This window comes from Myotis daubentonii, chromosome 1 (genome assembly GCF_963259705.1).
Source record: "Myotis daubentonii chromosome 1, mMyoDau2.1, whole genome shotgun sequence".
NCBI lineage: Eukaryota > Metazoa > Chordata > Mammalia > Chiroptera > Vespertilionidae > Myotis > Myotis daubentonii.
The window spans coordinates 98399810-98471898 of NC_081840.1; the positions used below are offsets into that span (position 1 = coordinate 98399810).

The 72089-nt window shown below is 40.9% G+C and overlaps 1 protein-coding gene across 2 annotated transcripts; it reads left to right on the forward strand.

Annotated features, from left to right (window-relative positions):
* Positions 1-15041: 15041 nt before the first annotated feature.
* MTPAP (mitochondrial poly(A) polymerase) lies at positions 15042-36982 on the forward strand. Of its 2 annotated transcripts, XM_059711871.1 has the most exons (9): positions 15042-15239; positions 19224-19396; positions 19922-20155; positions 23471-23695; positions 25345-25556; positions 27172-27398; positions 32919-33011; positions 33099-33172; positions 36243-36982. In XM_059711871.1, the coding sequence occupies exons 1-9, from the start codon at positions 15086-15088 to the stop codon at positions 36600-36602; spliced, it is 1752 nt and encodes a 583-aa protein (XP_059567854.1). In that variant the 5' UTR covers positions 15042-15085; the 3' UTR covers positions 36603-36982. The 2 variants fall into 2 exon arrangements, with proteins under 2 accessions (XP_059567854.1, XP_059567865.1); XM_059711882.1 differs by lacking the exon at positions 23471-23695.
* The last annotated feature ends 35107 nt before the right edge of the window (positions 36983-72089 follow it).

The following is a 72089-nucleotide window of genomic DNA, read 5'->3' on the forward strand; positions in this document are numbered from 1 at the left end:
AATCTGAAGTTTAGAGATAAGTAACTGTGCTAGGTACTCTGATAATAAACAGAGCCAAAGTTTTAACCCAAATGTGTTGCTTTCAAAATGATGTAGCCATTGGGATTATTATATTCTTGAACGTATCAGGTGCTAAGTCACGCATTTAAAAGATGCTGATGAGCCTGAGCCAAACTGGCTTGGTGGACAGAGTGTCGCCTGTGAACTGAAGGGTCCCAGGCTTGATTCAGGTCAAGGGCATGTACCTCAGTTTCAGGCTCCTCCCCAGCCCGGGCCCTGATCAGGGCACATGCAGGAGGCAACCAATCAATGTGTTTCTCTCACATCAATATTTCTGTCTGTCTTTCCCTCTCTTTCCACTCTCTCTAAAAGTCAGTGGAAAAATATCCTCAGGTGAGGATTTAAAAAATAATAACAAAAGATGCTTATGGGGATCAATAGGCTCCAGGGATACAACCAACATTGTCCATCTGCTGCTCTTTACTGTCTGTGAACCCACTGGCCAGCGCTCCTCACTTCTGCCTGTAGCCCTGCTCTCACTTTCTTGCTTACTCAAAACCTACCCTGCGAGTGATTCTATCTAAGTAAACTACGGCCTGGCCAGCTGCCCTGCTGTACTCATGAGATCCAAGATTCATGGAGGCACAGGCCTCCAGAGGGGTCTGAAATAGAGATGCATCTTCTTACCTCCAGTTCATTAAAAATGGGGACGCTCCCGATGACCACATGGGTTCCATAAGCCCCCATCTCGAATGCACAGGTTATAGCTTTAACTGCCCCGGAGAAACACCAGAGTTTGGACTTTTTAAAAAATTTAAATCTGATTGCAAAACAATTCATGTTCAATAAAGACATTCTGGAAAAATAGAGATAATGAAATTTATCCCCAGTCTTAACACTCAGATCAGAGATAACATACTGTCAACAGTTTAGTGAACATCATCATTCTTTTCTTTCTAATGTATGGAAATTAAGATTTTTACTGCCTTTATCTCTGGTAACTGCTTCTAAAATTAACTTTGCAAGTGAGAGGCGAAGAATAACCACCACATCATTTTAAAGGCAATTTCCTCACTCATTCACTCAAAAAATATTTGAGTGTTTTCTTACATGTCAGTCATGATTCCAGTTGCTAGAAAACAGCAGGCAACAAGCTCAATGGCCTTCAGGGAGCCTATAGCTTGGGGAGAAACAGGCACAGGACAAGTAAATACACAGAAGACTACAACTTATATCTGTAATACTATCAACAATAAAAAAAAAAAAGACTACAACACGTGACAACTTCCTTCTATGAAGGACATGAACAGGTAGAGAAAATAAAGGGATGTGAGAGATGCTATGGGCTGGACTTTCCTCAGGCCAGAGAGGACCTCCCTGAGAATGTGCCCCTCACATAAAGATAATGATGTAGATCACAGCAACCTGCTATAGGTAAAAAGTCATTGATTATCACTTAAATCTATGCTTCAATTTTGTTGTGAATTGATGTGGATAGATTCTCAAAGTCAGCAAAGACCTTAGAAGTGTTTAAATCCAACACTTCACTTTGTAAGTGAAGAAAGTGGTCAAGAGGGTGACTTAGCTAGAGTCACTAGAAAATAATAGAACCATGTTCAGAGGCAGCTTTTCCATCCAAAAATCTAACCTATCATTCCTGTAACATTCAGCTCCTTTTAGAGATGAATAATATAAAGAAACTAGAGGCCCAGTGCATGAAATTCATGCACGGGGGCGGCAGGGGGGGGACGGACCTTAGCCCAGCTTGCACCCTCTCCAATCCAGGACCCCTCGGGGGCAGTCGGACATCCCTCTCACAATCCTGGACTGCTGGCTCCTAACTGCTCACCTGCCTGCCTGCCTGGTCGCCCCTAACTGGCCCCCTGCCAGCCTGATCACCCCACATAGCCTGCTGCTCAGTCATTTGGTCGCCCCTCACTAACCCCCCTGCCGGCCTGGTCGCCCCACGCAGCCTGTTCGGTCGTCCATTCAGTTGTGATGGTCACTTAGGCTTTTATATAGATAGATGTTGCTCTGGCACATGCCAGGTTGTGGGCTCGATCCCCAAAAGGGGGCATGAAGGATCCAGCCAAGCAATGATTCTCTCATCATTGATGTTTCTACATCTCTCTCTCTCCCTTCCTCTCTAAAATCACTCACTTAATCAATCAATAAAAAGAAATGTTGCTCTGTATAGTTCCTATAAATACACTGCAATAAAATATAATCAATTACATAGTATTTGTATCTTTTTCTCTGATGCAAAGTGTGGGGTGAAAGAATGTACATGGGTTTCATGTTACGTACCATCCGGATGCAATTTCCTTTCCTTTCCTTTCCTTTCCTTTCCTTTCCTTTCCTTTCCTTTCCTTTCCTTTCCTTTCCTTTCCTTTCCTTTCCTTTCCTTTCCTTTCCTTTCCTTTCCTTATGGGGATCAATAGGCTCCAGGAATACAACCTTTTCTTTCTTCCTTCCTTTCTTTCTTTCTTTCTTTCTTTCTTTCTTTCTTTCTTTCTTTCTTTCTTTCTTCTTTCTTTCTTTCTTTCTTTCCTTCCTTCTTTCCTTCTTTCTTTCTCTTCTTTCTTTCTTTCTTTCTTTCTTTCTTTCTTTCTTTCTTTCTTTCTTTCTTTCTTTCTCTCTTTCTTGCCTTTTACTAGCTGTGTGATTTGGAAAAGATACTTAATCACTGTTAACTTTAATTTCCTTATTTATGAAACCAGGATGCTTAGTATAGATGGTTCTTATTCCAGTGTTTAAATGGAGAAAGTATTAAGTGAGACTATGAAAACAAATGGCATACATAGAGTGATAAAATGTAATGTCTTCAAGCAGTGGGACTTCCGGGCAGGCCTTGGTGGTAGCTGGGTTTTTCTTTCAACTGGCTAGGGTTCTAGTAAGTAACAGAAACCCCTCATCTGTGCGTGGAGAAACCTGGGCAACCAGTTCAGCAGGTTGAAGCCATATCACTGTGGTTTTTCTTTTTAAGATACCAAACTTTCGGGTTTTCTCAGTGGCTCTTTACACTTTATTGCATCATAAGCTGTGTGGTAGTGGTTTCATTTTTACCATGTGAATTAGATTATTCCACTACAAATCTCCCTGGGGTTCTTGGGAAAATATCTGAAATTAATAAGAAACAGGACATTTTTCAGGAAATACCCAACTAAGGAATTGTTGAATATTTTGCATAGTTTGCAGAGGTCTTAACTGTCTCTCTAGAAAGGTCAATTTAAGTGCCTATTTTTATGTCTCAGGGACTTTGATGGAGTGCTTATTTTTAGAACACTAAAACTGACAGGAGTAAGCCTACTTTGTAATGTCTTTGGGCCTTACCTCACGGGCTTCTTGGGCAGGCTTCTCTTTTCCTAACCCAGCTGGGTTGCCACAGACCAAGCAGAAGTGGCCTGATCTCTGGAGGAAACATGGGCTCCATTCCAAAGAGCGAGAGCACACTGTTCCCAGAGCCACCGGTCCCCATCCAAACTGGTTTCCTCTGCTTGCAACTCCTGGCAGTCACTTCTGCCCACAGGAGGATAGTCGCCCTGAAGCTTGGCTGCAGCAGCCTTGCCAGAGAGGTGGACAAGGAAGCTAGTGATAGAGTGATAGATGGCTGTGAGAGTGGACAAGATCCTGCCCAGAAAGAAACACGGGAAAGCAATTTCACTTCCCTCTTGCCTCATCAAAGGAGCTATTCTTCCTTTTTTTCTTCCTTACCTTTTTTAAAGAAAAGAAGATATGATTTATTATTAAATGTGGCAAGAGTAGAAACAAGTATTTCTGTACTGGTGACCATGTGTCTGAGTTCATGAGCTTGTTGGGTCTCAGTGCCTAAAACTCATGAAAAGATGGGGTCACAATTAAAAGTGACACATAAGTGAATCAGTAAACTCCTTTGTAATCTGGGTAAAAACTAGTATCAACAAATTTAGCAAACATAGCAAATATTTTTATTTTAACAAATATAACAAGGGAGCATTAACACATTAGCATGTGCACATGCACACACGTGCACACACACACACACATGCACACACAGTGATGGTCTCCAACTGTGGTTCTCAGGGTGAGCATACCTAACAGCTTGTAAAAAAAATGCACACTCCTCATAATCTGATTAATAAATAAGTCTGGCAGTACAACCCAGCGCATGCTCTCTCTCTAACTTTTTCTTATTTTTTATATTATTTTAAAAAGATTTTAATGTTCAATGTTATTTTATACTAGAGGCCCGGTTCATGAAATTCGTGCATGGGTAGCATCCCTAGGCTTGGCCAGCGATCAGGGCCAATCTGCAGGGTGACTGGCAGGGAGAATAGGGGCCCCTGATGACACCGCCTTGGCTGTCCTGGTGCCACCCGCTAGCCAGCCTCCATGGCTGCGGCCAGTCTGGTCCTGCAGCTGGGGGCAGCTCCTGTGTTGAGCATATGCCCCCTGCTGGTCAGTGTGTGTCATAGCAACCGGTATTTCCGCCATTTGGTCAATTTGCATATTAGGCTTTTATTATATAGGACTGGGGGGGTGGGGAGGCCCCTCAGCCTGGCCTATGCCCTCTCGCAGTCTGGGACCCCTCCGGGGATGACCACCTGCTGGCTTAGGCCTGCTCCCAGGTGGCAGAGGGCAGGCCCAATCCCTAGGTGCAGCCCCTGGTCGGGCTCAGAGCAGGGCTGATTGGGGAGTTGGGGCACCGCCCCCTGTCATGCACAGAGCAGGGTGGATCGGGAGGTTGTGATGCCACCCTCAGTCATGCTCAGGGTAGGGCTGATTGGGGGGTTGGGGCACCGCCCCGTCACACTCAAGGCAGGGTCGATGGGCAGGTTGCGGCGCCACCTCCTGTCACGCACAGAGCAGGGCTAATCAGAGGGTTGGGGCACTGCCCCCTGTCACGCACAGAGCAGGGTCCATCAGGGGGTTGTGGAGCTCCCCCCTGTCACTCACAGAGTAGGGCCGATAGGGGAGTTGGAGCACCGCCCCCTGTCACACACAGAGCAGGGCGGATCAGGGTGTTGGGGCGCCGCACCCTGTCACACTCAGGGCAGGGCCGATGGGGAGGTTATGGCTCTACCCAGTCACACACAGTGCAGGGCCTGTGGGGGGCGGTTGGGGCGCCGCCCTCTATCACCCACAGAGCAGGGCTGATCAGGGGGTTGGGACACCGCCACTGTCACACTCAGGGCAGGGCCGATCAGAGGGTTGGGGCACTGCAGCCTGTCACACACAGAGCCGCAGGGCAATCAGGGGGTTGGGGCGCCTTCCCCTGTCACGAACAGAGCAGGGCGGATAGGGAGGTTGTGGCCCCGCCCCCTGTCACACGCAGAGCCACAGGGCGATCAGGGGGTTTGGGCGCTGCCCCCTGTCATGCTGATCCTGGTGCCAGGAGGCATATTACCCTTTTACTATATAGGATAGAGGCCTGGTGCATGGGTGGGGGCCGGCAGGTTTGCCCTGAAGGGTGTTCTGGATCAGGGTGGGGGTCCCCACTGGGGTAACTGGCCAGCCTGGATGAGGGGATGATGGGTGTTTGCAGCTGGTCACACCCCCTTCTGGGTGGGGGTCCTCACTGGGGTGCCTGGCCAGTCTGGGTGAGGGGCTGAGGGCTGTTTTCAGGCTGGCAGGTGACGGAAGCTCCCAACCGCTCCTTTTTTTCTTTTTTTTTATTCTGGGCCAGCTTTAGCTCTGAGGTTTGGCTCCACCTCTTAGGCCTCCGCTGCTGAAAGCAGGTTTCTGGACTTTGTTTACCTTCTGTATTTGAAACAATGTTGCGATCCTGCTGGCTGAAGCCCGGCCAACTAAAGAAGGTTTCTGGGGTTTTGTTTAGCTTCTATATTTGTAACATAGTTGCTTAGAGTTGCAGCTCAGAGGCCTGCAGCGGCAGGCGGGGAACGTTGTAGTCCTCTGTCACTGAAGCAAGCAAGCCTCATGTTCGCTTTAAGCTGCCTGGCTTCCGGCCACCATCTTGGCTGGCAGTTAATTTGCATATCACCCTGATTAGCCAATGGGAAGGGTAGCAGATGTACAGCTAATTACCATGTTTCTCTTTTATTAGATAGGATTAGTTTCAGGTATACAGTATGGTGGTTAGGTAATCATATACTTTACAAAGTGTTTCCCCCATAAGTCTAGTATCCACCTAGCACTATATATGGTTATTACATTATTGACTATATTCCCTATGCTGTACTTTACATCCCCATGACTATTTTGTAAATGCCAATTTGCAGTTTGTACTTCTTTTTATTTTTTAATTGATTTTAAAGAAAGGAAAGGAGAGAGAGAGAGAGAGAGAGAGAGAGAGAGAGAGAGAGAAATATTGACTCACCATTCCACCTGTCAATGCACTCCCTGGTTGACTCTTGCACCTGCCCAGACTGGGGATGGAATCTGCAACCCTGGGACACCAGGATGATACTCCAACCAACTGAACTAACCAGCCAGGGCCCAACTTGTACTTCTTAATCCCTTCACCTTTTTCATCCAGTCCCCTAACCCCCTCTCCTATCTTTGGCAATCATCAATCTCAGAACTCTCTATATTTTAGTAAGTTCATAAAATGCTTCTGATGCCAGAATCAGGGCCCTGGATTAACTTTGGAAACCCTAGCTTCCCCCTAAAAAGAGAAGTAGAACTTAACGTGAAATATACAAAGTCAAAGCTGATGTTCACACTTCAAAATATTTGCTTACAAACAGATGTACAAGACTTTAGTGTACATGACTTTAATCTGCCACTTCCTGTTCCCAAAATAGCAACATTTGTTTAGAAAAAAAAAAAATCACAGGGGAAAGAAAAAAGTTGTCAATGCTAGTTGTTTACATAGAGCATGTGAGTGAAGTAGATACAAAATGTCAAATAAGGCAACTTTGTAGCTCTGAGTTTGGAGTTTGGTTTAATTCATTGAATCAAAGAGGTCCCTGTGGTCCTAATAGAAATATTTTCCATGATTTAAGGCCTGTCCAAAAGCCTTCTGTGTTTTGAGGTACCTGATTTATTCTTTTTCAGGGTTTTTTGTACGTTTTTTTAAAAAAATATTGTAAAATATTATATTCTTCCTTGAGAGAGAGACACACACACACATGCACAAGCTAGGACTGTTGGTCATCCTAATTACTATTCTACCTCTACTTTCAGCTTTTTTTTAACTCTTGGCAAATTATTTGATTTCTCTGTGCCTCAGTTTCTTTTTTTTTAATTTAAAAATTGATTTTAGAGAGAGAGGAAAGGAGAGGGAGAGAAACATGAATGTGAGAAATAGAAACATTGATCAGTTGGTTGTCTCCAGTATACTCTCAACCAGGAATGGAAACTGAGACCCTTCAGTGCACGGGCTACATTCTAACCAACCAAGCTACATGGGCCAGGGCAGTGCCTCATTACCAATAAAATACTTGATGATAAAAAAGCATTGCATCTTAGATAAATTGGCAGCATTTTTCTTAGTGGTGCAGATAATGATGATGTCTTAGAATAAATGAAATATGACAATAATACCTATGTCCTAGAATTTTGTGGGCGTTAACTGAATCAAGAAACAAGATGCTTAGCATCATGACTGGCTAATATTGATCACTGAATAAACACCATCTATTAGTATTCTAATATGTAGATGGATTATAAATGCACTAATCCCTCCTTCTTCAGTCTTTACATTGTCTCCAGCATTCCTAGTATTATATATTGCACTGAATATCCTTATGTGTGAACACGTTATGTATGCATCTCTAAATATGATGGATTCCTTAAACTGGAATTTTTAGGTAAAAAAGCATGAACATATTGAAGGGATGGACTTATAATCACAGTGACTAGAAAGTCAATCAAACCTGGGTTAGAATCACTACTTACCCCGTGATCCTGGTCATTTTACTTAACCTTTCTACGTTTCAGTTTTTGCATCTATAAAATGAGAATAATAATAACATTCACAGGAATATTGTGATGTTTAAATAAGATGGTGCAATCAGGCATAATACCATACTGCTGGCTTACAGTAAGTTCAAAATGAATGTAAGCTATTTTTTACTAGTACAGAGAGACACCAGGGCACTGCATGGCTTCCTGCTAGATTTGGAAGCATATGCATTAAAATTCATAAAACCACGTTTTCAACAGTGACCCCATGTGGCTGCAATGGAAACAGCAGCAGCAGAAAATAGGCAATTGTTGCCAGAAATGATCAGGTTGATTCATTAGTTCTTCCTCCTGGTGTTTGTTGACAAAACTGTCCATTTGCACAACAGAAGCCTGTGCCTGAGACTCTTGAACCATCTGAGGTAGACAGACTCAGGAACGGGATAATGAACGCTGCCAATATGAATATGAGAGCGAGTCTGAACACTTGTTTTAAATACTGAAAGATGATACCATTTAGATATCATAGATATATATGAACTAGTGAAAGAATTTACCATCATTTCTACAGGAACAGCATAGGAACCTTTAACACTTGGAACAATATAACCATGAGAAATCACTTTGGAAACTTTACTTGTACCTTATAAATCCCAACAAACTCTAAGACTGAATTTTAGTGAATGGTTGGGATTGGCATGCTGTTATCCAAGCTCTGATTCATGAAAGACCACCTGGCTTGAACTTCTGGAGAAGTTAGAAGGCTTAGTGTTTATGAATACAACCAGAAGTGATTATATAATGCACACATTGAATATATTAAACAACTGGCTTGCCAGATTATGGATTTATGGATTTCATAAATTTTATTTTAGGAAACATCATGCCAATCTTAATTCCATGGTTTCTATAATCTACTCAAAAGGTTAAATAAAAAAATATGACTTTAAAATAAGCTTTTACTTTATTAAGTCTATGAATATCTAGAACTATAGAGATGCAAGTAACAGCTGAAAGTTAATATTGGTAGCAAAACCATAAAACTCCAAAGATATAGCTATGAATTGTCAGTTGGGATTATAATAAATTTAGAATATGTGATTATAAAGGTTTATATGATATTTAAAGGTGTTTAACCACATAAAAATTATATAATAACTTCATTAACAAAGTTATATGAAAGATCTAAAGTGTTTAAAGGTATTTCCTTTTCTATCCCTGCATATACATGGTAAAAATTAGAAGGTAGACAGTGAAAAGTGACTTTCCCTCCCTTCTCTGATTATTAAATACTCACTTCATCTCCTCTGAAGCAATATGAAAAAGCATTTTATTTTATTTTTTTGTTAATCCTTACTCAAGGATATTTTTCCATTGCTTTTTAGAGAGAGTGGAAGGGAGAGGGAGAGACAGAGAGACATCAGTTGGTTGCCTCCTGCATGCACTCTGATCAAGGCCAGGGAACCTACAACCGAGGTACGTGCCCTTGACCGGAATCAAACCTGGGACCCTTCAGTCCACAGGCTGACGCTCTATCTACTGAGCCAAACCAGCTAGGGCTACATTTTTATTTAATAGCTGGATACCATACAAGGAAAAATGGTGACTGAATTTTTAGCAGCAGTTTGTATTTCTTTTCACTTAACCTGTGGTATAAGAAAAAAAATAGAGTAATTCTTTGTCAATAGAACACCATATTTTTCTGCATATAAGACATTATTTTTTTCTAAAATTATTAGACTGAAAATCGAGGGGCCTCTTATACACAGATGTCAGCCTAGGAGGGAGCTGCGCTGGTGTGTAGCTGCCTATACCTTGTCAAACAGGCTTCCTCCAATCACCAGCCTTATTGTTACTGACGTCAGCTGATGCCATAATTGGAGGTGGAGGTGGAGAGTGCACAGATGCAACAGGGACCAGAGCATTCTGAGCCCATAAAGATGTCAAAAAATAAGAAGATAAATACCAGTAAGCGATTGTCTTACTCTGCAAAATTTAAACTGAATGTAATCAGCTATGCCAGAGAGCATGGAAATAGAACTGCAGAGAGACAATTTGGACCCCCTCCTTCCACTGAGTGTATGATCATACAGTAGAGAAAACAGGAAGAACAACTCCTTAAGATGCCAAAAAAGAAGAAGGCCTTAAGCCAGTGGTTCTCAACCTTCCTAATGCCGCGACCCTTTAATACAGTTCCTCATGTTGTGGTGACCCCCAATTTCATTGTTACAAATTGAACATAATTAAAGCATAGTAATTAATCACAAAAACAATATGTAATTATATATGTGTTTTCCAATGGTCTTAGGCGACCCCTGTGAAAGGGTCATTCGACCCCCAAAGGGGTCACGACCCACAGGTTGAGAACCGCTGCCTTAAGAGGAAAGCCAGCAAAATGTTTAAAATATTGATTTCTTAAGTTTGGGTTGGAAAAGTGGGGGGCATCTCATACATATACACAGAAAAATAACGTTACATTTTCCAAAAGTGTTAAATAATCTCCTTGAAATTTTCCCAATATGAAAATAACACATATTCAATATAGAGAATTTAGAGAATAGAGACAAAAATAATTAAAATAAATACATGTCATTTTAATTAAGAAGTATTTTAAATAAAATTCAAGTCCCGCTGGTATGGCTCAGTAGTTGAGTGCCAACCCATGAACCAAGAGGTTGCTGGATTGATTCTGGGTCAGGGCACATGCCTGGGTTGCAGGCTCAATGCAGCAGATTGATATATCTCTCTATCCCTCTCCCTTCCTCTCTCTCTCAAATCAATAAAAACATGTATTTTAAAAAAATCAATAAAATTTAGAATTATATGCTTAAAATATTTAAAAATTCAAAGGTATAAATATTCTCTTTCCACAGTTGTCTTCCAGCCTTTGTTTCATTTCCAAAGTCAAACAAGGCTACCGGTTTTTAGTACAGTGGGCCTTGACTTACGAGTGTACCGACTAACGAGTTTTTCGAGATACGAGCCGTCTCTCGGCCGATTTTTTGCTTTGAGTTGCGAGCTAAAATTCAGGTTACAAGCCAGCTTCAGATACCCCACCGCTAGTTGGCGCAGTGAAGGTCACAGTGAATGCCACATCAGCCCAGCATCACGTGTCTCACTCATTCACTTTTTGATTTGACATACGAATAATTTGAGTTACGAGCTCTGTCACGGAACGAATTAAACTCGTAAGTCAAGGCCCCACTGTATATCCTTCCAGAGATAGTCTGTATGCATACAAGCAAATGTGCTTTGTGTGTGTGTGTGTGTGTGTGTGTGTGTGTGTTGCTTATTTTACGTAGCAAATTTTTAAAAATATATTTTTATTGATTTCTGAGAGGAAGGGAGAGAGAGAGAGAGATAGAAACATCAATGATGAGAGAGAATCATTGATCGGCTGCCTTCTGCATGCCCCACACTGGGAATTAAGACCACAAACCGGCATGTGCCCTGATTGGGAATCAAACCGTGACCTCCTGGTTTATAGGTCGATGCTCAACCACTGAGCCATGCTGTCTGGGCCGCAATTTTAATAATAAATTTTGAAGATGGCTCCAGATAATAAAGAGCCTCCTTATTTAGTTAGGTTATTAACTCTTGTTATAAGGAATCAGCTACAAGATTGAGCCAGTATATATACACAATAAATTTCTAGAAGTAGAATTGCTGGGTCAAAGCTTATGTGCATTTTAATTCTGACAAATACTGCCAAACTACTTGAAGGACATTTTTATAGGTTGTTCTTCAAGTGGTTCAAAGAAACTCAGACATGGCTTACATTTTAATTTTTATTACAAATTGTGTTTTCATAAATAATAGAACAGAAAAAAAGCAACCCTGGAGGGTTTTGGAAAAAAAAGAAAAGAAGAATGGCATGATCACAACATTCTAGCCAGTGGGCTGAGGACAGACTATGCTGAGCATGGCAAAAAGAGCCAAGCTGAGTGCAGCAACATGTAAAAAGGATTATACACCATGAACCAGTGGGGTTATTGCAGGAATCCAAGGTTGTCAGCAGGATTATCTACACTAATAAAAGAGAAAGATACAAATTGACCGTACCTTCACGATGCCCACCAGCCAATCAGGAGTGAGTATGCAAATTAACCCAACAAAGATGGTGTGTTAATTTGCATGCACAGGCACCAAGTGGCCAGAAGCTGGGCAGGAGACAGGCATTCAGCACTGCCGCAGCCACTCCAGGCCTCTGGGCAGCATGGGAAGGCAGAAAGGCGGCACCGTGCCCAAGCGAAGGTGGTGCCGGCAGCCAGGGGAAGGAAGGCCCATTCTTGTATGAATCTTCATGCATCGGACCTCTAGTAGGATATAATGTCAATATACAAAAATCAATTGTATTTCTATAACTTTGGGTAAACAATCCAAAAACAAAATTGAGAAAACAAATCTGTTTATAATAGTGTCACATAGAAAAAATACTTAGAAATAAATGTAATAAGATTGTAAGGTTTATACACTGAAAACTGAAAAACATTGTTAAAGAATAAAATAAATGGAAGAACCTCCCATGTTCATGTTTTAGAAGATTTAATATTGTGAAGATGACAATACTACTGAAATTGATCTACAGATTTAACACAATCCCTATCAAAATCCTACCTGCTTTTTTGGCAACAACTAACAAGTTCATCCTAAAATTCGTATGGAAATGCAGGGAACCTAAATAGCCAAAACAATTATGAAAAAGAAGAACAAAGTTTGAGAAATCACACCTCTTGATTTTAAAACTTTCTACAAAGCTACAGTAATTAAGACAGTGTGTACTGGCATAAGAATAGGCATAAAGGTCGAGAACAGAGTTGAGAATCTAGAAATAAACCCAGGTGTCTTATGATCACCTGATTCCAATAAGTATGGCAATACCATTTAATGGGGAAAGTAGAGTCTTTACAACAAATAGTACTGAGACAATTGGATATCCATGTCCAAAAACATGAAGTTGGGCCCTTACCTCATACCATATACAAAAATTAACTCAATGTAAGAGTGAAAAAAAAAATCTTAGAAATAGGTGTAAATCTTCACAACCTTGAATTAGGCAATTTTTCTTAAATATGACACTAAAAGCATAAGCAATACAAGGGAAAATAGATAAGGTGGATCTCATCAAAATTAATTTTGTTTCAAGGGAACCATCAAGAAAGTGAAATTCATCCCTCAGAATGGGATAGAGTATTTGCAAATCATATACCTGATAAGGTACTTATATCCATAATATATAACGAACTTTTAAAACAATAATAAAAAGACAAATAATAGAATTTAAAAATATCTGCTCTGAAAAAAAGCATTTATCCAAAGAAAATGCACATATAGCCAAAAATCACATGAGGAGAGCTCAACATTCATCAAATCAATAAAGTGAGATACTACTTCATAGCCATTAGGATGACTATTATTTTTAAAAATGCAGAAAATAACAAGCATTGGTAAGAATGTACAGAAATTGGAACTTTTGAACGCTACTAGTGGGAATGAAAATGTGCAGCTGCTTTGGAAACTAGCCTAGTATCTCCTCAAAATATTAAATATAGGGTTATCATATAATCTAGTCCTTCCACCCAAGAGAAGTGAAAACATATGTTCACACAAAAGCTTACACATGACCGTTCATAGCAGTATTATTTATAATAGCAAGAAGATGTAAACAACACAAAGGTACATTAGCGGGTGAATGGATAACCATATGTGGCATATCCACTGTTGAAAACAAGGCAACAGGTCCAAATGGACTTGCTCATGCTAAGCCCCAAGTCACCAAATCAATTTAACTTAATTATAGTTTCAGCTCCCCTAGAAATGGAATCAAACCAATCGTCGCCTGATCAGCACTATTTAAGTAATCTGCCTGGTAGACACCTGCTATTCCCTAAAGTAAAGTAACTTTGCAATAACCAACCTGCTTTTTTGCTAGTATAATTTCCTTATTCTCCCTCCCTTCTGCCTATAAAAGTCTTTCATTTTGTACAGCTCTTTGGAGCTCCTTTCTATCTGCTAGATTGGCTACTCCCCGATTTAAATTAATTTTTGCTCAAATAAATTCAACACTTTTAATATGCCTCAATTTATCTTTTAGCACCATATGATGAAATATTACTTGGCCATAGAAAGGAATGCAATACTGTCAGATGCTACAACATGGATGAACCTTGAAAGAAACCCGTCGCTAAAAAACAACATATTGCATGATTCTATTCATATGAAATGTATAGTGCAGGCAATTCCATTGAGACAGAAAGTAGATAAGTGGTTATGAAGGGCTGGGGGAGTGTGGTGATGGGGCGTGGGTGATAGCTAGGAGCACAAGGCTTCTTTTGGAGGTGATAGGTAAAATAACTGTGGTGCATTTTGCACAATTTTGTGACTATACTAAAAACAAAAGCTATTGCATGTATACCTAAAGAGGTGAACTGTTTAATATATAGATTAAATCTCAATAAACTTGTTTACATGAAAAAAGAAAAATGAACCCTGTGCCACACAACCGAGGTTTAACGCCTATTTCTGCTCTGACTGACTGTGTGACTTTAGGAATATTAAGTTGCCCATGCCTTAATCTCCCCATGCATAAATAGAGATTATTAACAGTTCCTACCTCATAGGGTGGTCCTAAGGATGAAGAATCAATACATGAAAGAACTTAGAGCAGTATCTGGTAAAGAAAAACTGTTGTTATTTATACCCAATGTATAGATTCCCAAGTCAGTACCTCCTCCTCATGACCTTGCTCTGTTTCTTTTCACGACTCGTGGCATGCTCAAACTGTTGGGTCTCCTTGTATTTATTTTTTTAATATGTCTTTATTGATTTTATAGAGAGCGGAAGGGAGAGGGAGAGAGAGATAGAAACATGTACGAGAATCATCCATTGGATGCCTCCGGTACACCCACACTGAGGATGGAGCCTGAAACCGGGCAGTGCCCTGACCGGTTCTGCTCCTCAAAATATTAAATATAGAGTTATCAACCGGCGACCTGTTGGAGGGGCCGCGCTCAAAACCGGGGCCACAGGCCGGGCGGGCTATTGGGTCTTCCTTTACAGAACTGTGAGGGAACAAAACACGTCTGAAAGGTCAAGCGGTTTCATTCCCGACTTAACGTCGTCTTTTGTAAGCAAACGCCTTTCGCCTAGTTTGACCCTCTAGACTGCCCGTTCTTTTCGCCTCAGCGCGCCTGCGCGAAGTTGCGTGCCCTTTCGTCTCAGCGCGTCCACTGCTCTCACAATGGCGGCTCGCGGCGTGGGCCTGTTGAGCCGCTTGTCCATGTGCACTCAGAGAAGTCAAGTCCTGCGTCCAATCCACAGGCGGCTGAGTTGCCCAGGAACCGTGGCCGCAGACGCCAGGGGGGAACAGCAATCCTCGGGGAGCGCGGAGACAGGTGATGGCGCCCTGTCCCCGGTTTGCTCTGTAGCCCGGTCCGCCGCGGGCGAGGGAAGGGGGAAGAGACTGGGATCGCGGGCGAACGCGTGGCCCGTGGGATCGGCCGTGGAACCGAGGGTGAGGCTGCGTCCTGTGCTCTTCTGACACCCCCGGGGGACCTCGGGCTGCCCCGGTGGCTCGTGGCGTGGGGTTTGTGGCGTCCTTTCCTCTGCGGACTCCTGTGCGCCGCAGTGGAATTGCTTAAACCTCTCAGGTTCAGGTCAAGAATACAACTTGCTAGTATTTTACAATCTGGCGAAGTAACGTTCCCAATAATAACGTAGGTGCCACTACCAGTCAGGTACTTCATGACTCACAGGTGTTTCTGATTTTGATACGAATTGCTGATGAAGGCCAAGTGTAGTGAAGTCTTGATGAATAACCACGACCCTGGCCCCCAACTGTAGGGCCCTGCCTGTGAAGTCCGCTGCCGTTGACTTGGTTATTTTATCCGTTGTGAGCAAAATAACTCTGGTAACAGATAGGCATTCACTGGAACAGGCTATTTATTGCCCTGCAGGCGTTCTGCATTTATGGGCTTGTGTATTGACAAGCCCCCGGTTATTGAACCCCTCTGTGGTCCAAGAGTTGTGTGCACGTTTGCAATCCTTAAAACAGTCTAGCAAGAAATGTGTCAGTGGACCCGTTTTACAGACGTGGCACGAGACTCAAAGAGCTGAAGGACCTGTGCAGTGTCACGGAGCTGAGTTTAGACTTCAAGTGGAGCGGTAAACAAACGTGTTGATTTCTTCTATTTCCTGGAGCTGTAGTTTTAAGATACGAAATTGTTTCTGGGAGCAGTTCTGAAGCAGGCTAAACAAGCAAAGTTTTTTCCCCATAAAATAAATGATAGGCTTGCTCTCCCCATCAGACTGTATGAAAGAATCATATGGACAGGGAGAAATATTACTTAATATGACGTTTCATTGGAATACTGATTGGATTGGACTTAGAAGCTGCTTGTGTTAAAAATTCTTAAGGAACTCTGAAAATTTAAGGATTTTGCCAAACAAGTTATTATAATTTGACATCTGTATAGTGGTTTAAATTTCAGAGTATTTTCATGTGCTCTGAAAAATAAAACTCTTTAAAGTAGATATGGAAGGAATTATTGTTACTTTATTTGATAGGTGAGGAAATAGACTAGTCCAAGTGGCTAATTCAAAATTACCCAGCTGTTCAGTAGCTAAGATAAGAATAAAACCTTCTGATTCCAAGACTACTCAGTTAATACAGCTTTATTGTTTTTTTTAGGAAATGTGTTTCATTTTGTATCATTAGGATAATATAACTGGCTAAGCATTCAGGGACAGTAATAAAATCTTCATTTGAATTTCTTCAGACTTATAAAGAGAAGGTAACTATATCTTATACTCACTTAGAAGCATATAATTTTATAATTGAAAGGATTAATTCAGTTTTTTACTCAATGTGAGAACTCATTGCCAGAACATTCCTAGTAATATTTTCTAGTAACAAGGAGGACACTGTTTTATAAATCAGGCAATTTCATTTTTGGTCAGGCTGTAATGTTTGAAAAATGTTTATAATGGGCTAAAATCGACTAATTTCCCATTTCCATGGTAATCTTAGTTTTAACATAGCTTTCATGTGAGTAGTGGAAAGAAACCTGATTTAAGAATAAGAAATATGTAGTATATTATTCAGGACTCTTGGGTGCAGGTGACAGAAGCTAATTTAAAGTATCTTCAGTAAAAAAGGGAGGAATACCAACCCATGTAACCGAACTCCAGAAAAATACAAAGCTGCTTTAAGGTTGACTGGATGGATGTGGCCAGTGTGAGGCGGTGTTTTCCTCAGCTGTTGTTTGGTGGCTTCATTGTCTCAGGTTCTTCTATTTGGGGATGTGGATGGTGGGGAGCATGGCCACCAGTAGCTCCATGTCCCTGTGCTCATACTTTTCTTCAAAGGGAAGAATAAAAATAATCTTTTACCTGAATTTGAAAAATTCTAAGAGCTTTTGATTGATCTATGACAGTGATGGCGAACCTTTTGAGCTCGGCGTGTCGGCATTTTGAAAAACCCTAACTTAACTCTGGTGCCGTGTCACATACAGAAATTTTTTGATATTTGCAACCATAGTAAAACAAAGACTTATATTTTTGATGTTTATTTTATATATTTAAATGCCATTTAACAAAGAAAAATCAACCAAAAAAATGAGTTCGTGTGTCACCTCTGACACGCATGTCATAGGTTCGCCATCACTGATGAGGATGTCTTGGAATTTGCTTAAATCAAAGAATAGTGTGTTTGCAGTATTTCCTTTATTAGTTTTATTAAAATATATTTTTATTTATTTCAGAGAGGAAGGGAGAGGGAGAGAGAGAATCACTGATTAGTTGCTTCCTGCACGACCCCCCCTCACCTCCCCACTGGGGACCAGACCCACAACCTGGGTCTGTGCACTGACCCGGAATCAAACCGTGACCTCCTGGCTCAAGGGTCAATACTCAACCACTAAACCATGCTGGCCGGGCTGTCTTTTAGTTTTATAGTAATCTTTTGAAAGAATATGATGTTAAAAAGCCTCTTGATTTCCATACATCCATTACATTTTCTATTTAATCTCTTTGGAATTTTTTGGAGGGTGCAGATGCTAGACATGGTGGATTATAATCTCTAGATTATACCATTCCAGATTTTTAGAAGAAGCACTTTTAAGCCATCCAACTATAAGTTAAATATGTTGGGTTAAAAAATAAATTCCAAAGATTCAGTGTTTGACTTTAACTTAAATGATTTTCTTTTTCTTTATACTTGGTTCACTTGACATTTGGTTCAGTTGTTGATCTTTTCTTTGTGGTCAGTGGATTAGTAGTATTTAATTCTTGACCATCACAGCTCTTTTTTTCTTTATTTCCTGTGATTGTAAAACCCCTAACCTCTAGAGTGGTTGTTAATAAAAAATTTTTTTACCCTCTTTCTTTAATAAAATTATAATGAGCTCTTTATGAGCAGCAACTAGGTTTTAAATTCTTTGATTTCCCTGGGCACATGATAGTTGATAATTGTTAATTGTTTAAGCCTAATCCAGACCCTTGACAAAGAAAAACTGTAATAACTTAGTTCACTACATTAAATTTCTAACCTCATTGTCTCATTAAACTCAAGCTTATAATAATTTCAGACTGTGGAATGTTACATTTTACATAGATTTTGTATGTGTGTATTTGTGGAAATGTTAAATGAGTGATTTTACTTTCCCGGTTTTGTTTTTAAAATTTTGTGGAACTCTTTTTAGCACTGTGCATTGAATATAGTAAATCAAAACAGCCCTAGCTGGTTTGGCTCAGTGGATAGAGCATCCGTCTGTGGACCAAAAGATCCCGGGTTTGATTCTGGTCAAGGACAGTATCTTACCTCGGTTGGGTTGCAGGCTCCTCCCCAGCCCGGGCCCTGGTCAGGCACAGCCAATGGATGTGTTTCTCTCACATCAATATTTCTCTGTCTTTCCCTCTCTCTTCCACTCTCTCTAAAGATCAGTAGGAAAATATCTTTGGGTGAGGATCAAAAAAATAAAAACAGAAAGTGGACAGTTGAAACATTTAAAAAAATTTATTGATTGATTTTAGAGAGGTGAGGGCAGAGAGAGAGAAACATCGATTTCTTGTTACACTTATTTATGTAGTCATTGATTTTTGTATGTGTCCTGACCAGGGATTGAACCCACAAGCTTGGTGTATTGGGATAGTGCTCTAATCAGCTGATCTACCTGGCCAGGGTGGAAAGTGGGCAGTTTTAATGATAGTCACAAGAAAATGGTTCAGTGAAAATTGAAGTAGTATAGTTTCATCCTTAGAAGAGAAGAAGATGAGATTAGGATAAAGTTGGTTTTAGTTAGATGTAAAATTTTTATGTACTTGATCAAAATATACTTTAAGTTTTACACATGTTGGAATTGGTTTTGTCTCATTCATAGGCTCTGAAGACGGAACTCCCAAAAAGAGATTCTCTGAGGTGCAAAAAGAAAGACGGGAACAGGCACAGCGGACTATTTTAATACTTTGCCCAAATAAAATCAGTGAAAAAAAGTTTCTCAAGTATTTATCCCAACATGGACCTATAAATAATCATTTCTTCTTTGAAAGCTTTGTAAGTATTTGAAGAACAATAAACTTATTATTTTTATTTCTAGCTCTTTTGCCTTTTTTTATATGGTAAAGTTAACTTCTCTTTGGCTATTCTATATTTCTTTATCTAAATTTCTCTAAGAGATTTATGTTTGAGATATGAGAATAGGACTCCTTATAGGAGGATTACAGAATTATAAGCAGTTCTGTAGTTGCTTATAATTGAAGGATTTCATTATTTGAATACTTCAAATAATCCCATTATTTTAGGGATAAAGGCCAGTAGGAGGGATCTTCATTTTGCCTTTTAATTTTCTATTTTAGCATTCTTTTCAGCTTCTCTTGACTATTATCATTTTATAATATTGCTTTTCTTATCTGTTTATAATGATTAAAACCAATGCTCCTGTTAGAAGCATATCATTTTTAAATTTTAAAAATTAATATTTTCTCACCTTATAATAATTGCTTTGAAATATGAACTAAAATATTACTGTGGTAAACACATCATTTTGAAATGTGTTCTATTTTTATGTTTTTGATATAGGGTCTTTATGCTGTTGTAGAATTCTGTCAAAAGGAAAGTGTAGCTTCATTGCAGAATTTAACTCGTACTCCAAGCATGGGCACAGAGGCTGCAATTCCATTCAGATCACGTTTCTTCAATTTAAAGTTGAAGAATTCATCAAACGAGACTTCTGAACAGTCACGTATACCATGCTGTAATCAGTCGCCTCCTTCAAGCAAGAAGCTCTTTGAATTACTTTGTGATGCTGAAAGTGTAAGTTTATAGATATACTTACCCAACTTTAAAAAATATGTTTGCATTATTTTATATGTTATAAGTTCTTATTATTAAATATTCAAACTACAGAATATGTTGAGTGAAAAATGAAAGTAATTCTTCCCCACTCTCTGACTCCATACCCCATTTTTTTCTTAGATTTATCAAAGGTTTAGCTAATTTAGTAGTCCCTTCAAAGGATCAGTTCATAGTTTTATTTATCACAATAATATTGTGTGGTTTGATTTTCTAATTTTAAAAATTTTACTTCTAACCTTTTATATTTCCTTTGCTTTTATTTATTTATTTTTTGAGTTGAATGCTTCAGTTATTCTTTTTTTTTAATATATTTTTTATTGATTAAGATATTACATATGTGTCCTTATCCCCACGTTACCCCCTTCCCCCCCCCCCCCAACGCCCTCACCCCCCTGTTGTCCGTGTCCATTGGTTAGGCCTATATGCTTGCATATAAGTCCTTTGGTTGATCTTTCCCCCTTACCCCCACCCTCCCCTACCTTCCCTCCAAGGCCTGACAGTCCAATCAATGCCTGTCCGTCTCCAGATCAGTCCTTGTTGATCAGTTTATGTTGTTCATTATATTCCACAAATGAGTGAGATCATGTGGTGTTTACCTTCTCTGACTGGCTTATTTCACTTAGCATAATGCTCTCCAGTTCCATCCATACTGTGGTAAATGGTAAGAGTTCCTTTTTCTTCTTCCTCTTCTTAAAGAATACCTTTCAGCATTTCATATAATGCTGGTTTGGTGGTGATGAACTCCTTTAGCTTTTTCTTATCTGTGAAGCTCTTTATCTGACCTTCAATTCTGAATGATAGCTTTGCTGGATAAAGTAATCTTGGTTGTAGGTTCTTGCTGTTCATCACTTTGAATATTTCTTGCCACTCTCTTCTGGCCTGCATGGTTTCTGTTGAGAAATCAGCTGACAGTCGTATGGGTACTCCCTTGTAGGTAACTGACTGTCTTTCTCTTGCTGCTTTTAAGATTCTCTCTTTGTCTTTTGCTCTTGGCATTTTAATTATGATGTGTCTTGGTGTGGTCCTCTTTGGATTCCTTTTGTTTGGGGTTCTCTGCGCTTCCTGGACTTGTAAGTTTATTTCTTTCACCAGGTAGGGGAAGTTTTCTGTCATTATTTCTTCAAATAGGTTTTCAATATCTTGCCCTCTCTCTCCTTCTGGTACCCCTATAATTCTGATGTTCATACTCTTGAAGTTGTCCCAGGGGCTCCTTACACTATCTTCATATTTTTGGATTCTTTTTTCTTTTTCGGTTGGGTCTTTTTTGTTTCTTCGTATTTCAAATCTTTGACTTGATTCTTGGGATCCTCTTGTCTGCTGTTGGATCTCTGTATATTATTCTTTATTTCAGTCAGTGTATGCTTAATTTCTAGTTGGTCTTTTTTCATATCCTCCAGGGTCTCACTAAATTTATCGGCGGTTTCCATAAAATTCTTGAAAAACCTTATAAACGTGGCCTTGAACTCTATATCCAGTCGTTTGCTTTCCTCCATTTCTGTCATTTGTGACCTGTTTCTTTGTCTCCGCATTTTTTATGCTTCCCTGTGTTGATAGACTGGCTTTGTGTGCTAGGTGTCCTGTAGGGCCCAGTGGCTCAGCCACCCCAGTTACCTGAGGTGGACACTCTTGGTGCACCCCCTTGTGGGCTTTGTGCACAGTCTTGTTGTAGTTTTGCCTTGATTGTAGTTGGTATCACTGGGAGGAATTGACCTCCATGCCAGTTGGCAGTGAGAATCAGCTGTGTCTGCAGTTGGAGAACTTCTGTGCTGAAGACACCCTTCTGGGGCAAGACTTGCTTCAGTGGGGCTTTGGTGCTCACTGAGTCTGTCCCCTGAGTGTGTCCCTTATGGATCTGAGGAGTTGTAATCTGGATGGTCCCCCTCTGACCACTGGGTACACTCGCTCTTGGATCTGAGGAGGTGCTAATTTAGCCTCTGCCTGAGGTTACCCAGCAGGAGCTAAGAAGAGAACTGAAGATTCCCCTTCCTTTTTTGGAGTTTGGAGGTGCCCAGAGAGGCCCAGCTGTGAAGCAATGCAAGCTAATATGGGGCCTTGGGCCTTTTCTTGGAAGTTCTGGGTCTGTCTGGCCCAGCTGCAATTTGTTAGGTAATTTTTAGGTTGCAAAGGGCCAGGGCATTCATATGTGAAAGCCTCTGCCTCAGCCTGGGTGGGGCGGGGTCTCAGGGAATCAAAGGGCGGAGCAAGCAGCTATGGCGGATCTTCAGCCCTGCCCTAAGGGGCCCCGAGTCTCAGTGTCCCGGTAATTGCTGCAAGCACCTCTGAGGGAAAGCCGCCCTCAAGTTATGAGTTCTGCCTGCTGCCAGACAGTCCAGTTTCTCCCCGTATGAGTCCTGGGTCCCCAGAGACTTCCCGGAACTGGAGTTCAGAGCAGTCAGGAGCTTGTGACTCCCTCCCGATTCAAAAAGACAGCGGCGTCCTCAGGTGCCCGCCCCTTTCCGCAGGCGCGCTCGAACCTCCGTACCTCTGCACTTTACTTCCGCACCTCCTCTAAGTCTACGTGTGCTTTTCTTTTTCCTTCTAGTTGAAGAATTTCCACTCAGCCAGCCTTCCTGTAGTTCTGGATGATGTCCGTTTTGTCTTTTCCTTGTATTTTTGAAGTTGTTGTGGGAGGCAGCAATCTCCGGCTTTTACCTATGTCACCATCTTGGTTTCTCCTTCAGTTATTCTTAATATCATTTTCAAATATGGGCATTTAAGGCTATGATTTGTATTTTAAGTATTTAATTCCAGTGTACACCTTCAAAATGTAATCATTTTAGCATCAGTCATATATATGTGTGTATATGTATGACTGATGCTAATTATTTATATATATATATATGATTGCTATTTTAGGGAACATAGATCTTGGGCCTTTATTACTTGAAGCATTGCTTATTTCTGGTGTTTCTTGCTTTTAACATTAGTTCTTCTGTCCCCCCAACTTTTTAAAAAATGTCTATCTTTTTTATTGTTTTTGACTTCCTCTTCTGGAGCATTTTACTATTTTCATTTTCCTAAGAAAATACTTTATACTCATTGCTAAGAAAAGTAGTGGTTTTAATTCTGGTTAACTTTTATTTTGCTAGTGTCATTATTTCTCAGTGCCTTTTTATGGGTATTTTAAAAAATCTCTTTTAAGCCTGAAGAAAAAAAATTTCGTATTTTTAAAGTAGGTCTTCAAAACCATTAAATCTCTAGAAGTAAAATGACAATTTCTTTATATGACCTGTACATTTTCTATATTTTGTTGTTTTTGTTTTGGCCAGCTAGATAGATGATCAGCTGAACACACTCCTGAAGGAGTTCCAGCTCACAGAGGAGAACACAAAGCTCCGCTATCTCACCTGTTCTCTTATTGAAGACATAGCAGCTGCATATTTTCCAGACTGTGCAGTCAGACCTTTTGGCTCTTCAGTGAACAGTTTTGGGAAATTAGGATGTGATTTGGATATGTTTTTGGATCTAGATGAAATTGGAAAATTCAATGCTCACAAGGTAATTATGTATCTTTAGATCACTAAAATTGATATAATAGAAAAGTAAAGAAAATCTTTTAAGTAAATTATAACTGTTGATTTCTAAAGTCAAGAGTACATACCTTGGTTGCGCGTTCGATCCCCGGCCCCAGTTGGGGCATGTGCAGGAGGCAACCAATTGATGTGCCTCTCTCACATTGGTGTTTCTTCTCTCTCCCTCCCTCTCTCTCCTTCCTTCCCTCCCCCTCCATCTTCCTATCTTCCTGTCTTCCTTTCACTCTCTCTAAAAGAATCAATGGAAAAAATATCCTTGGGTGAGGATTAACAACAACAACAAAAAGAACATGGTCTATTTGATATTGATTCTTTGGAATAGTAAAGTTTTGCTTTGTATTTGTCTAATATGTGATCATTTTTTGGTGAATATTCTATATATGTGTAATAAAATGGTTCAAGAGTTCAGAAATGTTTCGGAGAGCCTAACATTACTTATTGTATTCAAATTATCTGTATTTTTTAAAAAACATATTTTTATTGATTTCAGAGAGAGAGAGAAACATCAATGATGAGAGAGATACATCGATTGGTTGCCTCCCACACATGCCCCAACTGGGCCAGGGATTGAACCTGCAACCAAGGTTCATGCCCTTGACTGGAATTGAGCCTTGGGACCCTTTGGTCCTCAGTCCGATGCTCTATCCACTGACCCAAACCAGCTAGGGCCAGGCCATCTTACTTAATTCTGCTTCTAAGTTTACTTTTTATGTTCACCTCTTCATTTAGATCCTCAAAATTATAGTCACAGTCCCTTAGAAACTCGCACTTAGATTATTGTCAAAGCATCCTGCTCTTACCTCATTTCTTGTGTCATACCTTAGTATTCCAACCTTCAGTCTGTACTAGAGGTCTTAAAACACAGGTTGGGTCTTCTCACAAACCTAGAATGGTTCATCTCTTTAGCATAGTATTGAAGTGATCTACCTCTTAATTAAATTTACTAATCATTTATCATGACATATTTTCACATCAGTTTTCCACTTAAGTAACTTATCATTTTCAGACTTTTAGAATATGAGTATTAACCAAACACCCTTTCAGAGAGGATTGCTCTTTTCCTCCATTCCCTGACTGTCATTTCTAACCGCTTTCAAGGCCTCGTTCTGACACTACCATCTTGAAACCATCCTTGATTTTTTTTCTCCAGTCTTCTTTGTTGTATCTTGCTTGTGTTTCTGTCTGTAAATCCCATGTTATGTTTAGTTAGTGGTTGAGTATGTCTTACTATATCATAACTTTTTCCATTTAAATTTTTGATTCACCTTGAGTTTACTTTGGTTTTTGGACCAAAGTAGGGATTTAAATTTTTTTTTTATTTTTTAATGGTCACTTGACTCATTTGTTGAATAGTAATTTCCCCCCAGTAATTTGCAGTTTATGTTATTAAGTATTAAATTTTTATAATTAAATCTGTTTATACTGTCTTTTTCTTGTGTTGATCTACTGATCTTGTACATATACTGTCAAATCTGCTTTTGGCTGTGTTTTTTTTATTCTTGTTTTGTTTGTTTATTTTTGCCAGGAATGATTTAGAGCATTCTTTTGAAAAAGTTTATGTAAGAAATTCCTTTTTATAAAAAGCTCCTATTAACAAATGTTTTTATTATTCAGACCTCGGGAAATTTTCTAATGGAATTTCAAGTGAAAAATGTTCCTTCAGAAAGAATTGCAACTCAGAAGATCCTCTCTGTGATAGGAGAATGCCTTGACAACTTTGGCCCTGGTTGTGTGGGTGTACAAAAAATATTAAATGCTCGGTGTCCGCTGGTGAGATTCTCACACCAGGCCTCTGGATTTCAGTGTGATTTGACTACTAACAATAGGTATGATCTCTTGAGTTTATCATCTTAAATGTAAATATTATAAGGAATTAACATAGTTTTTCTTAAACAGAGCAGTCTAGTGCAGTGGTTCTCAACTTTCCTAATGCCGCGACCCTTTAATACAGTTCCTCATATTGTGGTGATCCCAACCATAAAATTATTTTCGTTGCTACTTCATAACTGTAATTTTGCTACTGTTATGAATTCAGTAGTAGACTTAAGTAATTACTACTTAAGTAGTAGACTTAAGTAATTTTGGCTGAATTGTAATGTAAATATCTGATATGCAGGATGTATTTTCATTGTTACAAATTGAACATAATTAAAGCATAGTGATTAATTACAAAAACAATATGTAATTATATGTGTGTTTTCCAATGGTCTTAGGTGACCCCTGTGAAAGGGTCGTTCGACCCCCAAAGGGGTCGCGACCCACAGGTTGAGAACCGCTGGTCTGGTGGCTTTGGATGCTTTAATGATAATCTTTTAAAGATTTGAACACTTGGATTGAAACTTGTAGGAAATACTTTCTCTTATGCTATACGTATTAGTTTTTTGGCATTCAAAAGTAAAATGTTAGGGTATTGTGTTAAAATGTTATCATACCTAACATCATCTTCTGGAAGAATTGTATTTCATTGTTCTTACCTATGCAGCTTGATGACAACATGAACATACCTATAGTATGTAGTCTTCCCTATATAGTCTTCGCAATATACTTAGAAAATAGAGTAGCAACTTCAGTTTGACCTCTGAATTACCTCTAGATACAATCAACTTCGTGTCCTAAACAAGTATGGTATTTGCTTGACTCAAAAAGTAGTCTGAGTGGCTTTAGACTTGTAGTTTTTCTTTAGCAATTTTCATACTCTCATTACCTTTTTTAGTCTGTTTTTGTTCTCATAGGGGAAAACTTTTTAATTGGGTTTATTTTTTAACTCTAGTATTCTCATTTAATTAAACTCAAGTGTTCACTAACAAGACAGTGCTGAGTATTTCTGAATTTTTCTCAAGTAGCCTATGGAGTAAAAATAAGTAAAAATATATACTGCACTTTCTAACAGTATATTTTCTTTCTAGTATGTACAATAGAACAAAATGGCATTTATGTAATAGTGTTATTTTCATTGTCTTGTACACTTAAGTAATTTTGGCTGAATTTTAAGACATTTATACTTGATAAAATAAGTAGAATGTTTACCTCTGTTTTTAGGCTAATTTATCTACCAAAGAACTAGCTAATCATGTGAAACTGATGTGCAAAGCCCCTTACTTGCCTTTATTGACAGTTATTAAAGAGCCCTTATATAGTGTGTTTCACTTAAGTCATGTTTAGGAACTTTGATTTAAAAATTTCAAGTTTTAGAAGTATATTGTAATTGCCAACATTTAGAAGAATGTTTTAATGGTAATGAATGTATTTGATATTCAGCTATTCACATTCAATTTTATATTGCAAATACATCATACTTTTTTGATTATCTGGTCTCATTGTTCTGAATACATTCAGATATAGGAAGATATATTTAGATATGTTTCTAGGTGTGTGTTTTATTCTACTTTGGGGATCATAATTTTGAGGGTTGAAAATTCTTTTCATTTTTTTCTTTGGAAGGATTGCCTTGAAAAGTTCTGAACTCCTTTATATATATGGTGCCTTGGACTCACGAGTGAGAGCCTTGGTGTTTAGTATCCGTTGCTGGGCTCGAGCACATTCATTAACAAGTAGTATTCCTGGTGCTTGGATTACAAATTTCTCCCTTACAATGATGGTCATCTTTTTTCTCCAGAGGAGATCACCCCCTATTCTTCCAACACTAGACTACTTAAAAACCCTAGCAGGTAAGACTAGAAGCAGTCTCTATTTTCTTTCTAACGTTTTGAGTGAATATAATTACCATGTCATGTGTGTTTATTAGTCATATAGTTTTTCTTATATATTTTTAAAGCCTGTGGTTCTAAACTTTTTCTAAATGCTTTTTACTTTTTTATGCCCATGAAGGGTCATGAGAGCTGATGAGTTGCAAAACTGAGGCCTATAGAAATTTTTGAGAATTCTGTTGTTTTGTTTTTGCGTCAGTTGACAAGGTTGTTTACAACTAACATGAGACAGTTGGAGCCTCTCCCTTAGTTTGACCAAACTTAGAAAAAAAAGCATATTCCAGATAAGCCATTTGAGTGGATTACAGATTCATAGATGGCTTTCTAAATCTGAAGCTATTTCGAGATTTCTAATTGTTTCATGATGTTTTAAGATCCTAAATTTTTTAAAGTTTATAAGCAATCTTAGATAAATTTTAAATTTATTATACTATTTAATTTACATTTAAAAATTAAAATTTTGATAGACTGCTTGAGGAGATATAAAGTATTAAAGTCCTAAATTCTAAAAGGAAGCTAATTTAGGGATACATTCAAAATGTATGTATATTGCTGCCTGACAGTTTTTTAAAAGTACATCTCTAAATCTTCCCAGTTTAAAGTAACTTTTAAAAGGGATTTTATTACTTATAGACTAAACCTCAGTTTACTTAGCTTGTTGTTTTAAGACTTTCACTTGTTTAGCCACAACTCAATTCTCCAACCTCTTCTCCCACCATTCCTCTTAACATGTTCCATATTCCTGCTAATACTGTGATTACTCTCTTAACATTTTATCTTAGCTCTTTTTCACACTATTTTTACCTGCCTCTGTGAATTCTCTTTTCTATGCCATTTTTTCTTATTTATCCAAATTATAAATAATCTTTCGAGTGAACACTGTAAGTATATCTTGAAATTGAGCTCTAAAAAGAGCTCAGTGTGATAGGTTAATGGAAAGTAGGAAGTTTTCAGGTAGAGCAGTGGCCATTTTTCTCACTTTTGAGATTGAAATAAAGGGTAACAACCATGGCTATGCTCATCTCATTGTTTGGTGTTATTCATTCACTAAATATTGGTTACTTACTATGTGTTTGCTGTTATTTTTGGTGCAGTGGGGATATGGACAGTATTCTCAGGAACTCACTGTAGTACAGAGATTTAACGTTCTGCTAATTATTTTGAGAAAAGAATATGATTTATGGACAAATTTAAAATGACATTTTTATTCCAAATCTATTTAAAAATAAATTTGAATTTATTAACATCTTATGGTATCAAAACAGATGAAACTAGTTTTGGAATTGTTTAGTTTTTAACTTCAAAATACCAAATAGGTTGTTTAAAGTTTTTTACATTTTTAAACATGGTAAGAGAATTTTTCAGGCTGTTTTCTGCAGTTGCTTCTCTGTACATAGCACATTGCCAATAAATGCAAAGATATTTAATTTTTGAAATTCTGGTAATATGTTGAATTTTCTATAAAAGAATTTTTATATTTGATAAATAGAGGCTATTTGTATTTTTTTAAAAGGAAAAAATATACTTTGCTTGCTTGCTTGTTTGTTTTTAATAGAGGGCAGCATGAATGTCTAGAATACCTTCTAGCACTTCTGGAACTTCGTTAACCACTGTTAGAACCTAAAGTAAGTTAAATTCCAAAGTTTATAGTGTTGTATTTAGGGCCCTTTGTTAGCTTCTTTTTTCTGCTCTTCTCCTGCATTCATTCTGGTGTGCACACCAGGAGCTTCAGCTCTCTAAACACCTTGCTGATCCTCAGATATTTGTTCTTTTTCACATCTCTGTCCCTTTGCCTGCTATGGTGTTCTTCCTACCTCCTCATTTTACGTGGAGAACCTCTTCAGGATTCAGCCAGGGAAGCGAGAAGGGAAACCCAGTCCAAGGTATCATTTGTTCAGACTTTCCTGCCTTCCTCGCAGAAGGCAGTGCTCTGGTGTCTTCTAAGCACCCTGTGCACACCTGTATTGTAACAACAGTTAGATTATTGTAGTTCTTTTATCAGCTGGCATTGGCCAAGCTTTTCTAGGGCAGGCTGTCTGACTCATCTCTGCTTTTTTGTTCCTGACAGTATTGGGTCCATCGTAGAAGTTCAGTAAAGAGATTTCAAATGTGTGGGTGAACATTTTAAAGTTAAAAGCTGTTTGTAATGAGCGTGATGGCATCTTTAATCTTTTGGTTACTCTGGAATTTCTATTCTCTTAAATCTGCACTACTTTCCCCCATATGTCTCTAATTTTCTTGTGTGTTCCATCCTTTTCATAGCATAGAATAATTTGATCTGTTATTCTCATGTAAAAGGCATAGTATAGTATGTTAGTTCGTATATGATGTTTTCCCTCTCAACATTATTTTTAGGAGATTCATTCATATCGTTAGTGTATTCGTTTCCATTGCTTATGTAGTATTCTGTTATGTGAATATACCAAAAAAATTTTTTAATTCTATTTTTGTTGGGCATTTGAGTAATTTGAAGTTTGGGACTATTATAGGTAGTGTTAGTGTGACGATTCAAGCACATTTCTTTTGGTGAACAGGATGCTTATTTCTGTCAAAGATATACTAGGAGTAGAATTTCTTTTTTTTCTTTTTTTTAAAATCAGAACTTTATTTTTTATTTTTTCAATTACAGTTTGCATTCAGTATTATTTTGTATTAGTTTCAGGTGTACAGCATATCAGTTAGACAATCATATATGTTACAAAGTGTTCCCACTGTTTATAGTAGTGGAATTTCTAAAACTTAGAATTTGGGTATATTCAGCTTTAGAGACATTGCCAAAGAGTTTTCTAAAGTATAAACTCCTACAACTATTGTATACAAGTTCTAATTGCTGTACATCTTTGCAATACCTGGTATTTTTTTTTTTTTATGTTAGCTATTCTTACTGCATGTGTAGTGGTTCATGGTGTACTTTGATTTTCTTTTCCCCAATGACTAATGAAATTGAACACCATTTCATATATTTATTAGACATTTGTGTATCTCTTGTGAGGTTTCTATAAGTCTTTTGCCTTATTTTTTATTGGATTATCTGTCACTTTCTATTTGTAGGAATTCTTTATATATTTTGCATGCTTCCTTTGTCACATATTCTGTATGTATATGTATATCTATATATCTCAAATATATATACACCATGGTTCCCTTTTCACTCTCTTAATGTTGTCTGATGAAATCAACTGTTCAGTTCTATCAGAGTTACACATGCACATAGATAAAGAGTAAAAATGTTCTGCAAACTTTGTCACAATAGCCTCTGAGCCTAGTCCTCCTGCTTCTTTTGCCTCTCCCTGGAGCAGTCACTTTTAACTCAAACAGCTGATCTGTTTGATGTTTTAAATCATAGATATTGCTAAAATAAAATTCTTGACTTTTAGGTTTAGGTACCATCTATGACTTCCTTTTATATAAGAAGAGGAATTAACTCTTTCCTCCTGTAGCCCTCCACCACACACCCCTAATATTTTGAGTGTAGCTATAGCATCATTTTGGTATGCACTTTACACTATTATGACTTTGTAAACATTATTCATATCTGATCCATGGAATAAACTGAAATTAATTTCCTTTCCTGACCAACTGTTTATATATTTTTGGAGTTAATAGTTTTTAATACTACTTATTTTCTTGTTGGTTTTTTGTTTGTTTAGTTTTTATGTACTTAACAGTAATTGAGTCTCCAACTTGCTACTAGTTGTCTAAATAAATCTTTTCTCAAATTAGAAGAAGCAAATATTCTATTCTGCTTTGCCTAACCTCTTTTTTCTAAATAGCTTTTCATTTTACTTTGTTTAGTCTCATGTTAGAGTCCTTCCTCAGATGTCTGATAATCTGAATTTCTGCTCATGCTGGAGTTAGAAACCAGCAGTTAATTTGAATCTTTGAGCTTAGGTAGGGTTTGTTGACTAATTAGTGTTCATTGTAGGGCAATTTGGCTGGACTGTTTCATGTTGGGGATCTTTACATGTCACTGTCTCTGGGTCATTCCTTCTGAGCTATTCATATTCCCCAGAAATGACTCTTAACCTTTTTTTTTTTTTTTCTGGAAGAATAGGCCTGGCTATTAGCATACTGAAACTTTTGTTAGGGAAGAAGAGGTCTGGGGAAGACTTCAGTACTTCTTTAACCATCAAACTTTCAGTCAAAACTGGTCCTCCAATCCCTGAGCCGTCAGGGGCTCTGCCTTGTGTATATTTGGTTTTCCTCCTCATTTTCTTTACTGCTGGTTTAGGATTCAGTGTTTTCAAATCTCCTAAATCATTACTACTTATCCCTCTGTCCTTCAACTTAAATCTTTTTTTTAATCGCTCTTATCTCTTCTGTTCTTTAAGATTTTATATCATTTTACTCTCATTTTAGTGATGTTTAAGGAGGAGGTGAAGGTAGTTTCTTGTGTTTATTTCACCATCTTTATAACGCCTGTGCTTTTAACTAATAAATAGGCTGCCTCCCAGAGAGGATTAGTGTTATTGGAACATATGGCGTGGTGGGAGGAGCACATAGGACTGTACCTTTTCTGTTGATTTATCTTGTCCCTTTCTAATTTCTCTGACAATTATAGATAAGCATTCAAAATCAAACATCAGCGATCAGTTTATTGGTTATATGCCTGCTATATGTTAGACACTTTTTGTGGATTAGACTGGTTGGAGAGGCAATCATGGACAGGACAGTGGCCTTTGTACTCCCAGACTGATGTAGGGGAGTAGACAGTATATATACAATCAGAATACAGTCAGGTAAGTGCTAAAGGGACAAAAGAGTGGAGCACCAACTTTGGAGTTAAGAAATGCTTCAGGTTAGATGGACATTGATTCGATTTTTGAAAATTGGGAGTTTTCCTATAATATTGTACACTGGAAGGAAGGTAGATTAGAATGGTAAGGGATTTTTTGGTAGTTGTGTATTTATTAATAATTAGGGAAATGATTACCTCTAAAGGTATATATAGTGTTAGGAAAGGGGAATGTTTACATCCAGTGTGCTGTTAAATTTGTTGTACTGAATTCCAATCTCCTCAAAGTATTGCATTGTAGAAATTACTTGTTTGTTTTTCAAAACTAGAGTATCAGTTTGTGTCGTGGGTGTATTGTTGAAAATGCTTAGAAAGGTGATAAGAATTGAAATGGAGATAAAAATGAAATATTACTGATCAAAGATAGTGCCAAAATTTGAGTTGGGGAAATATGGGCACTGTCTACATTTTCATTTATAACTAGAAAACTATCTCAAAAGATAGATTAAGAATTCTTGGTTATTGATAGGTAATTCTAGTAGGCTAAATTAAATGTAATATTCTTTGCACTGTAGTGTAAGGCTATATCTTTTAAATCCCATTAACCGTAAATGTATATAACACTGAGTAATAATAGGAAACATTCATCTATAACTTTGATTAATTTAATTACAGATTTATTTTCTGAAGTAGGAAATATCTTTGAAATGTAATGTGAAACATTTTTTTGCTTTTGTTTATGTAAGATGCAGAAGATAAATGTATAATAGAAGGCCACAACTGTACTTTTATTTGTGACTTGAATAGAATTAAACCTTCAAAAAACACAGAAACATTAGGTAAGTGTTTTCTTTTTCCTTTTTTCTTTTTTTGTGTGTCCTATTTTGGATTGAAACAAACTTTCTTCTTATTTTCTTTTCTTGCAGAATTACTACTGAAGGAATTTTTTGAATATTTTGGAAATTTTGCTTTCAATAAAAATTCCATAAATATTCGACAGGTAAATAATATTTTAATATTTGGTGATTAGGTATTTGGTCTCCTATACTAATATTCAATTAGTTTAGTTTTCAAAACATTGTAACAAATGTTATATTACATTTCAACTCTATAGTAATAAATATTAATAAGGAAATTGGTGCCTTGAGGAGCTACATAACTTGACTAAGTTCAGTCATCTAGTTTTTTGGGGAGAGCAATAGCCAGTTCTTTCAATATCTAATACTGTGTCTTTCAAAATGTGGAATATAATTCTGAAAAGTTTTCTGGAAAGCATAACTTTATATACAGTTCTTTTCAAACTGGATTTGTGTTCCCAGGGAACAAATTGGATATCTGACCTGAAAGATAGATTTTAGTGATTCCCTCAATTTGAGCCTTCAGGATTTAATTTATTTTGCAAGTGAACTTATGATTTTGGCTCATCTGAATAGTTGGAATGATAGACATTTTTCTGAAAAAGAAAATTGGAGTAGACCCCTAGGAAAAATCCTATCTAATAAAAGAGAAAAATGGTAATTGGCGTATGACGATACCCTTTTCATGGGCTAATCAGGGCTATATGCAAATTAACTGCCAACTAAGATTGGCAGTTAACTGCCAACAAGATGGCGGTTAATTTGCATATGTAGGCACAATGCAGGGAGGCGAAAGGGAAAGCAGGAAGAAGCCCCCTGCCACTGACAGTGATCGGAAACCCAGGGGGGAGCTAAGAGCTGGGGGGCAGGGCCAAGGTGGCCCCGGGGCCGTCTTGGCCCTGCCCCCCAGCCATGATCGGAGAATCAGGCGCCTTTTCCGCCCTGGCCAGTGATAGCAGGAAGTAGGGGTGGAGCCAGCGATGGGAGCTGGGCACAGTCGAAGCTGGCAGTGCCGGGAGCTAGCGGTCCCTTGCCTGGACCTAAAGCGAAGCCCACGATCGTGGGGCCGCTGCAGCTGTGGGTCCCCGCTGCCCAAGCCGGACACCTAGGCCAGAGGCGTTAGGCCTGGGCAGGGGCGGAGCCTGCAACCACGGGGAGCTGGGGGTCCCCTGCCCAGGCCTGACACCTCTGCCAGAGGCCTCAGGCCTGGTCAAGGGGCCGATCCGGTGATTGGTGATCCGAGGGTGATGAGGGTCAACTCCTCTGGCTGAGGCATCAGGCCTGGGTGGGGGGGCGGAGCCAGGGATTGGGGGGATATGATGGTCCCCTTGCCCAGGCCTGAAGCCTGGGTCAGAGGCGTCAGGCTTGGGCGGGGGGTGGAGCCAGCGATCAGAGGGAGATGGGGGTCCCCTGCCCAGGCATGATTCCTGGGCCAGAGGCCTCAGGCCAGGGCGGGGGCCAGAGCCAGTGATCAGGGGGAGATGGGGGTCCCCTGTCCAAGCCTGACACCTCTGGCGGAGGCGTCAGGCCTGGGCAAGGCGCCGATCAGGTGATCGGAAGGTGATGGGGGTCTACGCCTCTGGCCGAGGCATCAGGCCTGGGCTGGGGGCAGAACCAGTGATGGGGGGAAATGAGGGTCCCCTGCCCAGGCCTGACGCCTCTGTCAGAGGAGTCAGGCCTGGGCAAGGGGCCGATCCTGCGATTGGAGGGTGATGGGGGTCAACGCCTGAGGGCTCCCAGTATGTGAGAGGGGGCAGGCTGGGCTGAGGGACACTACACACACACACACACACACACACACACACACACACACACACACACCCAGTGCACGAATTTCGTGCACCGGGCCCCTAGTTTGTTTATAAAATGGGGAGGGGGGGCTACTTGCGATAATTCTCTGTTTGGGTTTATTCTGTTTATCATTTGGACATTTGGTTACAACCCTTGTAAGAGTGGTTTCATAAAACACATCCTCAGATAACTTTTATTTGCTCTTTCTTCAACTCAACTTTGTTCATTCTTCCCTAACCTTTGTCCTGCTGATGAAGATTTTGTTTTTAAAAAGTGTGGGGAAGAGGAATGCAATCTGATTTGTAATTAGATTTCAAATTAGAAAAAGGTTACTGAACAGATAAAATTCTTTATCCTTTTTGTGCTCTTACCCCTAGGGCTCAGAGATGATGGACAGGCAGGAGCCCTGTTGAGCAGTGACATGAGAAAAGTTAGGGAATAAACAGGTGCTCACTCAACATTGGAGAATCTTGACCATTTGTTTTGTAATTTTTAAGTAATGTGTTATATCATTTGAAAGAGAAGATAATATCAGCTAATGGATCACTGATGCTCATATGAGTCATAGCTTCAGCTTTTTTTTTCTTTCTATGAGCTGTCATACCTGGCAGAGCCTTATTTTGTTGGATATTTAGGAATGATGAAATAGGAAACTTAAAATGTTTTGAAATGAATAATGAATAATCTTTTGTTCCTTTTCTTCCTTTCTGACTTTATATATAGGAAACATTAATTACTATATTTAATTTAAGGTTGCTAATTTTGTATGTTCTATTCTCAATATAGTAGATATGTTTTTAGCAAGTCTCAAACATAAATGTTTCTTTACCTTATATTCTGCCATTTTTTTTTCATTTTTTTTCTTCCCAGATCTGTCCTGTTAAGTAAAAGATTTGTTATTTTAAAAATACTTATTATTGATTGACTTAGTTCAGATATTGTCACCTGAGCAGCATCATCCATAGCTTATCAACTAAATTAATTTTCCTCTAAAGAATACTCATAAAACTACAATGAAAAAAATCATTTAGAAATACACACACATATACACAAATGCATAACACACATATATACCTAATCCTCTTAGGAAAGAAATTGTTTACTCTGTAAAGTTTATTCTGGTATTTTACATGTTTTTTATTTTTATTGATTTTAAGAGAGGAACAGAGACACAGGGAGTGAAACATCAATCAGGGTTGCCTCCCCCTTTACTCCTGACTGGGAATGGAACCCACAACCTGGATATGTGCCCTGACTGGGAATCAAACCTCAATCTTTTGGTGTATGGGTTAACACTCTAATCAAGTGAGCCACACAGGCCAGGGCTTACATTTTTTGGACATTTTTATTAAACCAAACTGTTCTTATATCTGAGCCCTTCATGTATGTATATATTTTTTTCTTCCTTGTAATAATCTATAGGGAAGGGAACAGAACAAACCTGAACCTTCTCCATTGCACATTCAGAATCCTTTTGAAACTTCTCTCAACATCAGTAAAAATGTAAGTCAAAGCCAGCTGCAAAAATTTGTGGATTTGGCCAGAGAAAGTGCCTGGATTTTACATCAGGAAGATAAAGATCACCCTTCCCCGGCAAGTAATCAGCCATGGGGGCTGGCAGCCTTGTTGCTCCCTTCCATCGCAAAGAATGTGTCTCTTGACAAGAAGAAAAGGAAGAAACCTGCAAGTGAGAGAATTAAAAACTTGTTGGAATCCATAAAAAGCAGTCCAGAAAACTCCACAAACACCAATGGGAAAAGAACAGTTAGTACACAGGCATAATGGGTACTGCTTTGCTTCACGAACTGGTTTTATTCTATAAAATGATCTTTGGACTGCTTGGAAGAACTGGTGTGGAATTTTCACAGAGCTCAACATTCATGGGATGTCTCTTTTCTTGATCTTCCACCTTCTTGCTGGGCCCTTTTCCTGGTCTGAAGTTCTGGTACATTTTCAGGCTGCTACCCAGTGGCAGTTTATTAAAACAGCAGCCACAAGGAGGAACAGGTGAAAGAAGATTGGAATGTACTTTAATAGATGAACTGTACAGAGCAAATGGTAATAATTAGTTTTAGAATCACACCATTGTTTATATCCATGTCAGTCCCTGGTATGTACATATACATTCAATGAGTAAAATAAAGCTTCAGATTTTGGTAGTACTCTTTAGTATATACTTTTGTATTCTTTAAACAATGTGCTCTTATTCACATATAAATTAAAACAGGTTGGTAATGATTTCGAAAAATGTTCATGTTTTTAAAAAATGAAGACAGACACTTCACTCACTACATTAAAGATATTCTATGCCATATCAGTACATTGTATTTTAAATATTATTTAGTTACTTTTCCTATTTTAAAAAAAGAAAACCCTGTTTCTATTAATATTTGTAGTATTTCTTTAGTTCTTTTTTGAGAACTCTTTCTTCCTTTAGGAAATAGATGTGTATTGAAATATAATTCCATTACATTTCCTGTGGAATAACTTCCATTTTTAAGAAGCAAAAAGTGTGCTTGAAAACACAGACTTGAGCTAGGCTGGCTTCCTGGTAAATTACTCAGTGTCTCTGGGCCCCCAGTTTTTTCATCTATAAACTAGAGGCCCGGTGCACAACATTCATACACTGGGGGGCAGGGGTGGTCCCTCAGCCTGGCCTACACCCTCTCTCAGGGAGCAGGCCTAAGCCAGCAGAGGAACATCCCCTTCGGGGTCCTTAGCGCTGCCACGGAAGCAGGAAAGGCTCCCGCCTCTGCCACTCTGCTTGCCAGCCATGAGCCCAGCTCTGGCTGAGCAGAGCTCCCCGAGTGGGAACGCACTGACCACCAGGGGGCAGCTCCTGCGTTGAGCATCTTCCCCCTGGTGGTCAGTGCACATCATGGCGACTGGTCATTCCGCTGTTCAGTCTATTTGCATATTAGGGTTTTATTATATAGGACTAGAGGCCCGGTGCACAAAAATTTGTGCACTCGGGGGGGGGGGGGGGCGTCCCTCAGCCCTGCCTGTGCCCTCGCGCAGTCTGGGACCCCTCGGGAGATAACGACCTGCTGGCTTAGGCCTGCTCCCGGGTGGCAGAGGGCAGGCCCAATCCCTAGGTGCAGCCCCTGGTCGGACTCAGAGCAGGGCTGATTGGGGAGTTGGGGCTCAGCCCCCTGTCATTCACAGAGCAGGCGGGTCGGGAGGTTGCAATGCCACCCTCAGTCACGCTCAGGGTAGGGCCGATTGGGGGGTTGGGGCACCGCCCCCTGTCACACTCAAGGCAGGGTCGATGGGGAGGTTGTGGCGCCACCTCCTGTCACACACAGAGCAGGGCCCATCAGGAGGTTGGGGCGCTGCCCCCTGTCACAGAGCAGTGCCCATCAGGGGGTTTGGGGCTCCGTACCCTGTCATGCACAGAGCAGGGTCGATCAGGGGGTTGGGGAGCTCCCTACTGTCACGCACAGAGCAGGGCCGATAGGGGAGTTGGGGCACTGCCCCCTGTCACACACAGAGCAGGGCGGATCGGGGCTGGGGCGCCGCACCCTGTCACACTCGGCAGGGCCGATGGGGAGGTTATGGCTCTACCCCGTCAAACACAGAGCAGGGCCCGTGGGGCGGGGGGGGGGGCGCTGCACCCTTTTACACACCAAGCCACAGGGCGATCAGGGGGTTGGGGAGCTCCCCCCTATCAGGCACAGAGCAGGGCTGATCAGGGGGTTGGGGTGCCTTCCCCTGTCATGAACAGAGCAGGGTGGATAGTCAGGTGCTGGGAGACCTCGTGGCTCCACTGATCCCGGTGCTGGAAGGCATATTACCCTTTTACTATATAAGATAGAGGCCTGGTGCATGGATGGGGACCGGCTGGTTTGTCCTGAAGGGTGTCCTGGATCAGGGTGGGGGTCCCCACTGGGGTGCCTGGCCAGCCTGGATGAGGGGATGATGGCTATTTGCAGCTGGTCACACCCCCTTCAGGGTGGGGGTCCCCAATGGGGTGCCTGGCCAATCTGGGTGAGGGGCTGAGGGCTGTTTTCAGGTTGGCAGGTGACTGAAGCTCCCAACTGCTCCTTTTTTTTTTTTTTTTTTTTTATTCTGGGCCAGCTCTTGCTCTGAGGCTTGGCTCCAGCTCTTAGGCCTCTGCTGCTGAAAGCAGGTATCTGGTTTGTTTGGGTTCTATAATCAAAACACTGTTTCAACTTCAGCTCTGACATCCCAGCTGGCTGAAAGCAGGTTTCTGGGGTTTTGTTTAGCTTCTATATTTGTAACAATGTTTCAAACTGCAAGCTCAGAGGCTGGCAGCGGCAGGCGGGGAACATTGGAGTCCTCCGTCATTGAAGCAAGCAAGCCTCATGTTCGCTTCAAGCTGCCTGGCTGCCGGCCGCCATCTTGGCTGGCAGCTAATTCGCATATCGCCCTGATTAGCCAATGGGAAGGGTAGTGGAGGTATGACTAATTTCCATGTTTCTCTTTTATTAGATAGGATGGTGATGATAATGGTTGCCTACCTTACAGCTTGTGAAGATTGGATGAGTTACATAGAGTGTTAAATCAAGAGTCTGGCACATAGTACTAGGTTCTTCTCTTTAACCATTCCTTTTTTGTGTTCATGGTATGTGACTATTCTTGGCTATTCAAGATTAAGATTTAGAATGTGTAGTAGTTTTCAAATTGGTTTCCCGTGTAAATTTTCAGTCAATTTTGAATAACTATAATAAACTCTGCTTGGGATATTTTGGGAAACTCCAATAGACTTGTTATGAAGCGAATAAGTTCTGTGCATAGCCAACATCTGAAACAACAAATAAGTATTAGTATTCTTTTATAGAAATGGTGTCTTTAAAAGCCATTTTTCATTTGTTCTTTAATTAGGTTTATTTTGTTGGGCTAGAAATCTGTATTAAGAATTAAAAAGTTTTAAAAACAAATATTTAAGAGTTTCTAAATGAGATGATTTTTTTGTTCATTTTTTGGACATTGTCTCTTTTAGATTGGTATTACGTCTAACATGATCATATGAGTACATGAAGTGTGTATATGTGTTAGCATTTTCTTTTTTGTAATTAGTAGACAATTTTGATACTATAGGTCTATTTTACTTTTTAATCTTAATTATGATAAATTTTAAGATTTTAATGTTCTTTTAATATCAAGTTTTAATTCTAGTTAACTGAATATGAACTACAACCAAATTTAATGTTTTCTCATAAGTTCATTGTGTCACATTCCAAATGTATTTTTTTTGTGGGTCTCCTGATTTTATTTTTTATTTTTTTAAATCTTTATTGTTAAAAGTGCTACATATGTCCCCCTTTTTCCCCCATTAACCCCCTCCAGCCCATTCCCACCCATCCCCCAGGCCATCACCACTCTATTGTTTGTGTCCATGGGTTATACATATATTCATATAAGGTCTTTGGTTGATTACCTCCCACCCACCCACCCTCTTCCACCTTCCCTCCAAGATTCTGCATTCTGTTCCATGCTTCCATGTCTCTGGATCCACTCTGTTCATCAGTTTATTTTCTTAATTAGATTCCACATATGAGTGAGATCATGTGATACTTGTCTTTCTCTGACTGACTTATTTCACTTAGCATAATGCTCTCCAGGTCCCTCCATTCTGTCTCAAAGGGTAAGAGATTCTTCTTTTTTACCGCTGCATAGTATTCCATGGTGTAAATGTACCACAGCTTTTTTATCCACTCATCTACTGATGGGCACTAGGGCTGTTTACAGATCTTAGCTATTGTAAATTGTGCTGCTGTGAACATAGAGGTGCAGCCATTCTTTCTGATTGGTGCTTTGGGTTTCTTAGGATATATTCTTAGAAGTGGGATCACTGGGTCAAATGGGAGTTCCATATTTAATTTTTTGAGGAAACTCCATACTGTTTTCCATAATGATTGCACCAGTCTGCATTCCCACCACCAGTGTACTAGGCTTCCCTTCTCTCCACATCCTCACCAGCAGTTGTCATTTGTTGATTTGTTGATGGTAGCCATTCTGATGGGAGTGAGGTGATACCTCATTTTAATTTTCATCTCTCTGATGATCAGTGACTTTGAGCATTTTTTCATATGCCTCTTGACCATCTATATGTCCACATTCCAAATTTTTATATTTTATAGATTAGATTGTCATTTTTTTAGTTAAAAATAATTTTTTCAAGGGTTCCCCCCTAGCTATTACTAGGCTTTCATTCAGTAGCTTTCACTTACAATGAGTTTTATCAGCATATGAAGGTAGTTTGATATGAGCCTACACTGATCAGATTGATTTCAGTTATATATCATTCCAGATTTAAAAGCTGATTAGTATAATTCCTGGAGTTATTGCCAGTCTTTAGGATATTAGCGAATTGGCCAGGGACATTCTAGGATAGCACTGTATAATTGCTCTCATTCACAAACCTTTAGTCATCATAGAGGAAAAAAGAAAATCAAAAAAAAGAAAAAAGAAAATCAAGACAGTTGAAGTAGGATATTCTTCCCGCTGTCGTTTCCTACTTGCCTCTTCTTTTTTCTCTCTAGGGCTATAATCAGGTGATAACAGAATTTGATTGTTTCAAGTCACTCCATGTTCCTAGAAATTCCTTGGCCTTAAGAAATTCAGTTGCCATTGAAGGGAAAAGCTACAGTTGCATGTATCATTTAAGCCAACCCAGTGAACATCTGCTGCAAAGCCTGCAGTGGCAGCTTGTCTAGGGAGCAGCTCTCTGCTTCCCAGAGTTTGGCATGATTGAATTGATGAGTGGCTGTTACTGTATTTTGATTCAGTCCCTTCAGGAAAGATTGTAGGTGTGGGACTTTCAAAATGCTCTAGAAATGTAGAAACCATTTCTGTCTGAGCTTATCAGAAAGTATTTTATCAGAGGACAGGTTAGGGGAGGTATGAAAGGATGGTAGGTAGACTGAGGGAGGGACACCAGGACTGTTGTTCTGGGAAAAGAGGACAGCCAGCCTCCTTAGGAGTTAGAAAGAAGGAAGCATGGCTGGAGAACTGAGAGTTAGATTGGGATATAGTTTTTACTGTGGTGCTCAAGAGAGGAAGGTTGAGTGAGATTATGAAGGACTGCCAATGGCAACTTATAAGAAGTTAAATGTACAGAGTGTGGTAAAAGTAGGTTTACAGTTGTTTCTATGGAAAATAATATAATCTGTACTAATAAAAGGGTAATATGCTAATTAGACCGGGTCAACCGGCCAGCTTCTGTATGTCCAACTTCCTTTGGGACAAAGCCATGGTGGTGGGGGCTGAGGCAGAGGCAATTAGGGGTGAGATCAGGCTGGCAGGGGGTTAGGGGTGAGATCAGACCTGTAGGGGAGGGCAGTTGGGGGCAAGATCAGACTGGAAGGGGAGGGCAGTTGGGGGCATTAGGCAGACAGGCAGGTGAGTGGTTAGGAGCCAGTGGTCCTGGATTGCGAGAGAGATGTCGGACTGCCGGTTTAGGCCTGATCCCGGCAGTCAGACATCCCCCGAGGGGTCCCAGATTGGAGAGGGTGCAGGCTGGGCTGAGGGACACCTCCTCCCATGCTCGGATTTCATGCACTGGGCCTCTAGTCTATACTAATAAAAGGGTAATATGCTAATTAGAGCAGATGTCTTCCAGACAAAGCTTCAGCGGTTGCCTGAGGCTCAGGCAAGCTGTGGATGGCAACAGCTGCTGCCAGGGCTGGCCCAAGGCTCAGGCAAGGCACTGTGGCCATGAGGGCCGAGGCTCAGGCAGCCAGCAGCCATGGTGGCTGGCCATGGCAGCAGCAGAAGCATGATGGAGATGTCACCTTCCCCTGATCACCTCCCGCAGAGGGAGGTGAGAGGCAGCAGCAGCCACGGAGTGATGAGGGCAATGCCTTCCCCTGATCGGCCCTATCGCCTCCCGCAGAGGGAGGCCAGACTGCAACTTAGGCCTGCTCTCCGTCAGTAGGACATCATCCCCTTAGGGCTCCCAGATTGTGAGAGGGGGCAGGCCAGGCTGAGGGACCCCCCTCCAGTGCATGAATTTTTGGGCACCGGGCCTCTAGTAATAAATACTAATGCAAGAATAAACCTGCATAAACACAACTGTAAACCTACATTTGCCCCATACTGTATTTTCAGTGGTAAACTATTAAAGGTTTTGATATAAGAGAGTCATAAAAATTAAAGCAGTGCTTTTAGACAATCTGTTGATACCAAGTAGTTTAAATCACGGCTCTTAAATTTTCTTCAAAATTGAGTACCATAGGTCTCATTATTAAGTTGGGTAAAATTTGTCTGTTAAATTTTCCATAAAGGTCCAGAAGCTGATGCTCATATAACTCAGGAGAGTATTCTTAATATTTAATAAGGAAGTCAAAATTAAATAAAGTTATCATCAAGAAATACCAGGTCATGACATATAATTTTTTGTAAAACCTTATTAATGAGAAATTCTTTGAAATATATACTTGGGAAGGGATGAAAACATGACCAGAAATCACTTTTCACCTTGGGATGATGTTGGAAAATTTATTTTAAATACTTGAAAGACTTACTTTGGTTTTGAATACCTTGTGGATGCACATTACAAAGAACATAAACATCACAATGTTCCTCTGGAATTCCCATGGAGCAATTCCCAGAAAATGTCTAGTTTAGATAAAAATTTTAATCTGAAGTATCTGATACTGGATGTATGAGATTACAATTTATTTAAAAATACAGTGTTTGTATTTTAAATGTGATCCCTGTGTTACCTGTGTGTATGTGTATCCATCCACCTTTAAGAAAAGAAATAAGTGGAGTCAAAACTAAATTAAAGGTATTACTCACTTTTTATGTCTATTTGTAGATGAGTACATTTAAACTTTTCATGGTAAAGTTGCTGAACTCTTGAGAATGTAGTGTTGAGACATTTTGAAGGGCATTGGAAAGATATAACTTGAAGTAAATGTTACACTATGAAGAATACTTAATATTACCTAATTTGTAATATGCTAATTCTGTAATTACCAAGTTAGTAATGTATAATTTGGAACAGGGCAAGTCTAAATTAATGAAAAATATGAATTATAGATTATTTTTTTCTGGGTTTTATTTTGAAGTAGGGTATATTGAAAACTTACTATAATGGATGTTATCAAATAAAACAGCAAGTTAATGAAAATATTACTAATTAGGCCTGCATTACATTCTGCATTACCAAAATTCTTTAACATAAACATGTCAGGTACAATGAATGTTACATTTTTGAAACTTTTCCTATTACAGAGTTACTAGTACTTGGCTTAGATTGATGCAGCTTAATGATTAATGTTTTAATTAATTTTGCTTAGTTTACAGATGGACTTGGAGTATGGTGTAGAATAGCATATTGACATGTTCTCTCTTTTCGCAAAACTGTCTTATTAACAGTAAGTTAACAAGTTGAAGCTGGCAGATATCTTATAATGGAATATGAAACTCAAAGTCTGATATTTTTTGCTCTAATATATATATTGTAATTATATAATACACATGATATAAAACAAACTACATTTTTCCCCCTTTGGCAATTAATTTTGGTGATTTAGAAGGGCTGTTTTTAATGACTTATGTGATAATGTCCCTTCACATCTTTCTCCCTGTCATTGTTTAATTGAGCCTACAATAAGCATCTTTGGAGTTTCTGTGCTTGATTCTTTGGCATTATTGGTTATAAAGTTACTAGTATTGAGTGGTTTCTTTCAGTTTTATATAACTTAGCTTTTAAAAAAGAGAATCATAGCACCTTTTGCATATATTTTTATTTATTGTACTGATTGATTTTGAAAGAGATGCATTTTTTTGCTATTTTATTTTATTTTTAAATCTTTATTGTTGAAAGTATTACATATGTCCCCTCCCTCCCCCCGCATTGACCCCTTCTAACTCCCCTCCCCTACCCCAGTCCTTCACCACTCTATTGTCTGTCTCAATAGGTTATGCATATATGCATACAAGTTTTTTGGAGATGCATATTTTTATATTTGATTTGTTTACCTTTTTAAAAAGAAGTAGCTACACTTAAAATGAAGAGTAGTAACACTTCATTTTTCTGTTGTAGAGGGGTAAGATGGGTTCAAATATGTAGCAAGCTGGCACAGCCATGGCACACTCAGCCCCACGTTGGGTGCCTTATGTACTGCGCCAGCTCAGTCAGGTTCGGTGACCCTGAAAGGGGACAGTGAAGGATTAAGAAAAGACAGACAAGAGAAAAAAGCTGTGTCTGGGTGTGACGCTGTCCTCTCTGATGGAGAGCTAGCGACAGCGCCATGGACTACAAGCCGTGTCTTTATTTTATAGCCAGATTCCATGAGACAAAGTAAGGGCATGGTCATGGAGTTTACAACATTCTTGTGGGTTTCGATCTACTCAACTACACGCACCTGAACTCTATCAAGCCCACATCACTCAGACACATGGGGCCACATGTTCGAACCATAGGCTCAAGCTTACAATTATAGCTGTTGGCTATAATTGTGCTGGGAGGGCTCTGCCCTCCAAGCTGGGACTTGCACGTGGCCATGAGAGGACTGTGCCCTCTCATTTGTACAAGGTTTGAACCTGTCCAAGCACTGTAGCCACTCTCCACACAAATAAACACATTTTTTCCAGGTAATATTGATCTCCATAGCTTTGGCATCACATCTGGGCATATAACTGTCAAGTCATTATCTTAGACTCACCCTCTAGAACTTTATCTTTATTTTGCACTGGACTTTGTGCTTTAACTAGAGTTCTTTACCTCCAATTCGGCCTGTGTTAAACTAAAATTGTTTTCTTTAAAATTGGCTAACCTCATATTTGCCTATCTCTGTTGTTAGTCCATTGTTTTCTGCCACCATAGCTCAAATTTTTGGATCCTTTTCCCCCCTTGTTTGATTAATTTTTTTCTCTCTATTTCTGTTGCCATTAGCTCAATGTTTCTTTTATTTCTTTCCTACATTAACACAATACTAACCTATTAGCTCACTTCCCAAATTTATGCTTTCCCCTTTCAGTGTACCCATTTAAACCATCAATTTTCTAAGGAGTAGGATTCAAGAAAGTACATTTTGTGGTAAATCAATATTAAATTATGTGTTTGTTGTGATTCTATAGATGCCTTGGAATTGTGCAGAGCCTTAAGGTCATTCTAAATATCAGTGAGCATTTTTGGACAGGTGAACAAAAAAGATAGATTAAAGGTTCTAATTAGGAAAAAGCACAGGATTTTTTCTGTAACATCCAAAATATATTCTGTATATAAACTTCATTTTTTTAAGCAAACTCCACTGACTTCTTAAAAATTTTATGTATGTATGTATGTATTTTAGAGAGGAAGGGGAGAGAAAGAGAAAGTGGGAACAAAATATGGATTGTCCACCTGCATGCCCACTACCAGGGATCAAGCCCATACATGCCTGGGAATCAAACCAGCAGCCTTTCAGTGCGTAGGATGACGCCCAACCAACTGAGCCACATCGGCCAGGGCTCCTCCACTGATGTAACATTTTCAGACTTTTCTAATATGATACTTAATCCCAAAATACTGGTGCAGTGGAGTCATTTATTCAGTAAACATAAACCCATGCTTATTACATGTAGCCGATACCATAAATCAAGAAGCACTACTAAGATATGAAAGGTTAGTATTGGAGTAATAGTTCTGCCTACATATATTTATGAATTGATGATGCAGTCAAAATCCTATAAACATTTTTAGAATAAATTTGAGTCACCAGAAGTATATCTGGAAGAATAATTACACAAAAATAGCTAGGAGAAAAAAAAAATTAATTTTAGTAAATACCATTCTATATAATAAAGAGGTAATATGCAAATTAACCATCACACCCTCACACAAGATGGCTGCCCAATGTGGTCAAAGATGATCGCCTCCATGTGGTCACAAGATGACCACCACAACATGGCTGGCAGGGAAGGGCAGTTGTGGGCGATTAGACCAGCAAGGGAGGGCAGGCCTGCAAGGGAGGGAAGTTGGGGGTGACCAGTCTGTCATGGGAGGGCACTTAGGGGCAACTGGGCCAGCAGGGGAGGGCAGTTAGAGGTGACTGGGCCATCAGGGGAGGGCAGTTGGGGGTGACCGGGCCAGCAGGGGAGGGCAGATGGGGGGGCAATCGGGCCAGCAGGGGAGTAGTTAGGCGTCAATCAGGCTGGCAGGCAGAAGCGGTTAGGGGCAATCAGGCAGGCAGGCAGGCAAGTGGTTGGGAGCCAGCAGTTCTGGATTGTGAGAGGGATGTCCGAATGCTGGTTTAGGCCCACAGGTGTCAGGCCTAAACTGGCAGCCAGACATCCTCCAAGGGCTCTCAGATTGGAGAGGGTGCAGGCTGGGCTGAGGGACACCCCCTCCCCCCCCAGTGCACGAATTTCATGCACTGGGCCTTTAGTTAAAATATAAGACATAAGTAATTTAATGCTACTGGTTTAAGGTAGACCAATACAACAGTCTAGAAATATACTCAAGATATATGTGTGAATTTAGTAATATGCTAAAGGCAGCATATAAAATCATTAGAAAGATGAAGTATTCAGTAAGCTGTGTAGGGACAACTGTTAGCTATAGGAAAAAGTTTGATCCCATTCTCACTTTTATACCCAGATAAATTCCAGATGAGTTGGAATTTAAATGTGGAGGGGGAAAAGTGACATCTTAAAGTAAAAAGTCATAGATGAATATTATAACTTGGAGTAAGAGAGTATATCTTTTAAAGAATGATATGCATTTATGAAAGAATACAGTTGGCCCTTGAACAACATGGGTTTGAACTTTGCAGGTCCTTATATGCAGATGTTTTTCACTTGACTTCACAGTTTAGTTGACTTGCACACTTCAAAGAAATATATAAACTTCTTTGGGTCAACTCTGTTGGGTGTTGGGAATCTGAATGTAGAAGGCTGACTGTATTTATATACAATTTTCAAGTAAGCAGGTCAGTGCTTCTACCACTGGTGTTGTTCAAGGGTCAATTGTATATTGATAAATTTGACTAAATGGAAAGCTGTACCACTAAAAAATTCTGATATTAGTGAAAAAGGGCTAATTTTTCTAATAATGAGATCTACAAATCTATAAGTTTACAGGCAAAAACAAAGGCAAAGATAGTTTATTGAAGCAATTAAAATAGACAAGTAGCCATGGCCAGCAATGCTCAATGGTTAGAGCATTGGCCTTCACACCTGAGGGTCTCAGGTTTGATGCCTGGTCAAGGGCATGTACCTGGATTGCAGGTCCAATCCCCGCTCCCTGCGCACCTCCCCTCCTCCAAGTCGGGCAATGTATGGGAGGCAACCAATCGATGTGTCTCTGTCACATTGATGTTTCTCTCCTCTCTCTAAAAATCAATAGAATTATCCTCACTCTTTGGGTAAGAATTAAAAAAAAAAAAGAAAAAGTAGAAGACAGGAGAAAATGGCAGCCAAGTAAGTAGACTTTTCTTGCACCTCCTCCCAGGGCCAGACTGGAAATACAACTAAAGTGGGGAACATACACTCAGAATTACCAACTGAGGTCCAGCTGAGGAGAGAACTTATATCAAGGAAAGACAGAAAACACCTAAAGACTGGTAGGAAAGGCAAAGTCACCAGAGGAACTGACCCAGCTTCCAGGAGAGGCAGGCTGAGAGTGAGGAGGGAGCTCTCAGATACAGGCAGGTCTGTTCCCTCTAAAGATAGAGGCCCAGACCCAGGCTGGGTTCCACAGCCTGGAGCATCAGAGCTGAGACTTGCTGCCCACTTAACATCCAGCCATGGAAGGAAGCAGGGCCCGCTGGCCATAGTGGTGTCTGGAGACAGTAGACTGGAACCCATAGGAGAAAAAGCTGCATGTTTGTTTGTTTGTTTTAATCCCAGAGCACAGGAGTTTTCATTTGCAGCTACTCATCTTAGGCTTTGGTGCAGGGATGGAGGTGCAGACTTGAGGTGCCTAAGGAGAGGCTTGGGTGGGAAGCATTGTGGGGAGACAAGGAAAAGCAGTAGTAAGGAGTATTAGGTTGTAGGCCCACAAACTGAAACAGCCATTTTTACTGAGAAGAGCTAGCCCTTCTTAGTAACCATAAGGCAGGAGCAGGAATAAACCCTGTCCCAGGCGATGCAGTCTTCCCCACCCTCAGGAACCCTGCCTGCCACACCCTGCATTTTGAGCTTTTCAGAGGAAACAAAAGCAGAGGCCAAGCCTTCAGGTTTGAACATCTCAGGGAGCATCAGTGACTGGATTGGAGGAGAGCCTTCTGCCTCACTATGCCCGCAATATGACTGGTACTTTCCCCGCAGGAAACTCCAGGTTTCCAGCCAATCCCCCTGGACTGCCTACAGGGATCTCTGCCCAGGAGAGGACAGAGTAATATTTGGGCCACTCATGGAGGAATAGCTCTGGGACAGGGAAACACAGCAACCATATTCCCTGAAATCTGAACAGTACCTGCCCCCCCCCCCCCACCAGTGTCTTTTTAGAAACAGACTTTTGAGTGATTAAAATTGACAGTTGGCTAGGAAGCAAAGGTGGGCAGGGGCAGAGCCTGGGGAATCAGGGGATGTTTGCTGACCCAGCCCTGGGCCCCATGCTGCTAACAAACCTGCTTTAGAGGGCAGATTGGCCCCTCCTGCTTGCAACCAAGTCCTGTAGCAATAGATCCACAAACTGTGGATCGCTTGGAGCTTCAAGCTGGTTGCTCAAAGCTAAAGGAGGACAGTTTCTCAATAGTGGTTAGCACCTCAGTACCTCATGGGAAGCCCAGAATTGGCAGACAGAACAGAAGAGTCTGATCCAAAGAGAGCTCCCAGGGGCATTAAACTGCTGAAATATATACCACTTCTTTTTTTTTTTTTTCCTCTTCTTTTCATATTTTATTGTTTTCTCTTTTTTTTTATCTTCTTAGTGTAATTGCTTTATTGGTTCTAGTCTCTAATGTTTTGTTCATTATCTAATTTTCCCCTTCCCTTTTCCTACTCAGTCTTTTTTTTCTTTCTCTCTTTTCCTTTCCTCCTGCTTTTCCATATTTTTTTATTTTCTTATTTTTGGTCTATTTGGTTTCTCTTTTCCCTTTCAAAATGTTTTTCTTTTCTTCTTCCTTTATTTTAAACCATTTTCCTTCCCCTATTTCCCCAATTCGTCATCCTTATTTTCTTCATTTCTGCATTGCACCTACATATTCCTTTTTCTCCACTCCTGCCTTTTTTGTTTGTTTGTGTTTTTTTATGTTTTTTTTGGTTTTATCCTCATATTTTTTCTTTCATTCTTTTTCTTTATCATTCTTGCTCTTTTTCCTCTTTCTTAATTTTCTCTTCTCTGGTGGTTCCTTTTGTTGGTGCTGTGGGGGACTTGTGTATGTTTTTGTTTTGTTTCTTTTGTTTTGCATTGTGTTGTGTTGTATTTTGTTCTGTTCATTCAGCACCTCCACAATAGTTTGCATGACGTGGTCAGGGGTGAGTCACATAGTTAGGAGTGAGCCACAGAATCAGCTGGCCTGAGATGAGATTCCATCCACAAATGGGACAATAACATTCAAGAACCAACTACAACAGGAGAACACAAATAACTCAAGTAAGGGTGTTGCTCTCCTAGAGCATCCAGCACAGGAGATCTAACACACAGCACCATTGGGTCCCCAAAAACACCGACTACATAAAACCACTCAAAAATTCTGAGAGGCATAGCAGATTGATCTAATACATAGAAACAAAAACAAAAGGAAAGTAAAAAAGGGGAGACAAAGAACCCCCAAATGAAAGAAAAGGAGGAACTGCCAGAAAAGGACTAAATAAAATGGAAGCAAGCAATTTGTCAGATAAAGAATTCTGAGTAATGGCAATAAGGCTGCTCAAACAAATCAGTGAGAATTACAAGCAACTTCATGAGAATTATAAGGGTCTCAAACAGGGCTATACTAACATGAAAAGAGAGATTGAAACAATAAAAATCAATTGGAAAGGAGGAATTACATAGCTGAAATAAAGAACACCTTAGAAGCATTCAATAGTAGACTAGAAGAAGCTAAGGACCAAAGCAGCAAATTAAAAGACCAGGGAGAAAAAAACAGTCTTGCAGAGCAGTAAATGGAAAAAAACAAATTAAAAAGCAGGAGGAGAGTCTAAGGGAGCTTTGGGACAACATGAAATATAACATTCAGATCATAGGGGTGCCAGAAGGAGAAGAATTGAAGCAAGGGATAAAAAATTTGTTTGGAGAAATTATGGCAAATAATTTCCCTAACCTGGTGAAGGAAAAAGTCATTGAAGAGTCCCAACCAAGATGAAACTCAAAAGAACCACAGCTAGGCACATATTAATTAAAATGTCAAAAATGAAAGACAAAGAAAGAATTTTAAAGGCTTCAAGAGAGAGACAGAAAGTTACCTAAAAGGGAGCTTCCATTACACTGTCAGCTGACTTCTCAATAGAAACACTTCAGGCTAGACGGGAATGGAATAAAGTATACAAGGTAATGAAAACCAAGGGACTGAATGCAAGACTACTCTATCCAGCACAGCTATCATTCAAAATTGAAGGTGGGTGGTGGTGGGGGGGGGGGCAGGGAGAAGGAGACAAATGTAATACTCTTTGTAATACTTTAAGCAATAAAAAAAATTGAAGGTGAAATAAAGAGTTTAGCAGACAAAGAAAGAGTACTGGTAAACAGTACTATGAGATATATCTTAAATTTTGCTGCCTATGATTTCTTCTAAGATGTTTATGGTTTCACAACTTATATTTACTGGTAAGTCTTTTATCCATTTTGAGTTTATTCTTATGTATGGTGTAAGTTGGTGGTCTAGTTTCAATTTTTTGCATGTACCTGTCCAATTTTTCCAAAACCATTTATTGAAGAGACTATCTTTACCCCTTTGTACTCTCTGGCCACCTTTGTCAAATTTGGGTTGATTTCTGAGTTCTCTGTTCTGTTCTTTTGATCCATAGACCTGTTCTTGTGCTAGTACCAGGCTGTTTTGAGTACACTCGCCTTATAGTATAACTTGATATCTAGTATTGTGATTCCTCCAACTTTGTTCTTTCTCAAGATTGCTGTGGCTATTCAGGGTCCTTTTCGTTCCATATAAATTTTTGGAGTGTTTGTTCTAGCTGTGAAATATGCCATTGGTATTTTAATAGGGATTACATTGAATCTATAGATTGCTTTGGATAGTAAGGACATTTTAATGATGTTGATTATACCAATCCATAAACATCGTATATTCTTCCACTTGTTTATATCTTCCTCTATCACTTTTTTCAGTGTCCTGTAATTTTCCGAGTACAAGTCTTTTACCTCCTTGGTTAAGTTTATTGCTAAGCATCTTAATTTTTTTGTTGCAGTGGTAAATGGGATTATTTGTTTAGTTTTTCTTTCTCAGAATTCATTATTGATGTATAAAAATACCATGAATTTTGGGGCATTAATTTTGTATTCTGCTACATTGCTGAATTCATGTAGTAAATCTAGTAATTTTTAGATGGAGACTTTAGGGTTTTCTATACAATATCATGTCATCTACAAATAATGACAGTTTTACTTCCTTTTTTGCAATTTGGATGCCTTTTATTATGTTGAGGTATAATCCCATTTTGCTGAGAGTTTTTATCAAAACAGGTTGTTGGATTTTATTGTGCTTTTTCTGCATCAGTTGATATGATCATGTGATTTGTCATTCAATTTGTTTATGTGATGTGTCACATTTATTGATTTGCAAATATTGTATCAGCCTTTCATACCTGGAATAAACCTCACTTGATTGTGGTGTATGATCTTTCTAATGTAATGCTGGATCCAATTTGCTAATATTTTGTTGAGGATTTTAGCATCTATATTCACTATGGATATTGGTCTGTAATTATCTTTCTTTGTAGTGTCTTTATCTGGTTTTGTGATTAGGGTAATGCTGGCTTCATAGAAAGAGCTTGGAAATGTGACTTCCTCTTAAACTTTTTGCAATAGTTTGAGAAGGATAGGTATTAGTTCTTCTTTGAATGTTCAGTAAAACTCGCCTGTGAAGACATCCAGAGCAAGGCTTCTGTTTGCTGGGATTTTTTAAAATTATTACTGCTTTAATTTCATCAGTAGTTATCAGCCTTTTCAGGTTTTCTGATTCTCCCTACTGAGTTTTGGAAGATTGTATTTTTCTAAGAGTATGTGAATTTAATCCAGGTTGTTCAGTTTGTTGGAATATAGTTGTTCATGGTATTTTTTTATGATCCTTTGTATTTCTGTGGGGTCACTTGTTACTTTACCTCTTTCATTTCTGATTTTGTTTACTTGGGTCTTTTCTATTAGTTTCTTGATGATTTTAGCTAGAGGTTCATCAATCTTGTTTATGTTTTCAAAGAACCAGCTCTTGGTTTTATTGATCTTTTATATTGGTTTTTTTTTTTTCAGTCTTTATGTCATTTATTTCCACTCTGATCTTTATTTCCTTCCTTCTACTTACTCTGGGCTTTTCCTGTTGTTCTCTTTCTAATTCTTTAAGTTGTGGGGTTAAATAGTTTATTATTAATTTTTCTTGTTTTGGGGTTTGTTTTTTTTTGTTTTTTGTTTTTTACATAGGCTTATAGTACTATGAACTTCCCTCTCAGGACTGCTTTAGCTGTGTCCAAGAGATTTTGCATTGTTATGTGTTTGTTCTCATTTGTTGCCAGGGTGTTTTTTTAATTTCTTCTTTGATCTCTTTGGTAACCCATTTATTGTTTAATAGCATGCTATTTAGCCTCCATGTGTTTGATTGTTTTTTATTGTAGTTGATTTTTAAGTTCATGTTCTATCTGCCAATTCTGGGCTTCCTGTTTGGTGCTTAGGTGCTAACCGTTGTCAAGCACTGTCTTTTGGCTTTTGGCAACCTGTGTGATGCTTCAAGTGATTCACTGATCCACTGCTTGGTTCTGTCTCCACAGGCCTTGGCTGCAAGCAGGAGTGGCCAATCTGCCCTCTAAAGTAGTTTGTTAGTAGCATGAGGCCCAGGGCTGGGTCAGGAATTTTTCCCTGGTTCCCCAGGCTCCACCTCTGCCTGCCTTTGCCTGGTAACCAGCTGTCTATCTTTATCACTCAATAGTCTGTTTCTGAATGGGCTTTAGGTGGGGGGTGAGGGGCGCTGTTTATCTTTCAGGGAATATGGTGGGTGTGATTCCCTGTCCCATAGCTATTCTGCTCTTGGCCGGACAGAGATCCTTGTTTTGAGACCAATGGGGTGGGCTGGAAACCTGAAGTTTTTATCAGTTCTCCTGTGCAGGCAAAATATCAGTCTGGCTCCCAGGATATTGTGGCAGATGTCCTAACCCCAATCCAGTCACTGAGGGCTCCTTGAGACCCTTCAAACCCTTAAGCTTGGCCTATGCTTTTGTTTCCTCTGAAAAGCTCAAAATGCAAAGTGTGGCATTCAGGGAACATGTGGGTGAGGCAGGCTGTATCACCTAGGGCAGTGGTCGGCAAACTGTGGCTCGCAAGCCACATGCGGCTCTTTGGCCCCTTGAGTGTGGCTCTTCCACAAAATACCGACTTCTGCGCATGGGCCACGAAGTTTCAATTGCACTGTACGTGCGCGCCTGCACGTGGTACTTTGTGGAAGAGCCACACTCAAGGGGCCAAAGAGCCGCATGTGGCTTGCCAGCTGCAGTTTGCCAACCACTAACCTAGGGTGGTTTTATTTTCCTTTACCTGCCCTCCAACTGCTGGGAGCAGCTAGCTCCTCTCAGTAACAATGGCCCTTTTGGTGTGGGGGCTAAGACCTAATACTCCTGGCTGCTGCTTTTCCACCTATCCCACAGTGCTCCCCACCACAGCCCCTCCTTAGGCACCTAAAGTCCTTGCCTCTATCCCTGCACCAAAGCCTGTGATGAGTAGCTGCAAATGAAAACTCCTGTGCTCTGGGTTTAAATGAACTAATAAACAAACAAAAAATGAAATTGCAGCTTTCTCTCCAACAGCTCCAGTCTCCAGTCTCCAGACTCCGCTGTGGCCAGCAGCCCTGCTTCCTTTCATGGCTGGATGTGACGTGGGCCATGAGTCTCAGCCCTGGTGCTTCAGGCTGTGGAGCCCAACCTGGGTTCTGGGCCTCTGTCTTCTGAGGGAACAGTCCTGCCTGTATCTGAGAGCTCCCTCCTTACTCTCAGCCTGCCACCCCTGGAAGCTGAGTCAGCTCCTCTGGTGATCTTGCCCTTCCCACCAGTCTTCAGGTGTTTTCTGTCCTTCCTTGATATAAGTCTCCTCCTCAGCGGGACCTCAGTTGGTAATTCCAGGTGAATGTTCTCCAATTTAGTTGTATTTTCAGTCTGGCCGCAAATTTTCTTGATTCCCTTTTTTCTAATTTTCTGACAAAATTCTCAATCTTCTCTGATTTTCTTGTATAAAATTATTTTAAAGTCTTTGACAACTGGATTATCTGGTTCCTCTGTTTTATTATGTTGATTTCTTTCCTAGTATACCTAGTTGTTATTTTATATATTGGCACTGTATGTGAAAAATAGAGATTATTTCAGGGAGGATGATTTTGTTTTGCTTGGGGAAGGAAAGTAGGAGTACTCATGATCCTGGATCACTTGGATCTAGAAAGGCCTTGAGATTTTGAAGATGCATTCAGTTCCAGATTATTCTCGTTCATCTTTTTTCAGAGTGTGGCCCATCCAAAGCCAGGACCTTTCTCCTTCGTAGACCCTGAACTCCTGCCTCCAGCTTTGGTCCCCTTTTCTTGTGAGTCTTTTGAAAGCTCTGCTCAAGTCTGAATTTTGGAATTGGCTCTTCAGCAGATGACCCTCTGGGAAAAGCAGCCCCAAATGCTAGAATTACCTGTGTAAGTTTACTTCTCCACAGTCCTGTAATTTCTCACTGCCTGGTTAGCATTCAGGTTTTTGTTTTGCCCAGCTTTTCTAGTTTTTAGTGAGAGAGTTGGAGTATATTAATCAGTTTGCCATTGCTGCAAATAATTGAGTTCTTTGTGATTCTAGCTTTCTGGTCCTCATAGATATTTTTAACTTTATAGGAATTATGCATTTAGTTTGCTTTCTTGTAAAGAGCTTTCAAATGCTATCTCACTTGTCAGCATGTGTTGAGTTGGGTTTTGAGTACAAGTGCAAACACCGGGCTGGAATGAGTGGTGCCTAGTTCACCCCTAAGGAAACAGGGTACTGCAAATGTTTTGTGCTCTGCCTCAGAAATAAAAAAGTGCCAGCATTTATTTCTGGACTACAGACTGTGATTCCTTCATAAAGGACTTCATACATGCCAATTCAAAGTTTAAATTTATGCCATGTGTGAATGAGTGCAAAATGCCCAAATAAGAATGAGGAAAATATTTTCTTTTTCCAACCGTATTGAGATATCTCAAACAAATATGAAATACAATTTTTCTTCCAGTTTCCCAAAATATTTATCTGGCCTAGACAAGAATCAAGCATTTTAGGCCAAAAAGCATCTTGAAAATTTTACAAGGGATTTATAAAAGAAGGTATAGAAATTCTTTTTTGAACTTTAAGCCTATGTTATTATCAGGATATCTTATCCATGAATAAAATTTTAGTGCATTTTTACACCATGAAATAATTTAGGTGTTTCTATCTTATGAGTCAGTTATTTCTCTAATGTTTGTTTCATATTTGTAGTTTTTCAGCTGTGTAGTCATTCTATATTTATGTAACAGAGAAGAAGCAATTAAAAATAGCTGTCATTATTTTGAGTTTTCAACTTGTATTTATAATTTGCTACAAATATTCTAGCATCACTATATTGCCAAGGACTTTAATTCAAGCCTTTAAATATTTAATAAAATCATTTTTGAAAACTGAAATTATTTGATATTATCTTGATTGCTCTGAACAAAGACAGTACTTCAAACTTCTTGTTGCTTCAAGATGAAAGTTAGGTTAAGTAATCTTTGAATTTAAATGTGGTTTAAAATGTTTCTTAATTCTAAAACCCTTTGTAGTACCTATTTTTCAAGCAATATTAGCTATATTTGGTCTTCTAGATCAGTGGTTCTCAACCTTCCTAATGCCACGACCCTTTAATACAGTTCCTCATGTTGTGGTGACCCCCAACCATAAAATTATTTTCGTTGCTACTTCATAACTGTAATTTTGCTACTGCTATGAATCATAATGTAAATATCTGATATGCAGGATATATTTTCATTGTTACAAATTGAACATAATTAAAGCATAGTGATTAGTCACAAAAAACAATATGTAATTATATATGTGTTTTCCGATGGTCTTAGGTGACCCCTGTGAAAGGGCCGTTCAACCCCCAAAGGGGTCGCAACCCACAGGTTGAGAACCGCTGTTCTAGATGATGAAAGATTCGACTATGATTATGTACTAGAGTACATATAAATATGTATGGCACCATCCTGGAATAAATCTTATTAATAGATTCATAAAATACATGCAGCATGATTTAGGAGAAATATTTTAGGTCATTGAATTTAGTTACATAAGCTAGTCTGTTTTAAATTCTGTGTAATTAAATCTGTCTTGCTTTTTTAAAAAAAAGTTCATTACACTGGGAAGTGTTGAGTATTTGTTTTCCAAGACCATCAAAAGCATACCCAATCACACATTAAGGAGAAATTTGAAATACTAGTTTAGCCTTTCAACTTAATGACAGTTGTTATCATCATGTAATTTTCTTAACTGTACTTGAGAACCTTAATAATACTCTACTATTTGATTTGGCTAACATGTTTCTTATAGTACCTCCTTAGTTCAGATGCAATTATTTCCACTGATATGGAATAAACTATGAAGTAAAGGAACCTGGCATGTATTAGTAATCAATAAACATCACTTTCTTTCCATTACTCCTTAAGTCCTCCCACTATCTTAGCCAATGATTTTAAAGATATTAATAGAAATAGTACCAAGAAAAATGTAAGAGCTCAGCTTCCACATAAATCTTTAATCTTATTTTCCTAAAAATAAGATTAAAATTAATGCAAAATGTTGTAGGCAGAATTCTAAGATGGCCCTAAGATTCCTGCCCCCTTGAGTATACACCCTGTGTACTCCTCTGTCTTTTAGTGTGACCAGTCCTGTGAGGAATCTGATGGAAGCATCACTCTCCTTAAATGGCAGAGGTGGTAGTTGAATCATTCCTTTCATTGTTAGGACCTAAGACTTCTTAGCAGACTAGAGAGAAAAATTCCTGCCCTCGTAGAAGTAGCTGCCATGTTGTGAAGGGCCTTGTGGCTAGGATCTGAGGGTGACTTCTAAGAGCTGTGAGCAATCCCTACTAACAACTAGCAAGAAATCAGGGACCTCAGTTCCAGCTAAAAAGAAACTGTGAGGTAATAGAATTGACCCTTGAACAACATTGTTTGAGTAGTGCGGGTCCACTTACATGTGGATTTTTCCCCAATAAATACTGTCAGCCCTTTATATCTGCAGGTTTGCATCCGTGGATTAGACCAGACTGGGATCGAAAACAGTATTTTCACATTCCCAAAGGCAGTTTCCCTCTTTCAAATATAAAGTTGTTTCGTGTTTCGAATCTAAAGCTGTTTTCAGAGGAGGAGACCAACTACAGACACAGACGCACAAAATTATTTTCATTAAACCTAAAATATATACAAACGTAAGTTTTCTGCTATATAAATTAATGTGTTTAGATCAAGAAGTTTTATTTTTTAAAGAAAACTTAGAACTACATTTCTAGTTGTTCTGGTTCCAGATCAGTAATTAGAATGCCTGCCCAAGCTTTCTTTTTTTACTACTATAACAGCTGTAATTAATATAAATCCATAATGACCTAGTGCATGTGGTAGTATTTTCTTGACACATGAAAAATAGCTTACTGGCAATGGATATTTGACAGCACATACAAAATTATTTTTTTCTCTTACTCATAGGAAAAGGTAAAAATTACTTTATTCATTAAGAGTATTATAAAGCAGCCCTGACTGGTTTGGCTCAGTGGATAAAGCGTCAGCCTGCGGACTGAGGGGTCCCAGGTTTGATTCCAGTCGAGGGCATGTACCTTGGTTGCGGGCACATCCCCAGTAGGGGGTGTGCAGGAGGCAGCTGATCAATGTTTCTAAGTCTCTATCCCTCTCCCTTCCTCTCTGTAAAAAAAAAATCAATAAAATATATTTTAAAAATAGAGTATTATAAAGCACTTTATAGTATGCTAAAAAAAAACCTAGAATGCCTTTTTCATTAATGTTTGTCATTAAAATGTTTTTTTAAAGGCCAAAGAAATATTTTTTTTCTTGGACTATTATAAGGTTATTATATTACTTCAGTTTATAGAGTAATTAGTGAAAACCAAAGTTTAATAAAATTGAATGAGTTAAAAAATTAATCCCTAAGCCATTATAAAACTTTTATAGATAAACACATTTTTTATAAAAACTGGCTTCTGCTTCCAGCCAAGATGGAGTAATGGGAACTAGACTTACTCTCTCATGTAATAACTAAAATACCAAACAGTATGAACAAAAAAACACAAAAAAGCAGTTTTCATGAATTTGGACCTAAGAGAAAAAGGAAATGAGCCCTATGGTTTCCCAGCTTACTGCTTGAGAGTCTCCAGCTGCAGCTCAGGAAAGAAATAAAAGGACTTCCTGAATTAAGAAAATGAAACCAAGGCTCAGTGGTTTGCATTGCAGAATACTGGAGAAGGAGGGAGGTACACAGGTAGAGTGCAGTTGGATCATATTTCTAAACCATTCTGCCATTTCTGCCTTTTAATTGGAGAGCTTAATCTGTTTTCATTTAAAACAGTTACTGATTACTTCTGCCATTTTGCTATTTGTTTATGTTGTTCCCCAAACCCCCACAATTCCTCTATACTGCCTTCTTTACTGTTTCTTTGTTCTAACATACTATTTTGATTCTCTTCTTATTTACTTTTCTGTATTTTGTTTTTACTTAGTGGTTATACTGGTGATTAAAATTAACACTTTAAATTTATAACAACCTAGTTTGAATTAATAGCAATTTAGCTTCAATAGAATTCAAAATCTATGCTTTTTTAAAGTTCTGTCCCCATTTTATGTTCAAATTATCACAGATTACATCTATTATATATGTGTGGCCATTACATAGATTTATAATTATTAATTTATGCATTCATCTCTTAAATCATATAGAAAATAAAATAAGATTTATAAACAAGATTTACTAGCTTTTCCATTTACTCAGGTAGTTACCTTTATTGGTGTTCTTTATTTCTTCTTATGGCTTTGAGTAATGTCTATGGTCTTTTCATTCAAGACTGAAGGTTTCCTTTAGCATTTCTTGTAGGACAGGTCCATGGGTGACTACCTGAGGTTTTGTTTATTTACAGAAGTCCTATTGCTCCTTCATTTTATGAAGGACTAGAAGCCTGGTGCATGAACTTCGTGCACTGACGGGAGGGGTTCCCTCAGCCTGGCCTGCACCCTCTCGCAGTCAGGAGCCCTTGGGGGATGTCCGACTGGCGGCCTAAGCCAGCAGTGGGTGCTAGCGGCAGCTCCAGCACCAGCAGCAGGTGTGAGTGCCGGGCAGGATTGCGGTGCACAGGAGCAAAGAATTTTCAGTAACCATCAGAGGCTCGCCCCAATGACAGTGACCGGTGCCCCGCCTTGGTCTGGCACCCCTGATTACCTGCTCCACCATCCCGCCACGGCCGATGCCTGCCATATTCTGTGCTCTGCTGCCTGTTGCCGATGCCCACTATGTTCCGCGTGCACCCCCGGGCGGTCAGAGCATGTCGTAGTGACCAGTTGTTCAGTTGTTCTGCCATTTGGTCTATGTGCATATTAAGGTTTATTATATACACGAGGCCTGGTGCACGAAATTTGTGCACAGAGGGGGTGGGGGGTTCTTCAGCCTGGCTTGCACCCTCTCCAATCTGGGACCCCTAGGGGGATGTCTGACTGCTGGTAGTTGTACATCCCTCTTGCAATCTGGGACAACTGGCTCCTAACCACTCGCCTGCCTGCCTGCCTGATTGCCCCTACCTTGCTCCTCTGCCGGCCTGATCACCCCTACCTTTCCCCCCTGCCAGCCTGATCGCCCCTAACTACCCTCCCCTGCCAGTCTGATCTCGCACAAACTGCCCTCCTCTGCTGGCCTGATCTCGCCCCCCACTGCCCTCCCCTGCCGGCCTGGTCGCCCCCAACTGACCTCTTCTGCCAGCCTGATTGCCCCTAAGTGCCTCTGCCTCAGCCCCCACCACCATGGCTTTGTCTGGAAGATAGCCAGTCGACCCAGTCTAATTAGCATATTACCCTTTTATTAGTATAGATAGATTATATAGGGTAGGATTGCTTAAATGGGGGGGGGGGGTGGAGGCTTTTTTAGCAGGAAGAGATGCTCTTGGCAGACAAAAACACATAATCCCTATATCTGGACTGATAGCCAGCCATATGCACTATACTGCCAAACCAGTCATTAAAAAATTGAATCACTCTCTTACACCTTTCACCAAACAGCTGTTGCCCTTAAAACCCATCCTCAGCTCCCACCTTAGGTTCTGCGTTTGCAGTTCACCCAGATTTGGTTCTGATTGGTCGGTTTCTATGCCAGTCAGCGTCAAAAGCCCCACCTCCTAGGCAGCCATTGGCTCCTCATAATTCACCCAGATTTGGTTCTGATTGGTTGGTTTCTATGCCAGTCAGCATCTCTGGGCCTATCTCCGGGCCTGATCAAAGATGGGGGCTGATCAACAGCTACCCCAGGCTGCTGGCCAGCAGGCTGAACTGCTAATGTCTGGGAGAGAGATAAGGAGGTTTGGCTGCTGGTGAGGCCAGGAGAGAGAAGCAGGGTTTGATCACCCTGCTTCTCTCTCCTGGCCTCGCCAGCAAGCACTGCCACTGCTGATCAGCCCCACCTCTCTCTCTCTCTGAGAGGTCAGCAGCTCAGCCTGCTTGCCAGCTGCGCACGCAGCCTGACATTCAGTCAAGCCTCCAGTCGTGGATGTTACGACCCTGGCTCTTTATATACACACACGCTAGGGGTCTAGTGCAGGAATTTGTGCACCTTGAAAGGAACTGTGGGTCGTGAGGCTGCGGTGGGCACAGGGTTGGGTCTTGGCCAATCCTCCATGCTCCCGCCTAGTCCCTCCCACTGCGGCCCCTGGTCCCCTCTCTGCCGGCAGCCCCGCTCCCACTGCTGCCACTCCCATGCGCTGACGGTGCTGGCCCCACCTGCACCCACTGACAGCGTGGAGTGATTGGGGCTGGCATCAGCAGCAGGTATGAATGATGGCTGCTGCCCTGATCACCCCTCAGGAGCAGGGGGAGGTGAAGAAGCCCTCAGGAGCGATTGGGGCCGGCAGCTGCCGCTTGCACCCACTGATGGTGCCAGTGTCCTGGCACCTGCTGCTGGTACCAGCCCCAATCACTGTATGCCATCAGTGGGTGGGACTGTGGTGCACGGGAGCAAAGAATTTTCAGTAACCACCAGAGACTTGCCCCGGTGACAGCGACTGGCACTCCGCCTTGGTCTGGTGCCCCTGCTCACCTGCTCCACCATCCTGCCGTGGCCAACACCCACCATGTTCTGCACACACCCCCGGTGGTTAGCGCACATCATAGCGAACAGTTGTTCAGTTATTTGCCGTTTATTCTATTTGCATATTGTGGTTTTGTGTGTGTGTGTGTGTGTGTGTGTGTGTGTGTGTGTGTGTGTATATAGTTTTACCAGATACAGTATTCTTGTTTGACAGGTTTTTCTTTATTTTCAGTACTTTAAGTACATTATCTACTGCCTCTGGCATCCATTGTTTCTGATAAGAAATTAGCTGTCGATCTTATTGAGGATTCCTTGTACACAATAAATTACTTTTTTCTTGGTGCTTTCAAAACACTTTGGCTTTAACGGTTTAATTATAATTTTTTTTACTATAAATCTCTTTGAACTTATCATAACTGGAATTTGGTGAGTTTCTTGAATGTGTACATTTATGTCTGTCACTAAATTTGGGGAATTTTCAGCCATTATTTCTTCAGCTATTCTTTTTACCCCCCCATTTTCGTTCTTTTCTTCTTGGACTTCTATTATGTGTATTTTGGTAAGTTTGATCATCTATCAAGTTCTGTCCCCTTTTCCTCTCTTTTTTTTTTTTTTTATACCTGCTCTCCAAACTGGATAACCTCAATTTATTTAGCTTAAAGCTCACTGACTCTGCATGCTCAAATCTTGTGTTATGCCCTTCCAGTGAATATTTTTATTTTAATTGTTATAACTTTCTGCTCCAAATTATGTGTTTCCTATTTATGGTTTTTATCTATATATTGATATTCTCTACACTGTTCTTTGTCTGTGGCTAAGGGGATTTCTTGGTGCCAAGTTATGTTAGCCTAGGGATGGAATGACACTGGTAAAATGCTTCTTACATTTTTCTCTGCAGTCATCCTGGGTTTTTGTGATTTACTGGGTTCTGAAGTTTCTTACTTGTACTTCAGAGTCTTCCCAGAGCTATTTTAGTCTGTGAGTAGTTGTTAAATTATTGTTTTTGTGGAGATCTAGGGTTAGACCTTCTAGTCAGCCACCTTGCTGATGTCCTTATTTATATCTTGTTTATTATATTCTTCTTCTTATATAAAATATACTTTTCATCTTTATATTTTATATTTATACTAGAGGCCTGGTGCACAAAATTCGTGCACTGGGTGGGGTGGGGGGTCCTCTCAGCCCAGCCTGCACCCTCTCCAATCTGGGACCCCTTGGGGGATGTCTGATTGGGCCTAAACCGGCAGTCAAATATCCTTCTCACAATCCAGGACCACTGGCTCCTAACTGCACACATGCCTGCCTGCCTGATCACCCCTAGCCGCCTCTGCCTGCCAACCTGATCGCCTCTAACTGCCCCCCTGCCGGCCTGGTTGCCCCCAACTGCCTCCCCCTGCCATCCTGGTCACGCCCAACTGCCCCCCTCTGCCGGCCTGGTCACCCCTAACTGCCTCCCCTGCCAGCCTGGTTACCCCTAACTCCCCCCTCCCCTCTCCCCGTCAGCCTGGTCACCCCACACAGCCTGCTGCTCAGTCATTTGGTCATCCCTCACTAACCCTACTGCTGGACTGGTCACCCCATGCAGCCTGCTACTTAGTTGTTTGGTGATCCTTCACTAATCCCCCTACTGCCTGGTTGCTCCATGCAGCCTGGTGTTCAGTCATTTGGTCATCCCTCACTAACCCCCCTGCCAGCCTGGTCGTCCCACTCAGCCTGTTTGGTTGTCTGTTCAGTTGTTTCAGATGTGATGGCTCCTGGCTCTTTTATATATAGATCTTTATTGAAATATTTAGTCAAATATTTTACAATAAAAATTGAGTTCACTTTTTTATTTTTTTAAATTGACATAGCTACCTAATGTAGAACATACCGATTTGAACATTTATATTGTATATGATTGCCATTATAGCATTAGCTAACACTTCTGTCATATCATATAATTGTTGTTTCTTCTATCATGGGAATAATTAAGATCCAATCTCTTGCAAATTTAATGTTTATAATACAGTTTTGTTGTCTGCAGTCACTGTACTGTGTATTAGATCTTCGGACTTATTTATCTATGAGTTGCAAATATTCACTCTTAATAACTCTCCCCTTCCCCTACCCCAGTCCCTAGTAACCACCATTTTACTCTGTTTCTTGTTGTTGCTTTTTAAAAATATGTTTTTATTGATTTCAGAGAGATGATGGGAGAAGGAGAGAGAGATAGAAATATCAATGATGAGAGGGAATCATTTATTGGCTGCCTCCTGTACACTCCCTACTGAGGATATAGCCTGAAACCCAGGCATGTGCCCTGACCAGGAGTCAAACTGTGACCTCTTGATTCTTAAGTCGATGCTAAACCACTGAGCCACACCTACCTGGATTACTCTCTGATTTTTAAGTTTAGTTTTCTTTAAATTGCACATATAAGAAATATCACATAGTTGTCTTTCTCTGTCTGACTTATCTCACTTAGCATGGTGTCCTCAAGGCCCATATATGGTAGAGAGTAAATACCCTGCTCATTTAAATGAAAGGAGAACAATGGTGGATATTGTTTAATTTTGCCTGTATAGGATATACATATATATATGTGTGTGTGTATATATATATATATATATCTCCTATCTAATAATAGACAAAGATGCAAATTGACCATACCTTCGCTATGCCCATCATTGGCTAATCAGAGCAATATGCAAATTAACCGCCAACAAAGATGGTGGCTAATTTGCATATACTGGCTGGGAACAAAGACTGAAGACACTGTAGAAGTAAGCCAAGCAACGGAGCCAAGGTAGTGGAGATGGGCGGGAGAGAAGCGGCAGAGATGGGCGGGGTAGGAGCTGCAGAGAAGGGCGGGGTAGAGCAGCAGAGAAGGGCAGGGTAGGAGCAGCAGAGAGGGGCAGAGACAGGTGGGGTAGGAATGGCAGAGACGGGAGCGAAACCCTATTTTTGTAGGAATCTTCCTGCAACAGGCCTCTAGTATATATTATTTATATACTAGAGGCCCAGTGCACAAAAATTTGTGCACTAGTGTGGGGGGGGTATCCCTCAGCCCCACTTGTGCCCTCTCACAGTCTGGGACCCCTTGGGAGATAATGACCTGCTGGCTTAGGCCCGCTCCCGGGTGGCAGAGGGCAGGCCCAATCCCTAGGGGCAGCCCCTGGTCAGGCTCAGAGCAGGGCCGATTGGGGAGTTGGGGCGCCACCCCCTGTCATGCACAGAGCAGGGCAGATCAGGAGGTTGCGATGCCACCCTCAGTCACGCTCAGGGTAAGGCCGATTGGGGGGTTGGGGCACCGTCCCCTGTCACACTCAAGGCAGGGTTGATGGGGAGGTTGCAGTGCCACCCCCTGTCACGCACAGAGCAGGGCAGATCAGGGGGTTGTGGTGCCACCCCTGTCACATACAGAGCTGGCCGATCAGGGTGTTGGGGTGCTGCCCCCTGTCACACACAGAGCAGGGCCCATCAAGGGGGTTGGGGCTCTGCACCCTGTCACACACAGAGCAGGGTCAATCAAGGGGTTGGGGAGCTCCCCCCTGTCACCCACAGAGCAGGGCCAATCAGGGGGTTGGGGAGAGCCCCCTGCCATGCACAGATCAGGGCAGATCAGGAAGTTGCGATGCCACCCTAAGTCACGCTCAGGGTAGGGCTGATTGGGGGTTGGGGCGCCACCCCCTGTCACACTCAAGGCAGGGCCGATGGGGAGGTTGCGGCTCCACCCTGTCACACACAGAGCAGGGCAGATCAGGGGTTTGAGGCGCCTTCCCCTGTCATGAACAGAGCAGGGCAGATAGGGAGGTTGTGACCCTGCCCTCTGTCTCACACAGAGACGCAGGGCGATCAGGGGGTTTGGGCGCTGCCCCCTGTCATGCTGCTCCAGGGGCAGTGAGGCTTTGCTGCTCCGCTGATTCCAGTGCCAGGAGGCCTCGCAGCTCCGCTGATCCCGGGTTCGGGAGGCCTCGTAGCTCTGCTTATCCCATGCTGGGAGGTCTCGCAGCTCCACTGATCCCGGTGCCGGGAGGCCTCAGCTCCGCTGATCACAGGCCGGGAGGCCTCGGGACTCTGCTGATCCCGGTGCTGGGAGGCCTTGGGGCTCCGCTGATCATGGTGCTGGGAGGCCTCGTGGCTCCTCTTGACACCGGGGCAGTGAGGCCTCACTGCTCAGCTGATCCCAGTGCCTGGAGGCCTCACGGCTCCGCTGATCCCAGTGCTGGGAGGCCTTGCAGCTCAACTGATCCCAGTGCCAGGAGGCTTCGCGGTCTGCTGATCCTGGTGCCGGGAGGCCTCGCAGCTCCGCTGATCCTGGGTTCAGGAGGCCTTGTGGCTCCACTGATCCCGGTGCTGGGAGGCATATTACCCTTTTACTATATAGGATAGAGGCCTGGTGCACGGGTGGGGACTGGCTGGTTTGCCCTGAGGGGTGTCCTGGATCAGGGTGGGGTTCCTGCTTGGGTGCCTGGCCAGCCTGGATGAGGGGATGATGGCTGTTTGCAGCTAGTCACACCCCCTTTAGGGTAGGGGTCCCCACTGGGGTGCCTGGCCAGTCTGGCTGAGGGGCTGAGGGCCGTTTTCAGGCTGGTGGGTGACTGAAGCTCCCAACCACTCCTTTTTTTCTTTTTATTCTGGCCCAGCTCTAGCTCTGAGGCTCGGCTCCAGCTCTGAGACCTCGGCTGCTAAAAGCAGGTTTCTGGACTTTGTTTACCTTCTGTATTTGAAACTTTGTTGCGACTCCAGCTCTGAGATCCCTGCTGACTGAAAGCAGGTTGCTGGGGTTTTGTTTAGCTTCTATATTTGTAACAATGTTTCTTAGAGAGCAGCTCAGAGCCCAGCAGGCAGGCAGGGAACCTGGCTTCCTCCGTCACTGGGGCAAGCAAGCCTCCATGTTCACGTCAGCTGCCTGGCTGCCGGCCGCCATCTTGGTTGGCAGTTAATTTGCATATCTCGCTGATTAGCCAATGGGAAGGGTAGCAAAGTTATGGCTAATTACCATGTTTCTCTTTTATTAGATAGGATGTATATATATGTGTATATATATATATATATATATATATATATATATATATATATATGCTAGATGTAACACCAGAAAAAAAATGCTTCAAATATTATAAAGTAATAATACTTGGTCCTGAAATATATCAATAAATTGCTATGCATTTTTGACATAATAACCATTATGATGTATATTTCCTGGCATAAATATTATCTACAAAGAGTTTGTAGTTGTGATTAAGAAAATAATTTACATAATTAGTCTTTGATAGAAAAATTTTAGAAATTTATTTAACAGTAATATCTACTTATATAAAAACCCTGGTGTAACATCATGGCCAGAACTGCAACCAACTGGAAGGAAGTCAGTCCTGCAGGGGTTGTCTTGGAAACAGCTACACCCTCCCCCCAAGCTGTTTCCTGGAGCTGTTTCCTGTAAGGGCGGGGTTTGAGGCAGGAACCCGCCCTCGGAGCGTGGAGGCATATCTTTATAAAGTGTGCCATGCCAGCACAGCCAATGGTGAACCTGAGTGGGGGCAGCTGAAAGGCTTAGAAAAGACAGACAAGAGAATGAAATCTGGGTCTCGGTGGGATGCTGCTTCTCTGAGAGACAGCAACCATACCCACAGCCATGCCTTTATTTTATAGCAGATGCTTCCAGGCAAAGTAAGGGCGTGACCAAGATGTTTACAACATTCTCCTGGGTTTCAATCCTACTCAACTACATGCACCTGAACTCTATCAAGCCTACATCACTCAGGCACATGGGGTCACATGTTTGGACCATAGGCTCAAGCTTACAACTATAGCTGTTGGCTATGGCTATAATTGTGCTGGGAGTGCCCTGCCCTCCAAGCTGGGACTTGCACATGGCAATGAGAGGACTGTGCCCTCTCATCAGACCAAGGCTTGAACCTGTCCAAAACACTGTAGCGGCTCCCTACAATAAAGTTTTAATACATTATATTAGAGGTGGTGATAATGTTTTACCCACAGCATCTACAGGAATTGCTACAAATTTACTTCTCAGTGGAAGAACCTTTCATTCCTAATATAAATGACCAATTCAAGCACTCTGAAAGTGTTTTCACTCTCAATGTGGTGTACAGGGAGATATTAGAATAAGTTTAATCACTTTATCAGTCACTACTTGCATCACTGTTGTTTTTATATCATGCTTTTGTTGTTTTCATATCATGTTTTTGTCGTTTTTACATCATGCCTCTGTTGTTATATCCCTTTTGTTACTGTTTATTTATTAATAAACTAGAGGCCCGGTGCACAAAAATTTGTGCACTTGCCGGGGGAGGGGGGCTGTGCCCTCTCGCAGTCTGGGACCCCTCAGGGGATGACCACCTGCTGGCTTAGGCCCGCTCCCCGGGGGATTGGGCCTAAGATGGCAATCAGACATCCCTCTGGCAACCCAGCAGCCCTCAGGGGATGTCCACTTGCCAGCGGGGAGCAGACCTAAACTGCAGCTGGACATCCTTAGCGCTGCTGAGGAGGCAGGAGAGGCTCCCACCACCACTGCTGTACTGGTAGCCATCAGCCTGGCTTGTGGCTGAGCAGAGCTCCTCCCATGTGAGAGCGCCCTGACCACCAAAGGGCAGCTCCTGCATTGAGCGTCTGCCCCCTGGTGGTCAGTGTATGTCATAATGACCCGTCATTCCCAGTCTTTCTGCTGTTAGGGTCAGTATGCATATTACCCTTCTACTATATAGGATAGAGGCCTGGTGCATGGGTTGGGGCTAGCTGGTTTGCCCTGAAGGGTGTCCTGGATCAGGGTGGGGGTCCCGTTTGGGTGCCTGGCCAGCCTGGATGAGGGGATGATGGCTGTTTGCAGCTGGTCACACCCCCTTCAGGGTGGGGGTCCCCACTGGGGTGCCTGGCCAGTCTGGGTGAGGGGCTGAGGGCCGTTTTCAGGCTGGCGGGTGACTGAAACTCCCAACCTCTCCTTTTTTTCTTTTCTTTTTTTTAATTCTGGGATTTATTTACCTTCTATGGCTGTCACTGGAGGTGAGAGCTGTCTTTAGCTCTGAGGCTCAGCTCCAGTTCTGAGACCTCGGTTTGTTTGGCTTCTATAATTGAAACACTGTTGCAACTCCAGCTCTGAGGCCCGGCTGACTGAAAGCAGGTTTCTGGGGTTTGTTTAGCTTCTATAATGCCAACATTGTTTCTTAGACTGCAGCTCAGAGGCCGGCAGTGGCAGGCGGGGAACCTTGGCTTCCTCCATCACTGGAGCAAGCAAGCCTCCTGTTCGCTTCAGCTGCCTGGCTGCCGGCCGCCATCTTGGTTGGCAGTTAATTTGCATATCACCCTGATTAGCCAATGGGAAGTGTGTCAGAGGTATGGTTAATTACCATGTTTGTATATTCTTAGATAGGATTTATATATTATTTTCATATACATTTTACTAATTTCTTTTCATTTCTCACACTTCTATTATAGAGAAAGGGCAAATAGCAATATTAAAATATCTCTGCTAATTAATTCCCTCTTTCAAAACATATATTTTATTGATTTTTTATGGAGAGGAAGGGGGAGGGATAGAGAGTTAGAAACATTGATGAGAGAGAAACATCAATCAGCTGCCTCCTGCACACTTCCCACTGGGGGTGTGCCTGCAACCAAGGTACATTCCCTTGACTGGATTCGAACCCAGGATCCTTAAGTCCACAGGCCTATGCTCTAGCCACTGAGCCAAACCAGTTAGGGCAATTAATTCCCTTTTAATGTGCACAATTTTCTTGCACTAGGCTACCAGTTTGCTAATAAGAGTTGCAGTACTGCATATCTATACTAATAATAGAGGAATATTCAAATTGTCCCAGATGCTGTCTCAGTAACTGTAACAACCAGCAGTCTTCCTGGGGTGACCAGGCCAGCAGGGGGGTTAGTGAGGGATGACCAAACGACTGAACAGCAGGCTACATGGGGCGACGAGGCTGGCAGGGGAGGGAAGTTGAGGGTGACCAGGCCGGCGGGGGGAGGGGCAGTGAGGGGCAACCAGGCCAGCGGGCGGGGGGGGCGGGGCAGTAAGGGGCTACCAGGCCAGCAGGCAGAGGCAGTTAAGAGTGATCAGGCTGGTGGGGGGGCAGTTAGGGGCAATCAGGCAGGCAGGCAGGTGAGCAGTTATGAGCCAGCAGTCCCAGATTGTGAGAGGGATGCCCAACTGCTGGTAATGATAAACCAGAAGTCGGACATCCCCCGAGGGGTCCCGGATTAGAGAGGGTGCAGGCTGGGCTGAGGAGACCTCCCCACCCCCCCGCCATGCACAGATTTTGTGCACTGGGCCTCTAGTCCATACAGAAAAGCAATGGTACTTTATGCTATTTGAAGCTTACCTTATGGCAGCCAGCAAGGCTGGATATTGGTCATAGGTTAGAATCACAATGTCAGTATTTGAGTAAATTAAAGCCATTATTTCAATTTTGATTGTGTGATTTTAGTATGGCAAGTGGATACATGAATGAATTTAGAGCCAAATCAGACATATAACAAAATATGGGAGTTTGCTTCATGTAAGAATGTCCTAGTACAATTTTTCTAAGCTTTATTCTTGTAAGCCAGGAGGAAAGAGAATTAAACTTAAAAATACACATACTCTTCTGGGCAGAGAGCGCCTGTCAGCAACAGAAAGAATATAGAGGGTTAATTGTGTGGTGTCACCTTAAAAGCAATTCAGCATGACCACAACAAACACTAACTTTTGGTAATTAGAAAACGATTTGTGTATAAAACCTAATTACTTTTGTTTTTCTCTGCTGCTTAATCATTCTGTACTGCTTCTGTTGACTAGGAATCTTATTCTTGAAAGGTCTGTATTCTCTGAAAATGATGGCATTAAACTCCAGGTAGTGACTTCATAGAGCTTTCTAGAAGCTCATTAAAATGTTAATTATTCTTATGTGTGCCAAATGATATAAGAGCAATATGAGCCTGTGTCAGAATGTGCATTTTCCTCCACTGAGGAAATAAGTCATCAGTTACTTGTGGAGGAAACATAAATGAGGCCTTATTTTGTGAGTTGTGGGGAATTGGCTTATGTCTCAAATTTCAGGTGCTATTGCCTCAATAATTTGATTCCTTTATCCCCCTCATGCTTCAGCTCCAATCCATCATCATGTCCTGTAGGCTGTTCTCCAGAGCATAGCCAAGGGGTCTGCTCGCCATCATCTCCAATAATAATGCCCTGGCTCAAGTTGTCATCATCTCCTTGCTGCTCTCCTCACTTTTGATACTAATTTCCCCCTTTCCATGTACACACAGTAGTTACTATATTGGTCTGCTAAGGCTTCCAGAACAAAATACGATCGACCTGGCATCTTAGAGAACAGATTTATTTTTGTAAAGTTCTGAAGTCCAAGATTAAGATGCCACCAGGGTTGGTTCCTGGTAAGAGCTCTCTCCCTGGGTTGCAAATGGCTTCTTTCTCACTGTGTCCTCACATCGTGGAGGGAGAGATCTCTGGTGTTTCTTCAACTTCGTATAAGGACAACAGTCTTATTATACAAGGCCCCCACACTCATCACCTCATTTAACCTAATTAACTTCCAAATACAGTTACCTTGAGGGTCAAGGCTTCAATATATGAATTTGACAGGGAAACAATTCAGTCCATAACATTAAATGAATCTTTAAAAAGTTAAAATCAGATCATGTGGGGTCTTTTTCCTGTTTAAAATTCCCTAATGGCTTTCCTTCACTCTGAAAATGAATCCAAACTCCTTACCTTAACTTACAAAGCAGTATGTAATCAGGACTGCCCATCTTAACCCAGGGCCATGTTGCACAACTCCAGGAGTCATGGGTCTCGTACAAGAGGATCATTTATGAGCAGACTTCCATCTGTACTACTTTCAGTAAGTCTTGATATAATATTGTCAGGTAAGCTTTCTGTTTGGTTACCTGCAGAGA

Bases quoted from the DNA above. Each gene is read 5' to 3' on its own strand.
- MTPAP (XM_059711871.1), top strand. From the start codon at position 15,086: ATGGCGGCTCGCGGCGTGGGCCTGTTGAGCCGCTTGTCCATGTGCACT. The intron at 20,156-23,470 runs GTAAGTTTATAG...TTGGCCAGCTAG, and splicing joins TACTTTGTGATGCTGAAAGT to ATAGATGATCAGCTGAACAC. The intron at 33,173-36,242 runs GTAAATAATATT...AATAATCTATAG, and splicing joins ATTCCATAAATATTCGACAG to GGAAGGGAACAGAACAAACC.